This window comes from Dermacentor albipictus, chromosome 10 (genome assembly GCF_038994185.2).
Source record: "Dermacentor albipictus isolate Rhodes 1998 colony chromosome 10, USDA_Dalb.pri_finalv2, whole genome shotgun sequence".
Taxonomy (NCBI): domain Eukaryota; kingdom Metazoa; phylum Arthropoda; class Arachnida; order Ixodida; family Ixodidae; genus Dermacentor; species Dermacentor albipictus.
Window position 1 is genome coordinate 103,625 of NC_091830.1, and position 72,089 is coordinate 175,713.

General features: G+C 47.6%; 2 long non-coding RNA genes across 2 annotated transcripts; one reads left to right on the forward strand and one right to left on the reverse strand.

Moving 5' to 3' along the window:
- Window positions 1-4,003: 4,003 nt before the first annotated feature.
- LOC139050911 (uncharacterized) lies at window positions 4,004-26,873 on the reverse strand. Its single transcript, XR_011509123.1, has 3 exons — window positions 26,143-26,873; window positions 11,414-11,448; window positions 4,004-10,085 (listed from the first exon to the last, which is right to left on the reverse strand). It is a non-coding gene; the product is annotated as an uncharacterized lncRNA (long non-coding RNA).
- Window positions 26,874-62,055: 35,182 nt separating this feature from the next.
- On the forward strand, window positions 62,056-70,700 carry LOC139050644 (uncharacterized). Its single transcript, XR_011508991.1, has 4 exons — window positions 62,056-62,474; window positions 63,465-63,569; window positions 66,240-66,383; window positions 69,145-70,700. It is a non-coding gene; the product is annotated as an uncharacterized lncRNA (long non-coding RNA).
- The last annotated feature ends 1,389 nt before the right edge of the window (window positions 70,701-72,089 follow it).

Below are 72,089 nucleotides of genomic sequence, written 5' to 3' on the forward strand. Positions count from 1 at the left end.
GATTCACTCAACTTCCAATTGACAGACAGCTGGCTTATGCAACCTGGCACAATCAGGGCCCAATTTTCAGTGAAGCTGTTTCTTTTGAGTAGTTGCATGTAAGATTCCAGTTGCCAGTAATTAAGCCACACACCATAAAATATTGGCCGCCTACGACTTCACTTTCAAACATTGCCTGTAAACAGTGCATTCGAGCGCTTTCTTCCTTTTTTAGCAAAATGCTTCACTCACAAACATTTCAGTTAGCATGGATATGAGCCGCTATTAGTCTCCCCATTTTCAACAAATTTAACTTGTATGGCTGTTATAGTTCTCTCAGGAGAGCAGGCTAAATTATACATTCGTGAAACACACTTACGGTACTTAGGTGCACCGGAAGAATTTAGTGCAAAGGCCGCAATTAACCCACACACTTTAAACTTTGCCTAAAAGAACAGATTCACGTTAACCCAGCTCTGCCAGACCGTCAGAAAGGCCATCTGTTGAGTCTCGTGAACGAATTTGCGGACTGTTTTTCAACGTCATCCAAAGTGCGGCGCATGTCCATCACAAAGCGCCGCATTATTACAGACGATTCTGCACATCCTGTTCGTCAGCATCCTTACAGAGTGTCTCCAGTGGAAAGAGAAGCGACCAGGCATCAGGTGAAAGAGATGCTCCAAGACGACGTGATCCAGCCATCTACAAGTCCATGGGCTTCCCCTGTACTGTTAGTCAGAAAGAAAGACAACACACTACGCTTCTGTGTAGATTACAGAAAGTTGAACCATGTCACCAAGCGCGATGTTTATCCATTGCCACGCATCGACGACGCATTGGATCATCTACAACATGCCAAGTTTTTTTCTTCGTTGATCTTAAATCCGAATATTGGCAAATTGAAGTTGATGAACAGGATCGTGAAAAACAGCGTTTGTGACACCTGACGGGCTTTACGAGTTCAAAGCTCTCCCCTTCGGTCTCTGTTCCGCACCTGCCACCTTTCAGCCGATGATGGATACCGTGCTTGCTGAACTCAAGTGGCAAACTAGCCTCGTATACTTGGACGACGTCGTGTTCTCGAGCATGTTTGACAAACATCTCGCCTGACTTGAGTGTCCTCACTGCGATCCGTACTACCGGCCTCACCATCAAGCCTGGAAAATGCTACTTTGGGTTCCAAGAGCTCAAATTTCTTGGCCATGTCGTTGGTCCTCAAGGCGTCCGACCAGACCCCGACAGGCTAGCTGCCGTCGCCGAGTTTTCGCCACCCACAGACAAGAAGGCTATCCAACGCTTTCTTGGTTTGTGCGCATATTATAGGTGCTTCGTCGAGGGATTCTCGAGAATTGCTGAGCCTCTGACACGGCTTACACGCGACAATGTGCCTTTCATTTGGGCGGACGAGCAGCAGCAGTCATTAAATGAATTGCGCAACCGTTTGCAAGAGGCCCCAATACTTGCTTATTTCGACGTGGACGCTGACACTGAAATTCATACTGACGCCAGCAATGCGGGTCTCTGCACAGTTCTTGTGCAGTGCCAAGCTGGTGCGGAATGCACTATTGCTTATGCAAGCCGCAGTCTCACCAAGGCCAAGAAAAACTACTCAACCACCGAAAAAAAAAAGCTTAGCGGTTGTGTGGGCCATTAGTAAATTCCGACCGTACTTGTACTGTAGACCCTTTAAGGCAGTCAGTGACCACCATGCGCTGTGCTGGCTTGCCAACCTCAAGGATCCTTCAGGCAGACTAGCCCGTTGGAGCCTGCGCTTACAAGAGTACAACATTACAGTTGTCTACCGATCTGGAAGCACAGTGACGCTGACTGTGTCACGCGCACCACTCCCTACAATGTCATCTGACCCTGACCATGACTCGCCAATTGTCGGCGTTAGACACACCATAAAAACGGTGTCGACGTTATAGATGCCATAAAAATGACTAAACACCAGTACGCTGACCCTGAGCTGCTGCCGCTGATCGAGCACCTTCAAGGAGTTGAAGGTGTTCTACCCCACACGCTCGTGCGCAGCTTATCATCGTACTACTTGCATAACAATGTCCGTTACAGGAAAAACTGCAGAAGCAGTCCCAATACGTACCTCCTTGTCGTGCTGTCGGCACTGCGCCAATACATTTTGCAAGCCTGCCATGATGAGCCATGCGCGGGACACCTGGGATTCGCCAAGACATTAGCAAAGATACGACAAAAGTATTACTGGCCCCGGCTTTATTCTTCTGTGCAACGGTACGTGAAGACCTGCCGCAATTATCAACGCCGCAAGAAACCACCAGTTAAACCGGCTGGCTTTCTCCACACTGTGGACCCTCCTCAAGCACCGTTCCAACAAATAGGAATGGATGTACTTGGGCCATTCCCAGTAACTTCTTCGCGCAACAGATGGATAGTCGTCGCTACCAAATATTTAACCCGGTACGCCGAAACCGAAGCTATTCTGCAAGCAAATTCGTATGAAGTGGTCAAGTTCTTTGTACGCCACATCATCCTACAACATGGTGCACCGTCTGTTCTCGTCACCGACCGCGGTACAGCATTTACAGCTGAACCTATGCAGGACATTCTCCAGCTGATGCATAGCTCTCACCGTAAGAGCACTGCGTATCACCCTCAAACCAATGGATTAACGGAATGTCTGAACAGAACGCTGGCTGATATGTTCTCCATGTATGTCGACGTAGAGCACAAAACGTGGGACGAGATTTTAGCCTATGTGACTTTTGTGTATGACACTGCTGTACAGGAGACTACACAGTTTACGCGTTCGAACTTTTATACGGGCGTCACGTCAACACTTGACGCCATGCTACCTCTGGCTGATAATAACAAGACCGGCGAACATGTGGAAGAGTTCGTGCAAGGAGCCGAAGAGGCATGCCAGCTTGCTCGACATCGTATCCGGAGTCAACAGCATACCAACACCCTTCGATACAACCAGGGTCAACGCGACGTCCATTACAATACCGGCACCTGCGTGTGGGTCTGGACGGCCATTCGTAGCCGTGGACTCTCGGACAAGTTGATCCGCTAGTATTTTGGTCCCTACAAGGTTACACGCTGCCTCAGTGACATGACCTACAAAGTTGTCCCCTGCAGTTCTGACCCCGGTGCGCTCTGTCGTAGCAAAACTGTAAACAGCGAAACTAACTCTTTACTGGGTGAACCTGTGCCTATAAAAACAGGCTACACTCAAAGCACAATGATAGCGGTGAACACAGTTGGAGATCGTAAAAAATCTGCTCTGCCGGTCAAGCGCGTCAGCTTTTATACACAAGTCATCAAAGGTTCTGAATAATTTCTGGTGCTCGCGTGTCTTCCTGAATGGTCTACACAATTTTCGTCGTATATTCAATCAGGTTACACAAACTACAGTGACACAGACAGCAGACACAACCATCAGTAACATTCGAGAAACTTCTGATACATGCAGGCACCTCCAGCACTTAGACAGTGAAAAGCGGTCACCCCCAAAAAATAAACGAGCACATGTGTCAATATTAACTCAGTGAATGTTCTAGTTCCCCAGGGACATGAAACTGCACACATTTTCAAGCCCTCATAGTTCATCTAACATCTTTACTGCAAAACTACAATACACCACCCCCAGTATATTCACCTTTCTGACATTCACTCAATCACATTCATGTAAATTCGGAAGGTCTGCAATATAGAGGGTACTTCCCACACTCATCCTCACACATATCTTGTCCACTTCGCTAGTATGTAAAAGCACAGTCTCCTCAACTCCCGTTCTAATGCAGAAGTGTAATACTTATTTATTTATTTATTTACTTATTTACTTATTTACTTATTTATTTATTTATTCATTCATTCATTCATTCATTCATTCATTCATTCATTCATTCATTCATTCATTCATTCATTCATTCATTCATTCATTCATTCATTCATTCATTCATTCAAAATACTCACAGGCTCTAGAAAGGAGTATTGTGTGAGGGGGGCATGTACAGAAAATGAAGGATACAAAAAAGCAGCTCATGCATCACAATGGGTAACAGTTTCACCGGACACAAAGAACTAATGAGAAGTATAAAGTTACAAATATAAGGCCAGAAAAATATTGCACAGTATATGCAATCTATGAAGGAACATTGAAATGACGACTAAAAGGGTGACTAACGAAGTACAAGGCAGCGAATAAAACAGTTAGGAAAACCAGAGCAGTACTTGGTCTTTGAAGGCTGCAGTGTCATGTAATGCAACAATGCGATCAGGAAGATCATTCCAGTAGCTTATGGCACGTGGAAGCACTGATGAATTAAAAGCCGTGGTTCGGCCAAATGTGTGCCTAAAGCTGTGGCTATTACAAAGACGACGGGATGTACTATGTGGTTCGGTAAGGGGAAGGGTAGTAGGATGCTGACTATGAATTATTTTGTGGAAGAGACAGCAAAGCTACCTTCCTTCACAGCTCTAGTGTTGGGAGTGATAGCGAGAACTTCAGGTTAGTAACACTAGTCTGTCGGTCATATATCCTGGTTATAAAACGTACCACGCGGTTCTGAATTCATTCAAGTGATTGCATTAGATAGGCCTGATGCGGTGACCATATGGGCGAGGCGAATTCAAGTTGAGGACGAACAAAAGTCTGCTAGGCTAGTTTTCGAGTGGTTAAAGGGGCATCTCGAAGATTACGCTTCAGATAGCCAAGAGTACGCAATGCTTTGGCGGTCATTTTATTATTGCGAGTCTTCCAGCAATGATTGACAGTGAGGTATACGCCAAGGTACTTGTATGAAGTCGCATGCGCACAAGGGTTAGAATTTAGTGAGTATGGGAAGGCTGAAGGCGTCTTTTTGCAGGTAAAAGTCACAGTTCTGCATTTGTCAAGATTCAGCGTCATTTGCCACGATGTGCACCAGTTAGTGATTTGATCTAAGTCGTTCTGAAGTTCAAGGTGTTCAGAGGGTGAGCTATTTTCCGATATATTATGCAGTCGTCTGCGAAAAGTCTAATGGTTGAAGTAATGTTAGACGGCAGGTCATTGATGCAGATTAAAAACAGTAATGGACCCAAGACGCTGCCCTGGGGAACACCGGAGGAGACATCAGTTAAATCGGATTCATATCTGTCGACGACAGTGAACTGCTAACGAAATGACAGGAAATTATGCAACCATGAGATCACTGAAGAATGTAAGTGCAACGACGATAGTTTAGCTATTAAGCGGGAGTGTGGAACACGATCAAATGCCTTGGAGTAGTCCAAAAAAATGCAGTCAGTCTGGAAACCTTCATCCACGTTAGAAAAAAAAGTTCACTGGTGAATTCTATTAACTGCATGTCACACAAATATCCCTTCCTAAATCCATGCTGGTTTGGGAAAAAGAAGTTATTGCATTCAAGGTAATGTGCGATGCCTGATGCGACGATGTGCTCAAGAAGTTTGCATGCAATACAGGTTAGAGATATCGGGCGATAGTTACTGACATGATTTCTGTCACCAGCTTTAAAAATAGGAATAACTTTAGCGATTTTCCAATCATCAGGTATTTCCCCGGTAGACAATGATTGCTCGAATATGTTACAGAGGATAACGCTGGAATGATTTACGGTGTTCTTAAGTATTTTAGAATTTATGCCGTGAAGGCCACAACAAGTTGATAAGTTTAGGTTATTGATTAAAGATGCAATACCAGTAGCAGTTAGGTTTATAGGTTCCATGTACTGATAGAGGACATTGGTTAGCTGTGGAATACTGGAATGGTCTTCATGAGTAAAGACAGATCTAAAGAAAGTGTTAAAAACAAATAGACACTCTTGTTTACTTATGGGTGCCCCGATGTCGTCTTGAAGTAATATATTAGCATCCCTGTTTTTCGGTGATATGGTCTTCCAGAATTTTGACGGGTTATTCTAGATAACAGATTGAAGATCACGTAAATAGAATGTGTGTTTAGCTTTGCGTACAGCTTGACAGTATTTTTGATCAGCTGCTTTATGGTTAAGCCATGAATGTGGGGTTCTTAATTGTTTAGCTTTCCTAAATAAACATTTCTTCTTGTTTTTTAGCGTGCGCAAAGACCTGTGAAATCAAGGCTTTGATATGAGAACAAGGTCAGTTAATTTTTCTTTAAATAAAGTCCAGTTTTCATTGACCGGTCTGCCAGGAAAAGTAGGAATATATGTGCGGCAAAAGTTTTCTAAACCGAGGTTGATAGCATCGTAGTCTCCTTTTTTATAATCTAAGATTTGTTTGGGCCATGTGATACGCTGATAAAAAGAGGTAATTGTAAATTCGAGAAGCAGATGGTCACTAAATCTTTCACAAAAAGACACTGGGCTGATAAACTCGAGAGCAGTCGTAAGGATCAAATCCAAGATGTTATCACCGCGGGTAGGTTGATTTATTATCTGGACAAATGAAAAATCTAGACTAAATTCTATGAATTCATTAGAGTCGGTAGAAGAAGATGTTAGGTTTTTCCAGTCAATGTCAGGATAGTTGAAGTCACCCAAAAGGAAGATATGAGCTGTTTGGAATTTCTGTTTAATTGCACTAAGGTTATCGGTCAAGTCTGAAATGAACGAGCTCGTATGATCTGGTGGTTTGTAACATACCCCAAGTAGGCACTTGTGTGCCTGTGAAGGAATATAAACCCACAAGATTTCCAGTGTGGAGGAAACATTAACATGAAAATGTTCTATCTGTTTCTTTATGGCGACTGGGACGCCACCTCCCCTTCTGGGTCCGATCATTCCGGTGAATGATGTAATCCTCAGTGTCAAATAAAACTTCATGATCAGCAACATCTAAGCCACGTTTCTGTTAATAATAAGATGCTTTCTAAGTGAGAGCATAGTTCAGTGCACTTGGGGAGAATGCTACGAATATTAGTGAAAGATACTTTAAGCTCCAATAGTCGACTACAAGCATTTGAAGCTCGATTACTAATATCCTGTGGACGTGTTGCCGGGGCGCGGTTGAGCTATCTGGAAGACTGTATCACAGTGTTTGAAGCAGAATCGTACGTGTATACCTGTTTATCAATCCTCAACTTATCAACGTTAAGCTTGAAAGGCATCTTTTTATATTTAGCATAGTCAAGCAGATTTTTTCTGGCAATGCGTGTTTGAAGGGAAAAATCCTCATGCACGGCAAAGCCAGTGTCCTTGAATTTATAGCCCTGTTCGAAAACACGTTGCCCGTCTTTAAAGGAGGTAAATTTAGCTATGATAGGCCTACGTTTATCTTCATGATACTGGCCGAGGCGGTGGGCGCGTTCAATTTGTGAAGACTGCAGATTGATACCAAGATGATTCGTGCAGAGTGCTATAACTTTTTCCTCGGCTGTACACCATGACTCTGAAGCATCGTCAGAAATACCAAAGAAAAGCAAATTTGATCGTCGCATTCGGTTTTCCGCGTCTTCACAGCGGGAGTGTGGTATCCTTAGTTTGTCCGGTAAATTACAAGCCAAAATAGATGAGCTGAATTCCAAAGTGCTATGGGCGTTTTTAATCTCCGCAGAGTCAACTTCAATTGCACAGATTCTTGCAGAGAGCTGCCTCAACTCGACATCTACAGATGCCTGCCAGTTCTTTATTGCGAGCAGGTCATCCTTAATTTCATCTTGTCCGGATATAATCTGCTGAACTGTTGCTAAGACCTTCGCCAAAACGTCATCATGCTCAGGGCCTGGATTTGTCTCAATATCACCAGACATAATTCTGCCAAAACATGTACACCCAAAAATGAAACAGGAAGCGTGGCTCAGGTATTAATGCCAGTGTCTTGGTGTACTACTCGATTTAGTCGCTGGACTCTGTGAAAGTATCCACACTTGTTGCATTTCTTTCTCTATGTTCAAATGCAGGCCGCAATTGGTCGTAATGCTGCGGCATCCACAGCACGAAATCCAGCCATTGACAAACATAGGTCTACATAAGGTCTACACAAGTGAGTGTAGCGAATGCCTTGGATGGTGGCGAGAGCGGGCCAACAATGTAGATGTCAAAGTGATAGAAACAGGCATCACAGAGACGAAAGGAGTGCATTGGCGACTTCGTGTGTTGCGTCCTCTTGGAGCGCTGACAGTGAAGGCATTCGCGTGCCAAGCGGCGCATATCAGAGTACACTCAGGTGGCATGCTGGGTGGCACGAACTAGGGGATGACTTGTATGGTGTAGGTTATCAAACACTTGATGAAGGAATCGGAATGGAATGAATGGCAGTGTTCGACTCCTTGACATGTTGCAAGTGGTAGTGACTGAAGGAAATGGAAAGGAGACGTCTGAAAGCACTAATGACATTGCAGAGGACCGGAGGTCCCGAAGCACGACGTCTAAGTGCTGCACCGTAGCAATTTCTTCGATGTCAAGTGTTGCCGTGGATATTGCGTCGATACAGAAGGCATCTGCAGCTGCGTTGACTGGGCTTTCAATGTATTGTATGTGCACGGTGAACTCGAACATGAAATTGAGGTGCCACAAAAGGTTGCGGGTACAGCTCAAGTTAACAATGGCAAACGGAATCCAGCTTGCAGTTATGGCTGGTTTGCCCATATCTTCAAGTGGGTACGACTGCCACCAAATGTTGTGGGTTCGAGTGTCTTAACTTCTCATGGGCAGTGCCGTTCTACCGCCGAGGAAGAATGGCAGAAAAAGCTAGTTACAGCATGGGATTCCTTTCAAGGATCCCCTGAGCGAGCTGCCGGTACGTGTCCATGCACACGCTGACATATGCTGTTAAGTACGTTGTTAGTGCACACATCAACAATGACGTCAAATCTAGCTAACACCGAGACATTTAAACTGATCAATTATCTTTATTTGTTTGGAGTTAAATATGATACTATTGTGTGGACAAACTGGTTTATATTTCAGCTGGAAGATTACTGCTCGTGTTTTTTTCATTAACATGCATATGATTAGATTGTGACCATTTTCCCAGCGAAGTCATCGTCATATTGCACCCTTGTACGAGTTCATGAATGTTATGTCCAGATAAGAAAATGCTTGTACCATCTGCATATATTATGAATCTGGCATTTGAGTTAATGTTTACAATGTCATTAACATAAATGTTGAAAAGTAGTGGTCCTAATATACTGCCTTGTGGGGCACCAGAATTAATTGGTTTTATTTCCGAGTATGATTATGTATGTTGACAAGTTAACATTTTATTACATTTGCAGCCTGGCTTCATATTCTGAAGTACCATAGCTTCTCTAGAAGTAACTCGTCATTAACAAGACCAAAATCTTTTGAAAAGTCAAGGAATATTCCCATCACAAAAGTTGTTTTCAAATTGTGACAGAATATATCCTCCTTTTTTTTTTAAACAGCACGAGTTCAGTAGATTCCTTTTTCTGGAATCCGAATTTACATCTGGTGAGCAAATTGTATTTATTTATAAATTTAGTAAATCTAGAATGCCACATTTTCTCTACCGTAGAATCCAGAGAAATTCCCCACGCCCAAAAGATAACCCACCCCTAACTAAGGTCCCAGCTTAGGCATGATAAGGCACCAGTCAGGCATGATAAGGCACCAGTTGTTATCTTGGTAAGTGTTTGCAGTGCACTCATAAAATCATTAGAGTGCGACACCATCCTAAATTCTTTTAAATTCTTAAAACCTTAAATTCTTAAAACCTTGTTAAACCGTACCTCCTTAAACAGTAGTTTCGTTTTAAAAGTAGTAAAGTGAAATCCCTGACTCAGTGGCCATTGAACATAATGCATTTTGTACCTGCATAAACCGTACCAGCTTATTATGTATGTATCAGTTAACACACAGTGTTTCCACTTTTCATTGCACAACCACAGCAGTTTGTCCCCATCGGGCAGCTTGTAAAAACAAACCTCACAGATCAAAACAACGGCCTTCAATCGCATTGTCTGTTTGTGAGTGAAGCCACATCAACATCATTTCGGTGTCGTACAGGCAAAGACTCGGGCCATGCCAAAGCTCGGAAAAAAAGCACCAGGTGCTCAGCACAGAAGAAAAATTACGACATTCGACCCACTAAAGCATATTCTAGTACACTGTAAATACAGCTGCCTTGGCCATTCCAACAGCGGTGACAACAGCCAAGAGTGGACCCAGGGGCACCGGTCACTTAGCAGGAGCATGGAAAAGTCCATTGTAAAGAGCACGAAAATTATAAACTGTGCGCGAAGCGCCCTCGCACGGCGTGCAAAATGTGAACAGCTGAACTCTCTTTATGAGAAGAATCCGCTCGCTGTTCGCAGCCAGCACTGGAGCACACATGCCAAAGGCGCTCTGGCACATTGTACAGAATTTGGTCAATTTTCCGTGTTTGGCACAGGAATTTGCGTTTGTATCAAAACGGCACCATTTGCGCAGGAGTCCCACCTCTGCTTTTTCAATGCCTTGCACTGCGAAGGCTACGGTACGGTGGGGCGTGCCTACAAGTGTCACCTTTGCATAAAGCTCAAGTTTAATTTTTGATGTTAACGTAGACACCACGACTTTCAATTTTGGTGCCTATGACGCAGTAAACATAAGCAAAATGTGGTTGTCCTCAGGAAGCCACAGTGCTTTTAGCCAGTGGACTCGTAACTGAAGCCTGCGGTGGTCGCTGTATCTATGCTACGTAGCCGACCACAACAACCAATAGCAGTCGCATATGGGAATCTGCTTTATTATGAAATAAAGTGTAAGCCTGCCTCCTTAAGAGAGTAAGGAGGCAGGTTTCTGTTGAAAAGAGTGTTCGAGAGAAAGGCGACTTCGTGGTCTGCTTGCAAGCTCCACGCACCACATACGACAGTCAAACTTGGCTGATACGTTCACAGCAGCATATGCTACCAACGTTATTTCACCAAGCTCGACGGGTGGTTCAGAGCCCCTTTAATCTATGTGCTACTGCTGCTATGAAGCTTGATTCTGAGACACTATTAAACACTCACTCACGTCACAATGTAATAATGTACCGACAAGGGTAACAGAAAAGACAGGTACCATATTGAAACATTTCATAATCAAGTATGATAAGTGTTGCACAAAGGCAGCTGTCATTAATTTTGCGATAAGTGATCACTCGCCCATTTTCAGTGTCCCAGGTTAACATTTTAAAGAAGCAGGACTAATCTTACTTGTAGCGAGACAAATCCTGCCACACTGTCACAATTCTGGGACTGGTGCAATGTTGTAAATGAAAATGACCCTGACGCAGCTTATGAGCAGTTTCTGTTCAAAGTTAAGTGGGTTATGAGAATTGTCTTCCTTAAGAAACCTCTAGTAAGTGCAGGAAACATACAAAGCTGTCAATGAATTATGAACTGCTCAACAACATAAGAAAAAGTGACTAGATTTAGAGAGCATTTCTTCAAGTAAGATGTACCGATGGACTGAAAACTTGTACAGCATTTAGAAACCCCGTGAATAAGGATAGTGACATAGCAGAGAAAAATTACTATACTCACCTATCCAGCTCTTCTGCACGAAGACCTGAAGAACTCTGGAAAAAATTTAAATCAGCAATTGGTCATATACCTCCACGTACTAAATTATTAAAGGATGGGGCTTAGTTCAAAGGTCTTGAACTCTGATACATTTAATGATAATTTTGTCTCTTTCACCCTCTTGTCTATGAATAGCAACATACCGGCAATAATATTTCCTAATGAGCAGACCATTTTCTTAGACTGTGTTAATGAAAGTGAAGTAGTTTCGTCTTTTATGAAACCAAATAACAGCAAGTCTATTGACGCATCAGGCATACAAATAACATGAGTTACGTATATTATTGACATTAATTATAGTGCGCTAGTTAATATTTTTAATACATGTCTTGCAACAGGAAGCTTTCCACGTAAAATGCATTATGCAAGAGTCGCCGTATTATACAAGAAAGGTGACAGAAACGAACCTTCCAATTACCGTCCTATTTCTTTTTGGCAGTTGTTTCAAAAAGATTAGAGAAAATTATACTTAAATGTTTCACATCCTTCATTGAACATAAAATTTAATTAATTAATTTATTTAAAATACCTCACAGGTCCATTTAAGGGCATTGGGTAAGGGGGGACACAAAGTGTTTCAACAGGAGTAAACAATATAAATATCAATACAGGCATCACAAGATAAGTAAAGCAACATTCAATAAATGTTTGTCTAGGCTAAGCTTTAGACAGCGTAAAAACAGTAATATCCTCATACACACAAAAAATACAAAAATTCAAGTGTGAAAAACAGGGAAGGAAAGCAGGACAATAACATCCTTATACAATGTTGCTACAGGAAGCTTTGCAATTCTTCGCGAAAAGCGCCACAATTTAAGCATGCTATGTTATCAGGAAAACTGTTCCATACAGTTATGACACATGGCAGTGCTGATGCGTTAAATGACAGTGTATTGCCAAATATGCACATGAAACTATGGCTATTGTTAAGGCAGCATGACGTGCGTGCTGGTACTTCAAGCGGCAACAGATGAGTTTGTTAACATTCGTTAACCATTTCCTCTCGCTGCCCCAGGATGTGTGAAGATAAAATTGTCAGTAAGTTCGTTGTTTTTATGCATTTCACTTTGAGATATCTTGTGTAGAATGAAAGTAAGTTTAGAGTCAAGTATGATGCCTAAAAACTTCTGATCTTTGTTCACAGGTATTTGTTGCCCATGCATTTCCATATTGGGATCCGCAGCAAGAACTTTCTTCGTGGTGAAAAGAGCACAAGAACTTTTGGGGGGGTTCACTCTAAACTTATTTTCGTCTGGCCACTTAGAAACTCTGTTCAAGCACTGTTGTACTTGTCTCTAACACACTGTAAAGTTGCAGGATTTGAAACTTATCTGTATGTCTTCTACATAGATGGAATAAAAAATAGCTGGTGGTAATGACGCACAAAGCGAATTCATATTAACGACAAAGAGCGTGCAACTGAACACAGCTCCCTGAGGTACCCCAATTTTCTGTATGAATGCACACAAGAGTGCATACCTATTTTCAGCCGGAACGTACGGTTGTATAGGTAGCTTTCTATAATGTTTAACATAATGCCGCAGATGCCCACCACCAACAGGTCGCGCAGCATTCCATAACGCTAAGTTGTATCGCACGCCTTCTGCATATCAAGAAACACAAAGAAGGATTATTTATGTACGAAGGTGTCACGAATGTTTGCTTCAATGTGCATGAGATCGTCGGTTGTAGACTGTCCTTCTCTAAAACTGCACTGATATGAATAAAGAATTGTTTGACTGAAAAAAGTGTAGAAGGTGACGGTTTAACATTTTTTCAAAAAGTTTGCAAATACAAATTGTGAGGGCAATTAGGCAGTAACTTGTTGCTAATGTGGGGTCTTTGCCTTGTTTTAAAATCAGGTCAAGGAATGTAAAAGTTGTGGACACACTCCGTGTCTATTTGATCATATGTTCTGGCTGTGCCCCAACCAAAGGGCTTCGGATCTCAACAGTGAGGAGGACTGGAGTCGGCGCATATCCAGCGATGTCCTCCAAGATCAACTCCTGGCCGTCCGGAGAGCTCACGACATCGGGAAAGCCTTTGGCCTACCGGTGCCTACGTGGGCGGAGCCACCGACATAGCCCGGGGGCTTGTGCCCTCGGACCCTAGTTTCTCTGGACTAAAATAAAGTTCTTGCAATGCCATGCCAAGGGATTCTTTACCATCTCTACCGTGTGCATGAGCAGTGTTTGTAATTAACATGTTAAAAACCAGTATATTGTTGCGAAAATAGTATAGCACAGGCCCCTTTCTTTCCACAAATGCGGGTTCCTCGATGCGGGGGAAGCCTTTGTGCGGAAATAACCACAACAGTGCCTCGGGCATGTTCTCCCGCCCAGCCAACGCTGCCGTACCTGACGGTCACTTCATGAACGCGTCGCACCCTCTTCTCACGCTCGGCTGTATGGGACGTGAAAAATTGATTACTTTTGGGCAAATTTATTTTTTATGCGGAGTATTTTCACAACCATTTTTGGACTCTTAAACTCTGGCCCTTATTGGATCCTGTCGGCCAGCCGGATGGGTCGAAATAGGCCATTGGTGGAGAAGCCTGCACCTCCCGCCAACCCGTGGGTCCCTTGAATGCTGCAGAAACTCATTTAAGGAATGGTCCGAGAAGTTTTGGAGAGAGCAAGGAGACAGCAGCACACAGGCGGGACTTCACCACCTGCCGGTCAGGCATGCCGTCGACGATCGGTGTGTCATTGTTTTGTATTTTATATGTGTAGAGCATAAATCTAAATGCTAAGTTAATAAACCTAGTTATTCAAATGGCACTTCTCATCTTCATAACTGCGGATCTGGCCTTGCCCCTGCCTGAACTCATCCCCTCTCATTGTTGTCTCCCTGGTGAGCTGATGCGTCAGAAAAGTAACAAATGCATCACTTCGCTACAACATTCCCTAGATGTCTAAAAAAGCTAAGGTAGTTCCTCTTCACAAAAAGGGTGACAACGCTGGTCTCTAACTATCATCCTATATGTATTTTATCTTCAATTAGTGAAGTTGTAGAAAAGTTATTGCTTTACCGTATTAACAACTACCTTAAATTTAGCTTGCTGAAACCTAGTCATTTCAGTATAAGTTCAGGAAGTTCACCTAACTTTGCTTTGCTAACATCAACTGATTATATTATTATTCACTTGATCTCGGGTACATGTGGGCTCAGCCTTTTAAGACTACTAAAACCTTTGATACAATGAACCATAATGTTCATCATCAGCAGCAGCAGCCTATTTTATGTCGACTCCAGGATGAAGGCCTCTCCCTGCGATCTCCAATTACGCCTGTCCTGCACCAACCCATTAACTAGCGCCCGTGAATTTTCCAATTTCATCGCCCACCCCTCTTCTGCCGTCCTCGACTGTGCTTCCCTTCTCTTGGCACCCATCCTGTAACCCTAATGGTTCGCCGGTTATTTACCCTGCACATTAGGTTACCTCCTTCTGTTTCGTAACGTTATGCCTAGAATTCTTCGTTACATTGCTCTTTGCGCAGTCTTTAACTTGTTCTCAAGCTTCTTTGTCAGTCTGCAAGTTTCCACCCCATATGTCAGCAGTAAATCAAATGCACTGATTGTACACCTTCCTTATCAATGATAATGGTAAGTTTCCAGTCAGGAGATGACAATGTCTGCCGCATGTGCTCCAACCCATTTTTATTCTGTGAATTACGTTCTCATGATCAGGGTTCCCTGTGATTAATTGTCCAAGGTAAATGTACTCCTTCACAGACTCCAGAGGCTGACTGACGATCCTGAACTCTGGTTCCCTTGTCCGGCTATTCATGAGTATCTTTGTTTTGCACATATTAATCTTCAACCCAATTCTTACTCTCTCTGTTCAGGTTGTTAGGAATGGCCGTACGGGGTGGCAACGTGCCAGCTTTCAGCCCGCTGCACGTGTTCCAAGCCCACTAGACAGGGAGCCCTTCCGAGAACTGCGGATGACCGGCAGCCAATTGGCGCGCGGTCAGCTCAGGAATGTGGTACGGAGCAGAGTTCTACGAAGCCCTCGGTCGTCGACACCGAGAGCTATGCGGCACCGCGAGCTATGCAGCATTGAGAGTTCTACAAAGCCCTCTGACGTCGGCTCCGGTGCCTTTGTGTGTGGGCGCTCGAACTTGTGTGCCTTGGTGTGTGTGGGCCGTACTGCGGGGCGGCGGCAAGTTTACAATGATTGGACAAACATTCCCGACCACTCGGACTCCGTCCACGCCGAACGATGACGTCGAACTATGACGTCAAGTGGAGAGCTTATAAGCAGCGTTTGCCGGCTGCTAGGGCGTGCTCGTGTCATGCTCGTCGTCGGGAGCTGAGTGCTCGTTGTCATGCTCGAAATGTAGTAGCGAGCTGTGTGCTCGTAAACTGTTTGCTGTATGCTAGTTTTGCGGGCTCCATATGGGAGTCGCGCTAGACTGCCAATGTATCTTGTCTTAAAATGTAAAATCCTGTAAATAAATCCTGTTCCCCAAGTTCATCCCTACGTCTACGACCTTCAACTCTTACATCTGGTGGCAGCGGCGAGATAGTCCGACGACTCCTACATCTGGTTGACAGCGGTAGGATCGTCCGCCAAATCTTACAAGGTCCACAATCATTTGTTCTAACTCAACTCCAGTGTTGCTGAACAAAATGTCATCTGCAAACCAAAGGTTGCTGAGATACTCACAGCCGATCCTTACTCCTGAACCTTCCCAAATTAATAGCTTGGATACTTCTTCTAAGGACGCAGTGAACAGCATTGGAGAGATTGCGTCTCCTTGTCTGGCCTCTTTCTTTATAGGTATCTCCCTGCTTTTCTTGTGGAGAATAAAGGCGCAGCGCCTATAGAGTTTCCAATATATTTACGTAAGCGTTCAGTACTCCTTGATTACGTAATGCCTCTATGACTGCTGTTATCTCTACTGAATCAAATGCCTTTTCGTAATCTATGAAAGCCATATAGAGAAGTTGATCATACTCTGTGGATTTCTCAATTACCTGATCGATGACATGGATGTTATCCATTGTAAAGTATCCCTTCCTGAAGCCAGCCTGTTCCCTTGGTTGGGAAAAGTTTAGTGTTGCCCTTATTTTATTGCGAGTTATCTTGGTGAATATTTTATATAATACTGGGAGTAAGCTAAAGGGCCTATAGTTTTTCGATTCTTTAACGTCTCCCTTTTTGTGGATTAGTATAATGTTTGCAATCTTCCAGTTTTCTGGGACCCTTGAAGTTTGATCTCTATAGATATGAGTATCGCTTCTGCTGTATAAACAGGAAGCTCCCCCATCGGTAAAAATCTTCACAGCACAGCCGTACCTGAGTAAAGTGAATGTAGGGACACACACTAGATAAGAAAGGATTGGGAGACCTGGGTGATGCACTATAGTACTGTGCATGCACATTTCTCGAGCGTCACCACATTTTTGGATCTGATTTGATTGCAAAAGTGCCCTCTTAAAGCTAAAACTAGCTGTCTACAGCATTACTGGCCCCTTCAGGTCGCCACTCAAATGAAAAGGACGTTGATTGTGCAATGGCTTGATCATTATCGACAAAGCAAGCTTGTACGTGTGTTTTGCTAAATCTCCCGTTTTTTTTATCATTGTGCACTTTTATTTTCATGCAGAATAAGTGGAGGCCATTCCATCGTAAACCGCTGCTGCTATCATCTGGAGACTGTACAGGCTTCGGAAGCTGCTTGGTTGTGCGTGTGTGTCTGGTGAAACTTTAGGAATCTGCTGTGCAACGCCAAGGCATATGTTTCGTGAACTAGAGGCAACTACTCCATTTTTTTTAACTTGGTACAGTGCAAGTGCTGGATTTTTTTTATGGCATTGGAACGATTCTGCCTGTCATCTGCATCGTCAAATTACTTGCATAGTTGTGCTCTTCCTAGGGTCCATCAATGTGGTTTGTGCAGAATTTGTGTGCAGGAAATTTTTACTGTTTTTTTTTTACGTCATGGCCGTATTCTATGTTGGTGAAATTGCTACCGCAGCAAAGCCATGACTTCATGAAACACTGTTATTCTTTTCTACAATACTTCTGTGCAAAAGCCTTACATTAGACACAAGATCTTTTTTACCTCAATATTTCAGAGTATTTCTGTTAGTCCTGTATGTGCATTTACCTGTCGCCTCATTGTTAGCATAAACGCACCAGTGCATGGTTCGTACACAATGCAGTGCACAAGCGGCAAAAACCAAATGTGAAACGCTAAGGCAGTTCATTCCGTGGGAGCATTGCCCAAATTTCTCTGGACAGAGGCAGTTGGCTTGCCAGGAATAAATTCAACTGTTTCGCAATCTTGCTCATCTGCCCAACACTGGATGACATCTAAGAGACTGTTTCCTCTTTGTCCTGGTGACAGCTTGCGAAGGAAGGTGTCAGGATTCATGACTGCATATGGTGAGTGCATGGCTTTTCACCGAGATATCACTTGGCTTTACATATTTTTGGGGGAAGTACAAAGCAGTGATTTTTCTTTAGCCATTGACGGAAGTTTTGAGTACATTGAGGTTGTTATAGGGTGAAGATTTAGCAGCACTAAAGCCAGCCATGAACTTGAACACACTAAACAAGCTGGAGTTGTTTAACTTGGCCAGAGAGTTGAGCCTCCAAACTGCCGAATTGAAGAGAAAGCCTGAGATCATTGAGGCGATCGAAGCAATCGGGGCAGACGACGAACTGAAGGAATGCCTATAGAGCACTACACGTAAGGAAGAAGAGCGCAAGCGCCTACGAGAAAAAGAGCTCGAGCGGGCAGCATTTGAGGCTAAAGAAGAGCGCAACCGTGCTGCACGCGACACAATCGAAATGAGGCACCTAGATATTGAGTTTCTGAAGGCTGAAAATACTGAAAGACCTAGCATAGAGGCACGAGAAAGTGAACGCAGAATGAGACTTGATGGCATCCGACACAGTAGTAGGGGAGATAGGTCTTTTTCTAGCGCAGTTTGAGCGCCCAGGTGAGAAGGCAAAATTTGCAAGAAGCACGGGGGTCGCAACGCTTGCTTAAGTTGCTGCCACGTGAGGTAGCTGATATCATTGCCCGCATGGGGAAAGAAGCAGAGGACTTTGATAAATTCAAAGCGAGTCTGCTTAAAAAGCACAGATTATCAGCAGAAGCACTCAGGTGAAAATTCAGGGAACTCGAGAAAACCAAAAGTGAGTCATACTCAGACTTTGCGTACACTTTGGAGGTAAACCTGAAAGAATGGCTCAGAGAAGAGAGTGCACTCGGCGACACAGAAAAGACAATGCAGTAGGTTGCATTAGAACAGTTCTTGCGCCAGCCGCCCGAAAACTTATTGGGTTCAGGATAAGCCAGGTGCGGACACTCACGAGAGCGGCCAATCTCGCCAAGGCGTATGTAACTCGCTGTGCATTCGAAGGCGAAGAAGCTCCTGAGGAGATGAATAAATACAGTCCCGACAAGCCAGAGCGATGGTCAAAGTTGAGTCAGTACAAATCAAAGGAAAGGTCAGATTCGGTGAAAAATAGTGACAAGAACAGCAAGGGAAAGGAGGAGTCACCCGACCACAGGGCAGAAAGGCAAAAGAAAAAAGCTTTCGAGGCAAAGAAACAAGTAGTTTGCTACAACTGCTAAGAAACGGGGCATATCTCCATGGGGTGCAAAAATCCCAAACTAGTGTTGATGTCACTAAGTAGCAATGAGAAAAATCTGAAATTGCTAGAACCGTACATTCGAGACCTCATGGTAAACGGCAAACCGTGTCGGGTACTTCGCGACTCAAAAGCCACAATGGATGTGGTGCACCCGTCGTACATGGAGGAAGGCAAGTTCACGGGAGAATGTGCTTGGATAACGCCTGCTTAACCTCCGCTGCGGGTCGGCCCGGCATTGCACTATCTCCGGGATCGGCCCATGTATGGGGAGTTTTTCGCTTACCACGCCAACACGAACACTTCATTGGACGGTAGAGGTATACCGCTTCGCCGTAATAATACCAATTTTCAAATGAGGCGATTGTGTTTCTCCACTTCATTATTGTCCAATCTCCTTAACCAGCACTACTCGTAAATTACTTGAACATATCATACACAGTCAAGTCATCAACTTCCTTGAAGAGCATAACATTATTTTCAAGCATCAGCACAGTTTTTGCGAGGGCTACTCATGCGACACCCTACTTCCCGGATTTATTAACGACATACACTCTGGGTTTCAAGTTGATGCAATACTTTTATATTTTTCTAAGGCATTTGATCGCATTCCAGACACTAGGTTGTTACTTGAATTTTTACAACTTAACATTCACTCTAATATTGCATGGATCATCAATTTGCTCTCATCTAGAATTAAGTTTACATCAGTTAACACTTCTACCTGATCTTATGCTGATGTTACGTCTGGAGTACCACAAGGCAGCGTACTTGGACCTTTACTCTCTCTAATCTATGTTAACGATTTACCCAGGTACGTGAGGAACAAAATCAGACTATTTGCAGATGATTGTATATTGTATCAATGTGCAACAAGTAACACTCATAGCCACTTAGTAAAAACTGGCCTAGAAGTGATATGTGCATGGTGTTCTAATTTGTTAATGCCATTAAATATTTCCAAAAAACTCATGTCTTTCACTAATAGACCACCTACTCCCTCGATAACAATGCTGTGTATAACTCACCACAACTTACAAGTACTTTGGTATCAAGCCCAAACGTCATCAGAGCGACGGCTTTGAGTGACAAAACGAGCCATCGCGCGAACAGGTCAGACATTCTTTTCGCTCGATTGCTCAGTTATGGAAATCTATAATACATCGCTCGTCGCCCAGAAGTGCTATGAGCGACTATGAGTTCAGAGGGTGTATATGGATGACAGCGCAAGTAAGAGAGAAAGGGCGATGGGAGAAACTAGTTTTCCCCCCAACAGGTTGAATGTGCACAATGCCCTCTGGAGCTCCATGGCCGTCACCACTTTAGCTGCTTGACAGCTGTAATTATCCGTGACTCCCCGCAGAAGCACTGCAGAACCTACAGCGCTTCCCTTTCTACTAACGTGCATGGCCAGATGGGACACAGATAGAACTGTAGAGATGAGGAGAGGGAGAAGAGGCAGTTCCAATATGAAAGAGGGGGGAGGTGATGTGTGAAGGCAAGGAAACAGGGTATCTACCAAGTTGGCATTCCCAAGTTCCCTGAGTATTCCAGATTTTCCCTGAGTGCCTTTGCAAAACTCCCTGATCGAGTGATTCAGAACTGTTTTATGTCAAGACAGGCTGAAACCATATCGCCCGATACTGTCACTCTCTAGTAAGCATATGAAGAAAATAAAAAAAAAAACTTATGCCAATTTGAATACTAAGGAGTAGTGTCTATGTTATTCAAGAAGAGAATCGAAGGCAGGAGTTAGTAAAATGCACAGCAAATAAAGTGTCTTCTAAAAAAAATTTCAAATCGAGTCGGACACTCTCAAATACGAATAGAAAGGAGATGCATACAAAAGCAAATATTTTCGAATATGAGCTATTTCTGTCAACTGATAGCAAGCTCTTGGGTTATGAGGCCCGAACTTTGTCACAATTGAGACTCTCCCTCAACGGCTCGTAATTAAGTGAACCTCAACTGCCCTGACATACTCTCAGCCTGCGCACGACGCCTTAGTGTTATGTTTCACTGCTTTAAAGAGTTTATTTTGGTTTCGATGAAGGACACCTGCATCTCAGCATCAGCCAACAGTTTGTTTTTTGAGCTCGAGCTCCTTCAAAATGGCGGCAGCACGCTTGTCCCATCTCTGATGGAAGAGGAGAAACAGCGACAGCTGAAGCAAAGTTTTCTCTACCAAGTAAGATCCTTTCCCGTTCATTTCTCAATGGGTAAGTCCTTTCAGTTCTTGTCCTCCTTCCGCCACTCCTTCGTCCCACGGACCATTTGAAGCATCTTCTTGGTCAGTTGCGCACACCACGTGCGATTTTTCTAACTCCCTAGGCGGCTCGAAAACGTCCGAAAAATCGGCCAGTTGGAAAAAATAAATGCATGTCATTTGCTGGCCTTGAGGGCTCAAACCGCCACAGGCACATTCGAAAACACCTTGAAGGCATGTCGATACACGTATTAGGCATATGGGTGCTCGTACTGTGACAGGAAATACCGGGTGCACGCGTGTATAATTAAGGAATATATATACTGTGTACCGTGGCAATAGCCCCTTTCCACGCTTGTTATGCTTCACTGCAATACTTTTGCGTATGCTACACCAAGTAACATTTCAGTACAGAGGCGAAGCTGACTTTCGGGAACCGGCATTATACAACGCAGCGTGCTTTCCAAGCTCCTAAGCCAATCGCGAGGGCCGCAAAGGCGGAGCCCGTGCCATTGCTGACAGCAGCGAATTCTTTCAATAAAAAACACGGCACCCAACGGCAAGAAGCTGCATAGCGAACGTCGCCGCAGTGGTGGTTACGGCTGCCAGCGGATCTGCGTGCGTGAGCGCCGGTTCGAGGCGGCGAGGTAATCAAAATGGCAGAGGTGGTGGCTTTGATTAATGCCGTTTCGGACCTGCGGTCACGGCAAAACGTCCGGAAAATCGGACGGCGAAGAGCTCTTGCATCAAAAATATCAAACGTTCTGATACATTGACTCTGTGGGGTACGTGGTGGTGCCGTGAAGCCGTCCAAATTGTCGGGAATACGGAAAGTCGGTCATTGACTGTACACTGGCAGCTCTCCAGCCGACTACAGGACGTCAAAGACGATTCATTACGATTCCTGACTGTTACTCGAGCCAGCATTAATTTCGACCCTTTCAATAAAATTGCAGCTAATTTTCCCTGATAGCGGCACTAATTCCACGAGTTGTCCATGAGTTTTTCCAGGCTACTCAAAATCCCTGAGAATTCCCGGTTTTCCCGGTTGATAGACAGACTGGGAAGCACCACTACTACACGACAGCAGTTGCGGGGAAACAGGATACGCTTAAGTTCAAGATACGGTGCAGTACGTTGCTGCTATTTCTGCAAAAACAAACGCCATGCAGATATGTCAAGCGGACGAATTACGCAGGTCGTGCTGAAGCACAGCCGCATTAATTAAAGCCCACTGCAGGGTCTGGGCAACACTACGGAGCGGTCGACCGTCAAATCAACAGTTCTGAGCCCACCGCGGTAGCTGCGCGGCTATTGCAATGCTAGAGGTCGTGGCCGGATGTGGTCCCAATCGCGGCAGCCGTATTTCGACGGGGGCGAAATAGAAAACTCACGTGCACTTATAGATTTTGGCCGGGACATATCTTAAAGAACATCACGGTGTCAAAATTAATCCGGAGTCTGCCACTACGGCTTGCCTCAAAATCCGAGTGTGGTTTTGGATTAAAGTACAGCCCCATAATGCAATTCGATTTTAATACTTCTGCCACAATGCGTGCCATAGGAGAAAAATGGCAACGCTCTACCCTCTCAGAAGTTATAAAATATGGCGCACAACTACGCGTCAAGCAAACACCCCTCCCTGTGTGTTCTGCGTACTACGCAGAAAAATAGCAGTGGTGCAGGCAAGGTAACGTAACATCAACTTACCACTCTCGTGTTAGCCTAAACATTGAAGAAATTAAGCTTTAGCCGTCAACATCACAAATCAAAGAATCCGGCACGGAAAGCTTTGCTTTCATCGATTCCCACAGTGCGTGGGATCTGTATAGTTTTTTTTTTACCTTTGGGACTGTGCTAAAAATCCGCACGAAGCTGCAACGATAACAACGATCCCACCGCGGCTCGAGGCCGCAACGAGGTGCTATGACCAGGATGTCCAAGCCCAGTCCGTCGATCCAGCAGATCTCGGCAGCCCTCGAAAGGCAACGACCGAGCGAAACCGGAGGGAGGCTGCCACCCCAAAAGAGGGGCAGGCGCGGTCGACCAAAGGAAGTAGTGCGGCCGCGGCCGAAGTAGAGGCGCCACACACCGCGAAGACGTCATGGCCGCGTCACGGTGACGCCTCCCTAAAGGCTAACCGTTCTGCAGGCATTCATAACAAAGTTTCTTCACTCACTCACCCTTGCCTCCACTAACCATACTCTCGGACTTCTTAAACATAAGTTAAAAGAAGCCCCAATGCATGTTAAGAAACTAGCATACACCACAAAATCCGTCGCAAGCTCTCCCGAGCCTATAATGAAGAAATATGCGCAAGCAGTGCAGTTGAAAATGAAGTACGTATGGCTTCTACGTGGAGCCACGTGGCTCCTACGTGGCTTCTACGTGGCTTCTACGTAACTTCTACGTGGAGTGCGGAAAGTAAAACTTGTAAAATGGCCATGTACTACAAAACACGTCAGCAAATTTCACTAACATACAACAAGAGATTCAGACCCAGAATCAAAGCTACATGTAAACAATATCGCAGCTATTGCTAAAATATTCGTCGAGTGCAATGTACAAGAGACGCCAGAAAATTTCTGAAAAATCTAACGAGTGACAGGCTGGGTATGGAAATTATCGCTGACCACAGTATAAACGCAAAACGCAGCACGTGGTTGCAAAACGCAAACGAGCTCACCCTTCCGGTATTGCCTGCACTTAGGGCTTACATCAAGTAACCAAAATAAATAACAGACCATTTCACAGACATCCGTGGCCGTCATTTATTAACAAGGAGAAAAAAAATTGGCTGTGGCTTAGCTCTGGGTAAACCTGGTTGAATTGCGAAAGCAAAGTTTCCTGGGCACGTTGTAACCTTTCTCTCATTCTTCCTAGCTTGCTTAGCTTTCGCCTTATAATTTAACCGTTTCGAAGCAGTAGAGCAACTAGATTCAGATATAGACTCTTCGTCGGTAATTTCCATGGCGAGATTAATCAACCAACGCGTAGCGCACCGCTATATATCCCAGTGAAGCCGCCACCGAGCGAGCGCAAGGCGAGGTTGTCGTCATATCAACGGAGAGACCACCTAGGCGCGACGCATGCTCGGAGGCCACTGTACACGCCACGAGCGGAAAGCAAGCCGACGTCACGCGTCATCATAGCAACGGAGAGAGCTGACGTCACACCAGCTGCTAAGCGCCGCGCCGGCTCTGGGGGAGCCACGGCGTGGCCACAGCATACGCGACGAGCGGTTAGACCTGGCGTAGTATTAGACAGCTTTAGTTACACGTACGTGGAGAATTCACGTACGCAAACGTGAAGAGCCTACGAACCTTACGTGCACGCTATCTGAAACGCTTTTAGCTACACGTACGCGACGCGCGCCAAGAGGGACCACGTAGCTCCATCTATCGGGAAATGTGAACCCGGCGGTAGCCAATTCAATCCTGTCGCCGTGTTTCGATGCAAGCGGTCTTCGCGTGCACGGCCCGCTATCGCTTGTTCGTGATCTCGCGAAACTCCCGCGCGAAGCTGTCTACGTGGGCAACAAACGCACGCAAAGAATTGAATCGCACGTACGTCCGTGAGACTAGCGCGCGGCCGCTACGTTCTACGCATGCGCACTGCTTACACGTAGAAGCTCTACGTACGCAAAGCCTCTACGTACAGTCGAGCGCGATTTGAAGGTAATCGTTGAATTAGGAAGGAACAGCGCCAACTAAGACGAACACAAGAGGGGAGAACGACACAGGACAAGCGCGCTTGTCCTGTGTCGTTCTCCCCTCTTGTGTTCGTCTTAGTTGGCGCTGTTCCTTCCTAATTCAAGTATGCACCATCTAGCCCAAATGAATGTTCTCCTGAATTTGAAGGTAATCGCGCGAGCGTCGACCGAGAACGCGAACAGCGCCATGGCCCAGAATTCTCTGCCGAGGCGAGGGAGGTATTAGGCCTGCTTCCCTCACTCTTTCTGCTGTTCCTACAGCAGCCGTCACTCCCTGCTGGGCTATCAGTTTCTTTTTCTTTTTTTTTTTGGTTCTGCGAACAGGCAGTGATCGCAGTGCGCACGACGTATTCTTCGGTATTATCTGAAATTGGACGTTACGAAGCTGTGTCTAGCCATAGGGCTATGGTCTAGCCTATATAACGTCATTGCTGCTGAGCCAGGAAGAATGGGTGACCAAGAACATTAGCTTAAGCCCGCGAAGATACGAGGTAACCAAGTCCACACTTTATCGCAACAAATAGAAAGCCTAGAATACAGAGAAAGGGCGGTGAGTTTGTCGCGGGGTGATGGTTGTTGTATGTAACAGCGAACGAGGGAGAGAAGAGTGCGAAATCATGATTTTTCCTGTCCCGAAACCGGCCGCCAGGTGCCTGGAGTGTTGGGCTGGTTAACCCTCGCGCGATAACCTTCAAGTCGCGCTCGACTGTACGTGCAACTAAAACTATCTATTGCTTTCGCAATAATAAATATTTTAGAAAGTCGGGAAGCCTGCAGCAGAGGAACAGCGCGAAACAGCTGCTCCGAAACAATACGGCACCCTCCATCCCCACGAAACAGGCAAAATGGCGGCGAGGCGGACGATTCCGGTACGTCTCCAGTTTCACGCTCGAGCTCGCGAGGGTAATTGGCCCGGCGTCAAGCATCAGCTGATCAACTCAACAAGGTCTTACTCTTTATGTTCGCTGAGGTCGTGCACAATTACGAAAACCGCTACAATATCCGCCTCTTGTTTAGATGAAGCACGAACAATTGGGCGCGAGTTCGGAGAGATGACAAAAGGACAATAGCTTCTTTATTTATGTGCTTAAAATTATGCTCTTTATAACTCGAAGAGACAATGAATAGAGCAGTGAACATATTTCATATGTACTCACATTTAGAAGCCCTGCTGTGCGTTCTCAAGGTTTGCACCGACGAACCACATTCCTTGTGGTTCCTTGGGCAGCCGTGTCACCGACGAACCACATTCCTTGGGCAGCCGTGTCAACTCCGCACAACATACCCTCAAAGTTTCGTCGACGAACACCACAAGGAAGACAAGAGTTTTGGAACACATCGATACGTAAGCTGCCGAAGAACAGGAAGCAGCTTGTCTTGTCGAATCGTCCAACCGGTCCACGACCAAATGACGCAACCGTTGCGCGGCAAATTTATCCCTCCGCAAGATCATCACACAACGAGAGAGAGGGTTAGATGCGACCGCCAGGCCCGGCGTCTCCGCCGCTTCTGGAAGCACCGAGTGCGCGCCAAATCACCGGCCTGGCTCTTAAGTGCCGTGTGCAGGCGTTGTCTTATTGGTTAACTTGAGCCACGAGATCTGCCGCTTCGCTAGTCGCACGTAGAGTTTGAAGGAAGGCGCTGCTCGCGCCAGTGTTACGCCTGTCCTTGGAACTCGTTGACCGTGCCAGCTGCCTCGGCTTTGGAGGGAAAAGGCCGACTCCGCACGTTTTCGTTTCGGTGGGAAAGGGTGATTATGGCGTGAATATGCAGAAGTAGATGTTTGATGGTGACATTGAGCGCTGTTTGATTGCTGAATATTTCCAATAAATCGGCGTTTCTTTCTTTCTTTTTTTCTTTCTTTAATGAAAATAAAGGAAAGAGATGTCACCATGATGACGCCTACTCGTTTTCGTTTCGACTGGCCCGTTCAGTTACTTAATGCGTCACTAGTCACTGTGTTCGTTCTTAGAAAGTGCGATAACAAGGAAAATTTCTGTTTGTACTGGCAAAGACGTAATCGGGAGTACGTTCTTAAACAAATTTACACTCTTTGGGTCGTATCTTGCCACACAAGAATAATCGTCATCTGTCTTGCTTGCGTTTCCTTTCTTGAAAACGCTGTGCTCGCTACTTTCCTGTCGATAATGCTCTCGTGGTGATAACGCGCATGCCGTTCGTGACTTGGAAGGGCTGGGCTCACGGCGTTTAATGCGGACCAGAAAGATGACGATTATTGTTGTGTCGCAAGATACGACCAAAAGGGTGTAATTTTGTTTAAGAATCTATGCACTAGAAAACAACTATTAATTGGTCTGTTGTGTGTTGTAATATCTTCGAACTGGCAACGCTCAAAGTGTGCGCGACAGTGTGGCCGCTTCCTTTGGTTTTATCCCGTCGTATTACCTTTGTTTGTTTTGTGTAGACAGGGTTTTTTTAGCTGCACCAAATTTTTAAGATTAGAAAAACATAAATCACGGTAACGTTATGTTTACCTTTCGAGTGTATGGATTGGCCGCCGCTAAATACAGAGCAATTTCCGCACTTACGTGGACAATTAGCGAAGTTACGCTAATTAACTTAATTTCTAATTATCAACGATAGGTGGCTACAGCAAACCAGTACTTTGAGGACCATCCCCGACACTACCTATACTAACAATCAGATTTTGAATAGCGGAGTTCATTTGGGAGCTACGCGAACGATTAATTCCGCTAGGCAGGTTCTTTGAAACCGAAACTGGCTGGAAAAAGTGCGTCTGTGTCGTCGATGTGCCCCCCCCCCCTCTCCCTTTCGTCACGTCTCTGAGGTCACAGCTGGTCCGGCGCCGCAAGTAGCTTTCGTTATGCTTTCGTTATCTCCTTGCTGTCTGCGGGTTTGGCCTAGCGCTTCAATGCCGGCGGGCCGCTAAATTTACTTCGTCATTCCGTTTGGCGCCACGTGTGTGTCCATGCACATCCACCGACGAAATGCCGTTTCAGGCTGTGGATGAAAACGACGTTTAATCAAAATTCACTTTCTCCGGGAAAGCTATCTCGAACGCGTGAGCGCGAGTTGTGTAAATGAAAACGCGCAAACTAAAACAGATATGACCATAACTCACCAAGTGAAGGGGAAAAAAAGAAAGGAATACTACTACTGCAGCAAAGACAACCTGCTCAATGAACCCGGAGTTTAGTGCACTCAACAAAGCTTTAGTCCTGGAAGCCACTGCTCAGCAAGCTGCTTGTTAGCAGGCTTATACGTATTTCACACACACATACACACAAGGTGTTGTTCCAATCACGTGCCTTTAAAGGAACTGTTCAAAACGATGGCCATTCGTGGCAACACACATCATCGACCTATCTTTCATGCAATCAAAGACTCGCTTGAGAATTGCAGCACATGCAGCAGTGATCCTTGCTTTGAAGTCTTCCACAGTGGCGGGTTCAGTGGCGTAAACAACATTCTTCACGTATCCCCAGAAGAAAAAATCTAGAGGGGAAAGGTCTGGAGAGCAGTAATAGTAAGTGAATTTGAAGTGGGAAAAGAAGAGATAAGTGCAGTACCGTCAATGTCTCTCGCTTAGGAGGTCACCTCAACAGTACTGCACGGGGGAAGGGGAATAAAAGAGTGAAGAGAAATAAAGATGGAAGAGGGGGACGAGCGTTAGGCCGTGAAGAAAAACAAAAAGAAGCGTTAAACGGGGCATATATGGCCGCGAGTTAAGGTTCGAGGACTCAAAGAACTCAATGAGAGCTGGAAAGGCTCTTTTGAGTAAAGCCGAAAAATCCCTAGGAACTAGAAAGTCCTCAGGACGGGCTGTGGGGAGTCCTATGCGTCGATAGGAGGTGATTAGAGTTTCTCGAGCTGAGCTGTAAGCCGCGCATTCGAGAAGGATGTTTGCGAGAGTTTCATCAACGCCAGCAGTGCAGTTCTGGCAAACGGAACTGACTGCGCCTGAATGGCGAGAGATCCGCTCCGCTGTGTTGAAGCAGCCAATGCGGAGTGAAAGGGCGCTATCGGCCTGTGAGAGTCCCAGTTTTGGTAGCGGCCGGGGTGGAACGCCAGCGGCGACGCGATTGTCAGGGTGTTTGCTTCTGACTGCATTTGAGACCAGCTGGCGTGCAGTGTCAAACAGGGAAACGAAGTTGGTATAGACGAGGCAACCTAAAGTTTGCCCGCGCGGCACCAGCGCCGAATGCTCCCCTAGCGGACCGATGGAAGTTTCGAGGGTGGTCGCTGCGCTAGCACGCGCACGTGTTCTGTACGGCGGGAGCGCTCGTGCGCGTGGTTTTTGCGATGCCGAGTGCGACCTCATCAGCCAGGAAAGGTGGCACGCAATACTGATGTGTTGTTGATTGCCGCAGCAGCCTCGAAAACACGAAAGGTCGTACGCCGCCCGTGAAGTTCTACAGATTTCCGGGGAAGTGGTACGAGAAGGACAGACGACAAGCATGGATAACTGCAGTGCGCCGAGTCAAGTAAGTCTCATACTTTCGCATTCGCGTGTAATATCTTGAAAGCGGAATAGTCATATGCCTGTTTTTAGTGCACGGCCGTTTGTTTAGTCGTGTCGCGTTGTTGAATTGTGGTGGCATCCGCCGTTTGTTAGCGGTAAATGCATGCGTGTTGCGCCGCTAAGCTCTACGACGCGTGCTCGATTCCCAGCCACGGCGGCCGCATTTCGATAGGGGCAAAATGCAAGAACACCCTTGTTACCGTGTGCTTTGATTTTTGTGCATGTTAAAGAACCACCAGAGGTTAAAATTATTCCTGAGACTCCCCATTACAGCGGGCCTCGTAATGATTTCGTGGTTTTGGCATGATTTTGACACTTAGAACTCCCGAATTTATTTGATTACACTGTGCCTTCCCTCGCGATCGGCATGGACGAGCTCAAGAGAATTATTTCCCTTTTCCAAACGCTGCAACTTAAATTACTAGTTGTGCAGGTAACGAAAGGGGCCGCGCGCTACTTTTGTGTGGTAGCAGACCGTATTTAATGCAAGCCGCGGTCGTCGCGTGCGTCGGGAAGCGGCAGATCGGAAATCAGCCGCTCGAGACGTGCGCGTTATGTTTGTTGTTTGCACATGCTTTCTAAGTATCTAAGTGTGCAAGTATGATAACTTGTAGTGGTACCACTCTTGTAGAATAATATATGCACACAATCACAGGAACGTTACCTTTGCAAACATATATTATTGGGAGTAATTTAATCCCCACAACAAATAGGCACACATACTGTTTCATTTATATGCGATGCAGATGGAAGCGGCGCCAAACAGACCAATGGCAATCACAACAGTCTTCTCAGCAGTGAGCACCACCGGGACATGTGCTTTCGTACTGCAGTGACACAGCTCTTGAGCAGCAGCAAGACACGTGTGAAACAGACTCCAGAACATGCCTTTGTGAAGTGACGGAACTGTCAAGAAGCAGCCCAATGGATCTGCAGTCATCGAGTAGTATGACAACAGAAGTTCCTGCTGCCAGGGTGACTTATGTTGCAATTGAAATAAAAGTGGCTAAATTTCTGAACATGGTGCGTACCTCTAACTCGACGTCGTATACGATCTTGTCGGACACCTGTGACACGCGCTTGGCTTTCACTCTCACATCACAGTCCACAATTTGTTCAATGCCGTACACGTTCGGAAGCAGACGCTCCCCTATCGTGAGGTTGCCGCCACGAAAAAAAGCTGTCGGCGTCGGCAACCTTCTTGAAACCGCACGGCAATCTTTACATCGTTGTTGCGCAAGCAGGCGATCTGCCGCCGTCGAAAGCGGAGCGCCGTGAGAACGAGCAGCGAAGAGCGCACGGCACAATTTAAACAAAGCGGAGAGTGCGCCACGGCGCGACCGCGCTGCTTGACGTTTGGTAGGTTTGGTAATGGTAGGCTTTCAAGTCGGCAATGTGAACGCGGCCCCTGGTTCTCCCCGTCTGAGGATCCGTCAGCTCATACACAAGTGGCGAAAGTCGTTTCTCCACTCGGTAAGGCCTTAGCCATTTAGGAGCCAACGCTGCGGAAAACCCTTTGCTGGCGTCACTAAGAGCGTGGCTGCGTTTAAGCACCAAGTCACCGACCTGAAAGCAGACGTCGCGATGACTCTTGTCATACTGAGCCTTCTGCTGGGCTCGGGCGGCTCCCAAGCTGTACCTTGCTCTAGAGAAAGCGCGGGCAAGCCGGGAGCGAAGCTGCGCTGCGTACGAGGAAAGGTCCCCTGGCGCATTCTCAACCCCTGCTCGGCGCTGCGTAAAAATGCTTAGCGGATTCGCCAGTTCACGGCCAAAAATGAGGAAAGCGGGGGAGAAACTTGTTGAGCGGTTTTGCGCCGTCCGGATGGCGAACGCGAGTTCGTTCACGTGGTCTGCCCAATCCTTCTCGCTCCTGGCAAAGGCCGTGAGCATCGACTTCACAGTACGATTAAAGCGTTCCGTGAGGTTGGCCTGGGGGTGGTAGGGCGATGTGAGGCGATGCTCGATCTGAAGGGATGTACACGTCTCACGAAACACCCGAGAAGTGCAGTAAGACGCATTGTCAGTAATCAAACGCTCCGGAAATCCAAAGCGTGTGAAAACTTCCATTAGGTTATCCAACACTGCCCGAGCCGTCACCTTGCGGAGCGGAAATAGCTCCACCCACTTTGTAAAGTGATCGACCACTACCAAAAGGTGCTGAAAGCCCTGCTTACTCCTTGGAAAAGGCCCAATTAAGTCGCAGGCAGCAAACTGCCAAGGCCGCTGACTGTCAATCGGCTTCATTAAACCCGGCGGACGGCCACCGCGAGATTTCACCGTCTGACAGACGTGACAAGTCCGGCAATAACGGAAAACGTCGCGCTTCATACCGGGCCAGGTGACAGCGTGGCTGAGTCTTGCAAAGACCTTAGAGCCACTGAGGTGTCCAGCCAGCGGTTCATCATGAGCGTAGTGCAAAAGTGCGCGCCTCAGACTTTTCGGTATCACCACCTTAAAGGGGTAATAGATTCGTCCTCGGTAGCGATATATCTAAGCACGAGCCCATCGTGGTCCAGCAGGTAGGAATCTTCGGAAGTACCAGCAATAAAAGCTGGCCCGGGTACTTCTGCGCTCGTTGCAACTCCAGCAACGTTACGGCGCTCCGTTTCCGCTGCTCTACCAGCAATTTCCTTGCAAAATGAATCTTCCTGCTGGGCCTTGTTACGAACTTGTACCGCTGCACCACGATTACGACTTTGTGGTCCCGTAGCGCTCGTCACCCGTTTTGTGACAGAGCGTTGGTAGCGAAGACTCCGAGCCAGGCGTCGATGAGAATAACGAAAGGGATTTTATACATTATATGCAGGTCATTGTACAGGACAAGATCGGATCGGCACTGGGGCCGAGAGCTCACACAAACGCGACTGTTCCCGCACGGCGACGTACGGCGAAAATGCGTGACACATCTCACCCCAGTCGGGAGCGACACTGTCTCCCGGTGGGTCGGCGGATCCTGTTTTTCAGGCAGCGCGTCGCTGCTTTTATAATCCCCGAGGAACCATTGTCACTCAAACGGCCCAATACAAAGTCAGCACACGACGGTCGTCCGAGGGGTCCAACCAGCGACCGCGCTGGCCACCCGGTTCAAAGTTCGCGCGCGCGGAGACCTCCATGCAAAAGGAGGTGCGGCGCCGGGCTGTCTGGCACACGCTGACACGTCTAAACACGTCGCCTGCCGATGCTTCTCCCGCAGGACACCGCTGCCTGACGGCTCAGCATCTTGACTTGTGAAGGGAGAATTAGGGCGCTCGCAGGATAGATTCTGCATCTTGCAGATTCGGAATCCGGGCTTGTGGTAATGGCACAACAGCATCCCCGCCCTCAGATAAGGCGCCGGGAAGACGAGCTGCCTCCACGTGGCTCGGATGCCGGGCGCGCACGTTCGTCAGGCTCGTCCAAGTTCACGTCCAGTGTCGGGACGCCAGGTAACTTCACGTGCCCAGGTCCGACTCGCCAGGACAGGAGCTCTGCTCACCGCGTCGTCGCCAAGGCACCTTGACCAGCTCCGCTCGGGTCGTTCCTAAGACCTTGCTTCTCGCCACTGGTCCCGCTTGGTCGTTCTGCAGCTTGCAAAACCGACCGGCAAAAGGCAACACCCAACACGAACAAGTGCCCTCTGTCTCCCGTCAAACACCAGACAAGGCCATAATCCAAATCAACCTAACTAAATTGCTATCCCCCTTTTGCTCCCGCTGCAACAAGGAAGCAGGTGTACGATCTAGTACACAAGGCTCAAACAACCAGTTTTCAAATTAACAACACACCAAAATATCAGGAACAATTAATAATCAACAATAATAATGACAAATAGAATGGTCCCCTTGAAATCGCTTGGACCGAAAACATACTACTGAGGAAGCAAATGAGGTCATTCATTTTTCCCGGCGATATTTTCGCGGAATCCGAAGCTGCTTATATTTTCGACCCTGCTTATCCGTGTAGCGGCGGTACACTAAGCCAGATTCCTTGCCAAATGAAACCCTCTTTTTTTTCACTCCCCGTTTGACGCATTTCCTCAGATCGGCTAGTGAACAATCTTCCTGTTGCTCGCGAATCCGAGTCTCCCTTTCAACTGCAGCCTGCTCCTGCCAGCTGGCGGAAACCGGAGCGAGTGTGGAGCCCGCGTCGCCTAATTGCGGCGTCGCGTCTGTATCGCGGCTAGCACTGCACGCGTCACTCCCACTCACTTCCAGGACCCGCTCGTCTAGGCCAGCCTCCGAGCTCTGCCTCTCCCGTGACTGCTCGCCACTCAAGTTACCTGGATCAGTCCGTGTGCCGCACCGCCTTTCGCTCACCGACGCTAAGTCAAGTTCCCTCGACAGCGGGCGCGCTTTGGATCGCGTGGGGGCCATGTACGCCACGTCGGCAAAGAATGATTTGCCCTGATCCCTCAGCAGCTGCTCCGAGCTATTTGAGAAGAGGCAGGAAAATTGCTCCGGGAGGGCGGCTGACACAGCGGCTTCGGTGTTAAGTTTCCCAAACTCTCCTTCAATGATAACCGTTGCGATCGGTAAACAGACACTCTCCTTCTCGGCCACTTGCCGTGTCCTAACGCGCTCTCCCGTAAAATCACTCGAGGAGACGAAAGACGGGTGAACAACGTCCATAGTTGCTGCAGAGTCCCGCAGTGCTCGGCACTTCTTGCCGTTTACCTTAATTTTCTGCACATAGGGCTCCAATAGACGTATGTTTTTGTGAGTTTCCTGTATCGTTGCAAAAGCAATTCTCTCTGGGCAGCTTGCAGCAATGTGCCCTTGCTTTTTGCAATTGTAGCAGGTTAACGGTTTCCGTTTTTCAAAAGAACGCGTCATTTCGTTTCGCTGTTTCGGGCCATCGTCATCATTCTGAGATGCATTCTGTCCTTCCCTTACAGTTTCTTTGGTAAGGGATTCGTCGTCCCGAAACTCGCGACGCGTGATTTGCTTCCGTTCGTCGGGCTTCCCGGAAAACCCATCTCTTCTATCAGCTTTTTCTACGCGCACTGCCTTCCTGTGCAAGCTGCGGCGGGTGTAATACTCTTCCGCTAACTCTGCTGCCTTGTTTAGCTTAACCCCCTTTAGCCTATCTTGCAGCCAGAGCCGGACATCCTCATCAATGCAACGGTAGAACTGCTCCAACGCGATGCATTCGACAATTTTGTCGCGGTCGTCGTAAACCTCTTCGCCCTTCAGCCATTCCACCAGGTCGGCTTTTAGACGAAACGCGAAGTCAACATTCGACTCCTTGCCCTTTTTTGCATACCGGAACCTCTGCCGGAAAGCTTCGGGCGACAATTTGTACTTCCGCAGTAGCGCTTCCTTCACATCACTGTAGCTCTCAAACGCCTCTTTCGATAAGCAAGTTATTACGTCTGATGCCTCCCCAGGAAGCAACGCTAACAGATTCTGTGGCCAGAGGGATCGCTCAATGCTATTCCGTTCGCACACGTGCTCAAATTTCACGAGGTATTTGGCCATATCCTCTCCGACGACAAAGGGTGGAAGTTGATCGCGTATTCTTGGAACGTTAGAAGTGAGACTAGGCGCCGGCGATCTATTTCGGGTTTCCAACTCTTTCATTTTAAGCTCGTGCTCACGTCGCTCCTTCTCTTTCCTTTCCTCCTCGCAACGTTCCTTCTCCTCCCTTTCCCGACGTTCATTGATATCCGCCCAGGCCTCTGCGGCTTCCTCAGCCGTTACGTCCCCAGTCCTCATGACCTCAAGGATCGCATTCTTTCTTTTAGTTGAGCCCAACTCAATGCCCAACTCCTCACAAATTTGGAGAAGTTCCTTGACCTTGTACTTCTCCATCGTTCACACTGTCCTCCTGCTGTTTACCCTTTTTGAATATACCTGCCGTACGCTACTATAACACTACTAGTAAGACATATGCAAGTATTTCACACACTGCCCCGTTTTACCCCCTCAGCATCCCCTGGTTTTCAAAACACTCTTACTAGGCTTGAAACACACAAGGTTATCACAATGCAACACCAAATCCTTCCCTAAGCTACTATAACCTGTGTCAGAGAAAGTCTGGTGTTTGAGGTAAACTTCAGGCACTCACCGCGCCGAGGTAGCTGATGCCGGTCAATCCCGTAGCTGCCATCCAGTGTTACAAACTTGTACCGCTGCACCACGATTACGACTTTGTGGTCCCGTAGCGCTCGTCACCCGTTTTGTGACAGAGCGTTGGTAGCGAAGACTCCGAGCCAGTCGTCGATGAGAATAACGAAAGGGATTTTATACATTATATACAGGTCATTGTACAGGACAAGATCGGATCGGCACTGGGGCCGAGAGCTCACACAAACGCGACTGTTCCCGCACGGCGACGTCCGGCGAAAATGCGTGACACATCTCACCCCAGTCGGGAGCGACACTGTCTCCCGGTGGGTCGGCGGATCCTGTTTTTCAGGCAGCGCGTCGCTGCTTTTATAATCCCCGAGGAACCATTGTCACTCAAACGGCCTAATACAAAGTCAGCACACGACGGTCGTCCGAGGGGTCCAACCAGCGACCGCGCTGGCCACCCGGTTCAAAGTTCGCGCGCGCGGAGACCTCCATGCAAAAGGAGGTGCGGCGCCGGGCTGTCTGGCACACGCTGACACGTCTAAACACGTCGCCTGCCGATGCTTCTCCCGCAGGACACCGCTGCCTGACGGCTCAGCATCTTGACTTGTGAAGGGAGAATTAGGGCGCTCGCAGGATAGATTCTGCATCTTGCATATTCGGAATCCGGGCTTGTGGTAATGGCACAACAGCCTTTAGGAGCTCTTCTCGGCTGAAAATAATCGCGGTCCCTCCTGAGTAAGAGCCGGTTACATTACTTCCTTTTGGAAATACTGCAAAGGCTTCGTTCTCCGGTGTCGTGGTACGCGGCTGTCTTTCTGCGGCTAACTTCTTCTGCACCCGTGCGAGAACATCATGCACGGTGACATCGTGTTCATTAAAGGCACAGTCATGAACGGTTAAGTTACCACCAGTGCCGGGCGATCTATTCACAACGCTCCCCTTTGGCCCGTTTACAACTATTTCCCCCACTGATGGAGAACTCTCGTCACCGCCCGGCTGTACAACGCCGAAAACCTCTTTTACCGCAGTCTCCTCTATGTGGGGATCCGAAGACGGTCTCCCTCTCTTCCTCGGCCACTTCACCGCTCGCACAGGCGGGCGTGTCAGCGGCTTCCGTCTTTCGCCGCTCGCCTCCGGCATCAGCCGGGTGGGGAAGCGGCGCACGCGAAAGCGCGTCTGCGACGACGTTCGTGCTCCCCTTTCGGTACTGCACCGAAATGTCGTAGTGCTGTATTAGAAGTGCCCAACGTGCCAGCCGACCCGCAGGTTCTCGAAGCCTCATGAGCCAGCTGAGCGCGCTGTGATCCGTCTGCACGACGAATTTCGTGCCGTCTAAATAGACGTCAAATCTCCTCAGTGCAAACACAATCGCTAAGCACTCTTTTTCCGTCACGGAGTAGTTCTTCTCCGCAGGGAGCAGCGCCCGACTAGCAAAAGCCAGAGGGTGCAGGACACCATCGAATTCCTGAAGGAGGACGGCCCCCAATCCCAAATCGCTCGCGTCCGTCTGAACGACGAATTTCTTGGTCAGGTCAGGCAATCTGAGGCGAGCTGTCTCGGCCATGGCTCGGGAGAAGCCGCGGAATGCCTGCTCCTGTTCCGGTTCCCAACGCCACTCCACAGACTTCCCCAACAACTTTGTCAGCGGTGCCTGAAGTTTCGCACAAGATGGAATAAATGACCGGTAGAAATTGGCCATTCCGAGGAAGCGGCGGAGGCCGCGTACATCTTTGGGGGCGGGAAAATCCAGGAGAGCCCGGAGCTTCTCCGAATTCGGCTCAATGGAGCCTCCTCCTAGGGTGAACCCCAGCAAGTGGACTCAAGTTTGCGCCACTTGTGCCTTTGCCGGATTTAGCGTCATGCCCGCTGACCTGATCTTCCCAAGTATGTCCCCAACGTGACGTATGTGCTCCTCAAATGTTTCGGAATAGATCACGATGTCGTCGAGGTAGCACATGGCATGGGACCATTTGGCATTGCCCAGAACCCGATCCATTAGCCTCTGAAATGTGGCTGGGGCGTTGCACAGACCAAACGGCATTCGCTCAAATTGAAAAAGCCCACGATGGCACGTGAAGGCGGTCTTTGCTTTGTCCTCGGGTTCAACCTCTACTTGCAAGTAGCCCTTAGCAGCGTCCAGAGTCGTGAAATACTTCGCTGAACCTAGGCTGCCCACAATTGACTCGATGGTTGGCAACGGATAGGCATCTTTACGGGTAAGTGCGTTCAGTCGACGGTAATCAACGCAAAGGCGGAAACTACCATCCTTTTTTGGAACCAGGACGACAGGAGATGCCCAGGGGCTATCGGAACGCTTGATGACACCGGTCGCCAGCATCTCGTTAAGCACACCATCGATAGCCTGTCTCTTGGACAGGCTAACCAGCCTGGGGTTGCACTTCAAAGGACGCGTATCCCTGTCTCGATCCTGTGGCGTACAAGGTCAGTGCAACCTGGGTCTTCTGTGAACAGGTCGTCATAGCTGAACAGAACTTCGGACATGTCAGATTTCTGTTTGAGCTCCAGCCCTACCGCACGGGCGATCAAAGGGTGGAACGCGCCACCTCGCGCAGGCGCGTCTATCTGAGCGGTAGTGCACGCAGAATACTGCGCCAGAAAGGGCTCAACCCCCTTATCTAGCGCGCCGTGCGGGCCCGCCACTCGCTCCGCGGCGACACATGCAGGAAACGGACGGTCAGCGAAAAGCCTCAAAGGGGACAACGGTCCCACCCTATAGCCTCCGTTCGCAATGTCTACCACTATACGGGTCTTACGAAGAAAGTCACGACCCAGAATCACGGGAACACTCAAGCCAGGCAAATGAATGAAGCGATGGCACCTCGTTCGACCATCCCACCGAACAGACAGCCTCGCTGCCCCGCCTGCAGGAACGGAGCCGCTAGCTAGGTTAAAAGTTGCTCGGCATTCGCGCAAGCGAACAAAGCGCTGCTGCAAGAGGGTCAAAACGTCGTCGCCAAACAAAGAGGCACTGGCCCCTGTGTCGAGGAGCGCGGCAAATTCGCGACCAGCAATATTGACAGTGACGAACGGCGCGAATGCATCCGCGGGAAAGCCCGCACGACACACGGAGGGAGCGACAATCACTTCGGTCGGACGTGCTTTCACGCCCGACCCCCATCCCCGTTTCCCTGCCGGAGGGTGCGTCTGGGGCAGTAACGCGCAATGTGGCCCAGCTCGCTGCACTCGAAACAGCGGACTCCGCCGCTCGCATTCCTGCGGTTAGCACTCTGCCCCGGTCGTCCTCCTCCGCCCGCTGCGCAGCCCTCAGGCCGTTCGGGACATGCGTCTTCCGCTGGGCGCGCGCTGCTGCGGATTGCTTGGCATATTTGAGGGGGCGGATTGGGCCTTTGCCCCGCACTGGCCGCGCGCCGCGCGTACGCATGAGGATCCAAGGCGCGTTCGCTGATTCGCCAAGCTTGCCGGTTTTCAAAGCCCACCGCAAAGGTGGACTGCGCGGGCGATTGCTGTTGGCGTGAACGGAAAAGAGTTCCTGTCCACGCACAGCGCGGCTCTAGTGCCTCGCTTGCGGGCGGTGGAGGGCGGTAGGCACGCATGGCCAGCAGGTCGCCTTGTATACGCTTGGCCTCGGCGGCCCTGTCCTCCAGATCACGGAACCGACTTCCGCGCAGGTAGGCCGCAAAAGTTGGGTGAGCCTGCCTTATCACCCTCTCGACTCTCTCGTCGCTGGAGGCCGTCGGCTCCGACATCCGAAGCAGCTCCTCCATCGCTCGCACATACTCGAGGAGCGATTCGTCCGGGACCTGTGTCCGCAACTCGAGCTCGCGCCGCATTCTACGATGGTAGTCGACAGGCAAAAATTCCTGGCGGAGAGCCGCCTTGAAATCTTCGAGCGTCGTTGCGCGGTTGCCGGAAAGCCTACTGTGCTGCTCGCTCTGTAAGAGCAACGGGCACAACACGAGCCAGCATTTCGCGGTCATCAAGCCCCACAGCTGCCTGATAGTGCGCCAAACTGTCAAGGAAGTCTGTTACACCAACCGCATCCGCGTAACCGCGATATGTGGGCACTGCCAGCTTAACCACCGGCCGCGAGTGCCTTGGCGACTCCAAGGAAGTGCGGAGGGCACTCGAAAGGGACTGAATTAGTCGCGTGGCTTCGCTAAGCAACGCCCCCGCGTCTGGTGCGATCGTCTCACCAGGAGCGTCTGCAGGCGGGATTTGCGCAGGCTGGGGCACCTCCAACCCTCCCCTCATTTCGGTTAGCGGTACCTCGCTCAACCCTACGCGACTCCAGGCTACCTCGCCGCCTCGCACAACGGTGATCGCGGCAGGCGGTAACCCCCTACTCCCTCCGCGCTCGCCGTCGGCGGTGGAGGCCACAGCCGCGTAGCTCCTCAATGCGGGTGGGGTTCGCGGCAGTCTCCCCTCTTCCATGGCGGTAAGCTCATCGTTGCTTATCGCTGCATTGAGAGATCCACGCCCGTCGTGGAGCGACGTGGACATATCACACGCATCTAGTAGGTTTGCGCCAACTAAGCTTGCACTCCGTGTTTCGTGCTCTGGGAGTTGAGCGGTGCCTCCTCGCTCGACACCAGCATCGGCTGAGTAATCGAACAGGGCGACATTCGCGAGAGTCGTCAACAATGACGACTCCTTGAAGCTGGAAAACATGGCACGGCCAGCCGATCAAGCGGGTCTCCGGCTCGTTACGCACCGCAGCAATGCAAAGGCAGTTACTGCCCCACGTTGGGCGCCAAAATGTGGGCTCACTGTACGTCTCCGCGCACGGCGTCGCCAAGTGGCCCCCGAGAAGTGGAGCCTCACGACGCGGCACGACGGCGCACGGCGATAGACCCACCGCAGGTTCGAGCACCGAGCCGAAAGACCTGGCCGGCTCTGGCCGTACGCATGGGCGCTCTCTCAGGAACACAAGGCGTCCAGGACAGTTAAGGCGGTTATTGATCACAAATGGCCAACATGTACCAGACTGCACCCAAACACACGGAGTACACTCGGCGCCCGCGGTTCCCGATGGCTAGGAAGACGGGTTACACGCCGCGTCGAACAATGGTTTGCGCGCGCGGGCCGAAATGCGTTCGCAAACGCTACCTAGCGCTTCCCGTCACCGACAATGGTCTGCGACGGACACGCAAAATGTGACGCACTGAGCACCTGCGACTACCGCAAGGGCGGAACGCAAAGCCACTCAGCAAGCCACACTTACGCAAGCTGACAAAGCACGTGAACGTCCCCAGGCCGGGGCGTTGGGGACACAAATAGCTGGTCGCTCACGTACCTTGCAGCTTGCCTCTCGTGACCGGCGCTCGTCCCTGTCGCAGCACGACTCTCCCGCGCACGGCGATCGTCCCCAGTCGGGGCTTCTTCCCTGCGTCACGCCCCACGACCCAATCGCAGGGCCGCGTAGCATGACGTCGCGGGACGCGGCCGCGGCGCCCGGGGAAAACGGCGCGCGGTCGAGGGGCAGGCATTTGGGAGAGGTTTTCCTCGCAACGGCGAATAAGTCCGGAGCCTTAGGCACAGCAGCGACTGCGCCCCGGTAGACCGAAGGAACTCCCACATCACTCATCACACATCCCACATCCCCGTCCAGCCGCAGCCAATCCTCAGTTGCAGCAGGAGGGAGGTCTCCCTGCGTGCGACGCCCCAACGTATTGTTGGCTGATTTGCCGGGTCTTCACGGTCTCTCTCGGCAGCAAGAAGAGCTTCCCCCCAAAAGGGTGCTTTGCGGTGCGTGGGCCCCAGGATTCGTCACAGACACTGCTCACTCGAAGACAACGACTTGTTAATGATGCGCTTAATGTCAGCAGAATTATCATGGTTAGAATCGGGGTTGGATTTTTTTTTTCGGTTGTCATTTCGACCGTTCCGACGCTGACAATGGCTTGTTCATCAAAACTTGCCAGTTTAAGTCCTAGCGGCAATGTTATGGGTTGGGTTGAAACGTTCACTGTCCACAAACGAGTACAACCATCAGTGGTGACAACGAGGGAGCGAGGGACTATCGCATTTTTCTTGAGCGCATTGTTATAATCGGGCTCGGCTAAACCACAACAAGAACCTGTACGAGGGCGAGAGGTATTCACAGGTACAAACATTGCAGTGTGAGGGTGCAAACACACATCTTGTGACACGGAGAGAACGTCGGCGGCATCACTGGTGCTATCTGTCATTGAAGTTCGCGCGTCGCGGCGAAGATAAATCGCGCCACTTCCACAATCCAAAGTTGCCCCCCACTCCCGCAAGAAATCAATTCCTAAAATAATGTCATGCGTTGTACGTTCAAGCACAGTAAATTCACTTCGAAATGTCAGGTCCCCTATCGTAACTGAAACAGAACAAACCCCAAGTGGGCGTAACATTTCCCCGCCAACTCCACGAAAGGTAGCGTTCCGATCCCAAGAAAACAACTTTTTGTCCAAGACGATTTTTGAAGGACAGGCTCATAACAGAAACTGCCGCCCCGGTGTCAACTAAAGCAAAAACACTCACATTGTCAACTAAAACGCACACTTTGTTTTTAAACAATTTTACACAAGGGGGTCTTGATTAAGATGAACATATTGCGGCCTCACCCCCGTCGGTCGCACCAGCTAGTTTCCCAGAGGCGGCGGTGATAACGAGCGACGACGAGGTGATGTAGAGCGTCGTTGTCGTGTCGGTGGTGGTGTGAGGCTGCGATCGGAAACGGGGGAGTCACTGCGGTTCGCGCGTCCCTGCTGCCGCCGCTGGAAGGGAACTGGGATACGGCCAGGGCTCGTCAGCGGGCACGCGGGGTGTGTAGGAGTTAAACCGTGGAGCCCGCTGCTGGCGGCGGTGGCAATACCTAGCAATGTGTCCAGGCACACCGCAGCTGTAGCAAATGCGGGAGTCGCGGCTTGTCGCGGGTGACACCGGTGACATGGGCGTCATGGATGGAAACGTACTCTCAGGCTGGTTGTAGGAGGGAAGAGCCCGCGGAACATGTCGTTGTGGTGCATCTTGTCGGCGTCCCAGACTTGTCGGTTGCGGTGGCAAGTTGCTGCTCTCCGTACGAACAGCATAGGTCCTGCGAGGTTCTCGGTAACTCTGAGGTGCCCAGGTGGCCGGTGGCACACGAGAGCGATGATCAAATGCACACTGATGGCACACATGAGCGTCGTCAACAACTTTAAGGCGTTCAAGCTCTTCTTTAACCACTTGTCGAATCACCGAGGAGATGTCGTCGTGGGTTGGGACGGACACGCTTGCAACAGTAGTAACATTGTCCAAGCGTCCAAACTTTGGCCCAATCCTTCTCATTTTCAGCGCTTCAAACGCCTGGCAGTGTTTCCTCAGATCAGACGGAGTACTGAGATCTTCCTTCGTTATAAGAAAATTATAAACATCTTCTGCGATTCCTTTAAGCAGATATCTTACTTTGTCTTCGTCTGTCATGGTAGCGCTGATGATTCCGCATAATTTAAGAACAGCCTCCATGTACGTTGTACACGTTTCGCCAGGTAATTGAGCTCGTCGGGAAAGCGTCTGCTCAGCCTTCTTTTTCTTAGAAATCGGGTTCCCGAAGCACTTCGTGAATTCTTCTACAAAATTATCCCAGCTTGTCAGAACGCTCTCGTGGTTTTCAAACCAGAGGAGCGCGGTTCCAGAGAGAAAAAAAAACCACGTTATCGAGCTGCTTCGTAGTGCTCCAGTGGTTGTGGCGACTCACTCTGTTGTAGTGTTTAAGCAAGTCGTCGACGTCTTCGTTCGCCTTTCCCGAAAAGGTGGGTGGCTCCCGCAGCGATGTCCAGTAGCCAGCCTGACCTCCGTGATTGCTGTCTGGTCCGCCGCAGGTGGGGTCGTCATTGCCTTCTCCGGAATCGGCCATGTCCGTTGCTTGTGGTCGTAAACCAGCCAAGCGCCTACTCCGTCGGACAGTTGGTAGAGCTTGGTCGTCAAGGATCGTTCAAGATTTACCCCGCACGTCCACCAAAGATGTTACGAATGATGTTTATTTACAAGGTGAAACGAGGTCCGAGATGGAAGCTACAGGCCAGGCCCAGCCGGCGCAGAGTACCACGAGATCACGCGCGCCCACTCTACTTCCTCTTTCTCTGCCTCAGTCGTGCAGTGCTGCTACAATATGACAAACGTTGTACTTTACTTAAAAGTAGTCTCCATAAGCATTTAGACATTTGTCCCATTGACTAAGCAGTCGGGTGATTCCCGTATCATAAGACTCCTTAGGTTGCTGCTTCAACAAATCTGCAACTGACTGCAACTGCAACTTTCACGCCATCGTCCGACACAAATCTATTTCCCTTGAGCTGTTTTTTCATTTGTCCCAAAATGTGGAAGTCGCAAGGCGACAGGTCTCAGATGTATGGCGGATGTTGCAGCGTTTCCCACTTGAACTTTGCCAGTTTTGTATTAACCATATCAGCGACGTGGGGACGGGCATTGTCGTGGAACAATTACAAATTAAATTATGGGGTTTTACCTGCCAAACCCACTTTCTGCTTATGAGGCACGCTGTAGTGGAAGACTCCGGAAATTTCAACCACCTGGGGTTCTTTAACGTGCACCTAACTTTAAGTACACGGGGGTTTTGGCATTTCGCCCCCATCGAAATGCGGCCGCCGTGGGCGGGATTCAATTCCGCGTCCTCGTGCTCAGCAGCCCAACACCAAAGCGAGGTCGTGGAACAAGATGACCCTATTCATAATTTTTTCACGTCGTTTCTTCTGGATTGCGACACGTAGCCGATCTGGCGTTTCACAACATCGAAAACGATTGATAGTCCCTCCGGCTTTAGCAAATTCTATCAGTAATGGCCCCTGACGATCGAAAAAAAAAAGTCAACAACACCTTTCCGGCGGAAATGATGGCCTTTGCTTTCTTTGGGGGTGGTGAATTCGAATGTTTCCACTGTAAGCTTTGCCGTCGTGTTTCAGGCTCGTAGTAGTGGCACCATGGTTTGTCCGCGATACCATTTGCAGACAAGGAGTCGTCACCCTGGTGTGATACCGGATCAGATGAGTCAAGGCAGCGCAGAACCTTCTTCTGGCAGTGGTTCAAAATCTTGGACTTCCATTGCGCACACAAGAGCCGATAGCCGAGATGTTCATGAATTATGGTGTGAAAGGAACAGCGACTGATGTTCACACGCTCTGCCAGCTCATCGATGCTTATCCTCCGTTGTTGTCTAATCAGCTCATCAACATTTGCAATTGTGTTGAGGGTGATTGCACGATGGCTATGGTCCGTGGTCTTGGATCGTCTTTGCAACTTTGCAACTTTCACGTCCTTTTTCAACCGTTTGCTTCAACGTTTTACAGTGGCCAATGAAATGCAATGTTCAACGTACACGGCAGCCATACGGCGACTAATTTCTTTTGGGGAAACACCTTCAGCTGTCAAAAACCTCACGGCACCCTGCTGCTCAACTTCTGAAGTGTTCATTACGTCACGCAACCGTGTAGAATCCAGTGTATGAGAGAATTAAAGAACACTTATCCTCACACCTGCGTGTCACTTTTGTAAATGAGAGATGCCTATGTGTTGCGCGCATGCCTCGCAGATAATTCACCGAACCATTATTGCGTGGGATAGGCAGATTCAATTTCACTTGACTCTACCTCGTTCACCAGAAATTCGAAGATACAATGGAATATACAAATGCTTGATAAAGGGCAAAAAAGTGTCACTGGCAAGAAAGTTCACTGCACGTATACACAAAACCTCGCAACAAAATATTTAAATATACGTATAAGTCCCCAATAAATCTACGTATCTAAGAAAAAGTCACTGTATACAATGCGTGAAACAAGGCAAATAAACATGTTGCGCAATCACAGATTCACAGAATCCTATATGCCACCCACATTCCATCCATTCCCCCCCAATGTATCGCGCGCGACGGAAGGCGGCGTGCTTGCTCTCCGCTTTTCTCCTTTGCGCACACAAGACTGAGCCACCATCGCCGGCTCATCCATTCCATCCGCCCTCCCCCCCCCCCCCTCCTACGCTTTCAATCGCACACACAGTATGCGGTGCGCGGTCACGACGTTATCGCCCTTAGACTTCATACGAAACATGAGGGAGACGGTGACAGCAGGAATGCGCCTGGAGTGTTCATATAGTTGCTATCACAATAATATAATAATAGTATCCAGCAACTGAAGCGTGCCGTAGCCGATTACTTTCCGCAAAAGAAGAAGTAACGAACTGTCACCATGGAACAATTCGCTGCGCCGCAACAATGTATTTTTTTTCTTTTGTGGGGCGGGGGCACCACAATGAAAAAATAAACGCGAAGGAGAGTATTTTGGCCACAATCCAATGCCTACCTTGGGCACCTAAGGTGGCTGCCGAAAGAATATTGAAGAAAACGTGAGAGGCTTGGTCACCGAGAACCATACGCATAGTGCTCGGTATCCTACACCAGCGAGACAAGACTTTCCGCAGAGGTCGCGCTTGAGCGAACGCGGTGCAATCCGTCGAGTCTTCACAGTGATAGCGGTCAGCGTCCATTGTTTCTTTTTGTCGTCTGCTAGCCAGAAGGCGTCCAAAACTCTGCCAGGCGAAAATACACTCAGCCAGAGAAAACCAAACGCGCACCGAAGTGCGCCGCGCGGTCGTCGGGTCAATGAGAAAAACGGATGTGCTATGGCAGGCTCTGGCAGCCCGCGGGTAGGGTAGCGGGAAAAAAAAAAATTAAGAGGCTCAATATGTCCTCACGAATAAAAGTCAAAGTAGAAAAAATAAATAAGAACTGGCTTCCTTTAGTGTCTTGACTTGGATGCTTTGGCGTAGGTGAAAAAAAATGTTGATAATATTTTATGTGACATGACGGCACAAATGAACCGCAACGCTTCGTCTCATCGTATCTCACTGCGTGTTTTGTCAACTTTATTTATTTTATTTTTATTTTCAGAATACTGCCGGCTTCCATTTGGAAGCCCAGGCAGGAGTGGTACAACATCACGTGATTTCAAACTTTTTCCTCAAGGGGATAAAAAAAATAAAAAGAGTAAGAAAAAACAGTCTAATAGGCAAAGTAAACATATGCAAATACACAAAAGAAATACACTGATGCCGTCACATTGCTGCCAATAGCAAAGGCGTAATAAATGAGTCATCAGAATTTGTAACAAGCAAAGGTACAGTGAATGCATGACATTACAAGCACGTCTGTACTGCAGATAAGAAGGAATCTGGAGTGGCTGAGTTGACCACGCTTTGCGGAAGAGCGTTCCATTCGCGAATTGTCTTGGGCAGGAAGGAATAAAGATATGCGTTTGTTCTAGCGCGCGGCAATAATATTGTTTGATTGTGCTTACCTCTGGTCAGTCGCGATTTGTTAAATTGCATGTAGTTGTCAAATCTCATTTTAGTGTGGTTGTTAACTATGTTATACATTGCTTGTAGACGGTGCATTTTGCGACGAGTTTCTAGTGTCTGGAGCCCAGATCGCAACCTTAAAGAGGTGACTGAAATGCGCCAATTGTAAGCATTGTAGATAAATCTAAGAGCTTTCTTTTGTACTCTTTCGATAATGTCTATACCAGCCTTTGTGTGAGGGTCCCAGACTATATCGGAATACTCGAGTGTTGGCCTAATAATTGCCTTATATGCAGTTAATTTGGTAGCACTAGTGCAGTTTTTTAAACGGTGCTTTAATAACCATAACTTTTTCATTGCTGCCGCAGAAACATACCTAACGTGAGCGGTATAGCTCATCTTGGAATCTATTGTAATTCCAAGATATGTGAATTCCTCTACCTGTTTAATGTCCATATTATTTATCGTGTAAGTGCAAATTAGCGGATTTTTTTACGTGTAATAACCATGTGCGCGCATTTCGAGATGTCTAGGGTCATATGCCACTGGATACACCAGTCGTGTATTGCTATTAGATAGTCAGTTAAGCTAGATTGGTCATCCACAGATTGAATGCTCGAGTAAACAATACAATCGTCCGCAAAAAAGCGACACCGCACGGAAAATTTGCAAGCCAGGTCATTTAGGTAGATAAGGAAAAGAAGTGGCCCTAAAACCGAGCCCTGTGGAACGCCCGAAAGTACAGAGGCGAGCGATGAATTCGAAGCACCTATGCTGACAAATTGTTTTCGATGCGTCAAGTACGAATCAAGCCAACGCAAAATTTGTTCGTTGCGTATGATGCTGTTTAGCTGTATCATCATTTTTTTGTGTGAAACCCGATCGAAGGCTTTCTCGAAATCTAAAAAGAGAATGTCTACCTGCCCACCTTGATCCAAGATTGCCAGTATTTCGTTAGTCATATGAAGTAACTGCGTAGTGGTAGAAAAGCCAAGCCTGAATCCGTGCTGAGTCTCACTAAAGAAGTCATTATTTTCTATAAAGGAACTTAAATGCTTACAAATAAAGTGTTCCATAACTTTAGAAGCGGTGCAGAGTAGGGAGATAGGTCTGTAATTTTCTACATTAAGCTTGTCTCCCTTTTTGTGGACTGGGACTACTTTGGCGACTTTCCAGTCGTTAGGCAGATCCCCTTCGTTTAAACTTACGTTAAATATTATGAACAGGTATTTCGCGGACCATTCGGCGTACCGATTAAGAAAAGCGTTAGGTATGTCGTCAGGGCCTGCAGATTTTTTGGATCTAAGTTTAGCAGTGACGAAAATATGCCTTCCTCAGATATGACAAGATCTGGAAGCTTGAGACCAACGCCATGAGTATCATCTTTCTGGGTGGGTTCACGTAAAAATACTGACGAAAAAAACGTGTTAAAAGCTTCCGCAATGCGCTGAGTGTCGGTAACTTCGACATCGTTCAGTTTTATCTTGTCTACAAGACTGTTCCGCTTCGATATATGCATCCAAAACTTCCTTGGGTTGTTTTTTAAAAAGTTGTGCATTCTGACATTAAAGAAATGGTATTTACTTAATTTTAATTCGGATCTAAGATCTGCTCGGAGGGACGCCAAAACAGAGTGGCTTGACCGACAGCATGTTAAACGTTTTAATCGACGCTTTAAGTGCAGGATATTACTAACTTGTCTGAAAGTGTGTTGATTTGGCTTGTCTCGTTCTATGTTCCGATCTAAGACTTTAGAAAAGTCAATGCACCTTTGGCGCCAAATGTTTATAACACCATTAAACCCACAATGTTCCGGACTTGAAAATCTAAAGCACGACTTTGGAAATGTCAGTGCACGTTTCGCATCAAAATTTTATTAGGACTTTATACCCATAAAGTGTCAGAATTGAAATCCAAGTGCTCCCTAGATACTGCGGCCTCAGAGATGCCGCGACGAGCCCAACAGCCACGCCTTTGCAACTTCGGGCTCGGATGGAGCTCCTTGCTTTACGATATGTGACTCCCGATGCATGGGCGTTGCCGCGAAATCCAGCCCCATTTCGCAATGTTCCCAATAAAAGTCTTTTCGAGCATGAAAAGGACATTATAGACAAAATCAAGCATGATTTCCCGCGCCGGGGGTTGTTTTCGCCGGCGGTGCATGGACAGCACGAAAAAATTTCGGGGGGAGGGGGGGCTGAAGCACCATAAGCCCCCCCTGGCTACGCCCCTGCATGGAGGCGCTGTTAGGAATGGCCTGCTGAGGTGCTATCATGCATCAGAGTTTCGCCAGCCAGCTGCGACAGCGGCGTCGACACTTTCTGGGAAGCCACCGTCATTCTCCAGTCGAACGGCGCCGCTAAGTCTACTGTATGCGGAGGACAATAAGGCGCGTCAGCGGCTCTCCGTCGCGGGCAGGCCGAGATGAGTTCGACGAACCAGGCATGTTACTGAACCTGCCACTGCCAACCTGGTCTGCTGTGAGCAAGGGAGTTCCCGAGGGAATGTATCTCGCGGCAACGTCGCACGCGCCTTTCAAGACGCAAGACAATGGAGAACCGGGGGCCACGCGGAGGGGGTCAGCTCGGGGAATAACACGCGCCTTTCAAGACTCAAGATAATGGAGAACCGGAGGCGACGCTGCAGGGGTCAGCTCAGGGAATAAGACGCGCCCTTCAAGACGTAAGCCCCGAGTTCTGCGAAGCCCGTCTCACCTCGGCGGGGACAGTGAAAGCTGTGCGTACGTGTGTGTGTGAGCCCTCCTCCTCCAAAAAGGCGGGTTGACTGCGTTGACGTTGGACGCTGCGAATCGGCGGTGAATTGCCGTTTTTTCCTCACCTAGGAATCTAGGGAACACGGAGTGTTTATAAGCAGCTGTCTGTCGGCTGCTAGGGTGCGCTCTCAGCGTGCTCTGTGATCGTGCTCGCCAGTGTGCTCGTGAGCTGAGTGCTCGTGTTCGTGCTCGTTTGCTGTATGCTTCGTCTTGCGTGCTCCATTTGGGAGCCACGCTAGGCTGTCGAATGTATTTTGTTCTAATGTAAATATCTGTGAATAAATCCTGCTCGCCTAGTCCTGTCCTCCCAAGTTCCTCCCTACGACCTACAACCCCTTCAACTGGTGGCAGCGGCAAGATCGTCCGACAACTCCTACAGGGCCGATGCTCGGATCCTAACGTAGGGGACATATGGTGAAGCCCTTCAGCGGTATTGTAAGAGACGCTCGGGCGGAGCAATTGCCGGCCTTGATCGCCAGGCTAAACCCGCCTGTTGCTACAATTCACCACCACCACCACCCCCCCACAGGGAAATGACACGCGTCTCTGGGCAATCCTGTCCGCTGGCGTGTTGTAAAGTGTGCCGCTGTTTGCACCAATGCCGTGTGCAGCACGAAGGTGGTTGTGCCATTGGTTGCAATGATGTGAACTTGCATGTGTGACTGGCTGGCTTGCGACTCCTTCGTGCAACTGAGGGTTTCAAAAGTCATGTTTTGGTTGTGTAGGAGAGAGCGGATCTTCGGTCTTGGTCTCGGACAGACGCCTCGGCGTTTGAATAAAGCATTTCTTTACCGGACAACGGATCTTCCTTCGGGCTGCCACCGTGCACTCGAATCATCGAGGGGCGCCGACTTGGGACCTTAAAGGTGTTGAAGCTGGTGTGACATCGTCTGGAGTTGTACGCGGCGCTTGCGGCCGAGAAGCCAGTGGTGTCTGTCGACAGTAAATTTTGAATGAACGGTGCGATCTATTCGAGTCCAAGATGAGAAATTCAGAAACGTGCCCAAGGCAGCACCACAAAAGCACTTGCATGGGTAAAAATTAACATGGATGCATACGCTGCAGTACGTCGCAATAAATGTATAGACTGATTGGCGCCTAATTGGAATATCTTTTTTTAATCAGTATAGTTATACCTATACAGCTTTGCTTAATATAGTTATAAATTTCTGTCTGAAAGCATGGAACGGCTTACAATAGTGCTGCAAAGTGAAAACGACAACGAAGACAGAAAACCGCGTTCGCCGTAGCGCGAGACTGACGTCATCGCACGTGCCGGAGCGGCTTGAGAACGTTTGAACAAAGGGCTGTCACTGAATAAACGGGCGCAGTGTTCCCGTTCTTGTGTGGACGTTTTTATGCTCCTGGCTGTCCGGACGGATGCCGTTCCCACCCGGTAGCAGTCATAACAGTTGAGTTATAACAGTGGCGACGAGTAACGAACCAGCACCTTGATGACGGCGAATACTCCTGCCATGGTGTACCAAGTTCCACAGTTCGACGACGCCAAGGACAAGTGGTCGTCGTACTACATCAGAGTCGAGTTGTACTTCGAGGGCAACGACATCGTCGACGACGCTAAAAAAAAGGGCGCTTCTCATCTCGGCACTGGGCTCGAAGCCTATCGACGTACTGAGTGGGCGTTGTGCTCCGCGGAAGGTGAGCGAGTTAACCCTACGCGGAAGCGGTTACCATTCTCGAATAATTTTACGCACCCCTGCCAAATGAGATAACCGCAAGCTTCAAGTTCTTTACCCGCATTCAAAGGGAAGAGGAATCAGCTCAACAGTTTATCGTGGAGCTTCGACGCCTGGCTGATAAATGCAAATTCGGGACCATGTTGAACCGCCTGCTGCGAGACATTACCGAGTGCGGAATTCGTAGCAGTGACGTGCAGAAGGCACTGCTTTCTCACCCGAAACTGACATTGCAGGAGGCAGAAAACATCGTGCTTGCAGTAGAGGCTGCACGACAGAGTGTTCAGCTTATGAAGCAGAGGGAACCGAAAGAAGAGCCCGAGCTTCACACACTAGCGGGCGATCGACGGCAGCGACAGACAGGAAAAACCTGCAGTCGGGCGAGTGGAAGTGGATCGTCTAAAGGTTGTCATCGGTGTGGAAGCCGCGAGTACGGTGAGGCGACTTGTGCCTTTAAACCCGCCAAATGTTTGAACTGTAGGAAAAAGGGGCACCTAGCTGCCGTGTGTCGATCTAAGGAAAAGCGACCGCACCAGAGCTTGGCGCTGAGCTGCGGCTCAATGGAAAATGCCGAAGCCGAGCTCTCCGCACAGTTGTATTCACTAAAGCCGTAACCAACCGCAGACAACGGAATCGTCAGTCCGGTACGACGCAATTTTTGCTGGGGCGGAGCCGACATCGTGATGGAAATTGACACCGGCACACCCGTGTGCGTGGTGTCCTGGGACGTCTACTGCCAACATCGCACAAGCTGGCCCTGCCTTGAAAAATCCAGCTTGAAGTTAACGGGAAGCTAACGCTCCCAGTTTCATACTGCGGCACGACTGTTACGGCGTCACTGACCGTTGTTCGCGTCTCCGGACCGAGCCTGTGTGGCCGTGATCTCATCCAAGCGCTGAACAATGAAGGGGCTGCGGTTTTGAGCGTGTCCAGCATTAAATGGGAAGGGGTAAACTTGCAAGCGATCCTGTGTGAGTACGAGGATGTGTTTGCACCTGAACTGGGTCTGTTCAAGGTTCTGCCCGCTCATCTATACATGAAGGAGGGTGCGGTTCCAAAGTTCTTCAAAGCCAGGCCACTTCCATATGCAATGCGAGGAAAAGTTTCTAACGAGCTGGACAGGCTTGTTAAATCCGGAGTCCTGTCCCCGGTGGCTCACTCGGAGTGGGCGAGGTCGATAGTTCCGGTAATGAAGAAAGACGGAACAGTTCGATTGTGTGGCGATTACAAGCTAACGGTAAATGCCAGCTGTGTGACGGAGCAGTACCCACTCCCGGTAATCAGTGACCTTTATGCTGCACTGCACGTGGGTGACGTTTACAGCACATTGGACCTTCGAGACGCCTACAACCAGGTTCCCCTGGATGAACAGTCAAAGAATCTGACGGTCATTAACACACATCGGGGATTATTCTGCTTTAATCGCCTGCCATTTGGTGTGTCTTCTGCCCCAGCTATCTTTCAGCGAATAATGGACAGCGTCCTGAACGGTTTGCCGGGAGTCGAGGCGTGCTTGGACGACGTCCTGGTTGCCGAGAAGGGGAATGACGGCGGAAAGAACCTCAAGGCAGTTCCCCAGCGCTTTCGAGAGTACGGCGCGAAGCTAAGGAAGGACAAGTGCACCTTCAGGATGCCTGAGGTTTCGTATCTTGGCCACAAGATCAGTACTGAAGGGCTGCAACCTCTAGAGAAGAACATGGATGCTATCATGAAGGCTCCAACACCCAAGAACGTGAGCGAACTGCATTCCTACTTGGGTCTTCTCACGTATTACAGCAAGTTCCTTCCCAATATGGCCAGTCTGCTATCACCGCTCTACGATTTGCTAACCAAAGAACGTCGCTGGAATTGGGGCTGTCAACAACGGGAAGCGTTTCAAAAGTAAAAAAAAAAACGCTTTATGCAATGCCAAAATGCTCATTCACTTCGATCCCTCACTGCCGCTGCGCTTGGAGTGCGATGCGTCACCCAACGGAATCGGAGCGGTATACTGTCCCGTCGCATTGGCAACGTTGACAAGCCTATAGGTTTTCGTTCTCGAAGACTTACCAAAGCGGAAAGGAATTATTCCCAACTGGAGCGTGGAGCGTTGGCCCTAGCGTTCGGGGTATCAAAGTTTTGGGACTACCTACTGGGAAGAACATTCACCTTGATCACAGATCACAAGCCGCTGGTGGATCTATTTCGCGAAGATCGTACCACGCCCGTCATGGCTGCCGCAAGAATTCAGCGTTGGTCCTTGCTGCTGGGAGCATACCAGTACAATATAGAGTGTAAACCTGGCTCGGACAACCTGAATGCAGACGCACTCAGTCGCCTTCCTCTAGAAACCACCGAGGACACATCAGAGGAGCTACACGAGTACGTGCACTCGCTGCAGCAGCTGGATGACACGCCCCTTTCGTCGCAAGCAATGAGACAGTTGACCGAGAAAGATCAAGTACTTGGAATTGTCAAGTCCTACGTGCTTCATGATTGGCCAAAGGAGCGCAAAGCACCCGATCCGCGGTTGGACCCATACTTCGCATTTAAGAAGTGACCTAACCGTTTACAAAGGTCTCATTTACTGGGGTCACAGAGTCGCGATTCCCGAGGCCACTCGTGGTGACATGCTGCAATTCCTGCACGAGACGCACCAGGCAATGTCTGCAATGAAGGCATTGGCCCGTACTGTCGTGTGGTGGCCCGGCATCGACGGAGCTATCGAACAAATCAGTAGGAATTGTACTACATGCATACAAGCAAGCACAATGCCACCGGCGAAAATACCAGTAAGCTGGCCACTAACACACGAGAATTGGTCACGTGTCCATTTGGATTATGCTGGTCCAGTGAATAACACCATGATCCTCGTGGCCATAGATTCACATTCAAAATCATCATCATCATCATCATCATCATCATCATCATCATCATCATCAGCCTGGTTACGCCCACTGCAGGGCAAAGGCCTCTCCCATACTTCTCCAACAACCCCGGTCATGTACTAATTGTGGCCATGTGGTCCCTGCAAACGGGCTCGCCATTTGTAAAAGCTAAGCCCGGCCCAAGCCAGATTGCTGTGGTCGGGCCGGTCTACTTTTTAACTGACCATGGGCGTCAGCCCGATCAACCACCGAGCACCCCCCCTTTTTTTTGCTTAGGTAATGATACTCCATCTTAGCTTAATATGATGATGCGGTGCAGCCAACGACTACTCAACTGAGTGACTGGCCACTCAGGAGTTAAAGATCCTGGGATTACTCGCCAAAGCAAAAGACACCAGAGGTGTTTCCATTAAACGCATTTCCGTCTACTTGCATGATGAACTGCATTTTGTTCGGTTGCTGGTTGTCATGGCACTTCGGGGATAAAAACGCTGTAACAGTGCAGGATAATTTCATTTCCCTGATGCATTTTGGAAACTAGCCATGTCGCGGGTACTGGAAAAAGAAAGACGACGCATTGTAGATCTATACCTACAAAACTATTCTCAACGCGTTATATCGAAGATGACACAAAGGCCACTGAAAACTGCAAATAGAATCGTCCAGGCTTACAAGAAGGATGGAAGAATTGCGGATGCTCCCCGTAAAGCCCGGCAAAGAGGGACCATTGTTGCGGCGGCTGCTGCAAAACCGACCTCCACCGTTCGAGAAATTAAGAAGAGCCTCAGGCTGGGTGACGTCCCTGACACGACTATCAAGCGTCGCCTCTACGCCCCAGCCTAATAAAGAGCGCGAAAAAATTACTGCATTTTTACCCTCATCAAATATGAAAAACATGCTAAGTGATTTATGTGGTGAGAAGCTTGTTTCTGTTTATGTATATTGATTAAGCAGGCTGTTCACAAGCTGTAGACGGAACCAGCTGGAAAATGCTCCAGTTAGTGAAGTGCGCCTTCCCGCAATGCCGCCTCGGGCATTCAGTCATCTGGGTCTAGTGAAGTATACTTTACAGCAAAGCAAGAAGCGGCGCTACAGTGTAGCGGCGCGCTCCAGCGCTGTGGCAGACGACGCGAAACACCTCCCCTGGGTCCGTGTGCGCATGCGCCGCTTCGCTTCGATGCGCCGCCGCGCCGGACGCACTGGCGCCCCGCGGAGCGCGGCCACGGTGAGCCGCGTTCACCCTAAGAGTGGACGAGACTGTACATAGTCATTCTTCTCTGGAAATAGTGTCGGCCGCCTGTGCAACGGCATCGGTCAAGGTATTGGTTGGCGTCTGCTACCGACCACCAGATTCTGATCTCTCCTTCATTACTAAACTTCATGCCAGTATTACTTCTGCCACCCAAACATGCCCAGCTGAATTCATTTACCTGGTTGGTGACTTTAACTTCCCGCACATTGACTGGCAGAATTTGCCATCCTCGAGTCACACCTCAGCGGATCTTATTAGCCTTACTTTAGACCAATTTTTTTGAAGCGATAAATCAACCAACTCGCGGTTCTAACGTTTTAGATCTTGTCTTCTGCAGTGCCCCTGGAACGATTGGCGAAGTTCTGTACTTCGATGGTTTTAGTGACCACAAGCTTATTCATTTAGAGCTTAATGTCCCATTAGCACTTCAATATACTACAACCAGGTAAATTCGCGACTATAGTAGAGCCCATTATAAATAAATGAATAATAGTCTTAATGACTTTTTCATTCAAACGTCCTTGCCCTCGTTTTCGAATAAATATGTTGAACACAACTGGGTGCTTTTTAAGAACATGACAAATGTTCTTAAAAATCTAGTATAAATATAGTATATATACATCTAGTATAATCTGTATAATCATAATCTAGTATAATCTAGTATAATCAGTGGGCTCGGTAGCATCGCCCGGAGCACTATGACTTACTTCGTACAGATCCAGCTGGGGTTACGTGGATGCAGCGATGGTTCCTTCCCTGCCTCGGCAAAGGCGATGGCGTCAACGGCGCCGATCACACGACAACCCATTTCCACTGCACTGGGCGTATCGCCAGCATTGATACCGACGTGCTCACGTCACATGGATTTAGGGCCGGCTGAGTCACACCTGGATCGCTCATTTGGCTCACCAGCGACCCCTGGAACATCGGTGGACCAGCTTAAAAGGAAGCCCAGCAGCCGCGCGCAACTCAGTGGGCTCGGTAGCATCGCCCGGAGCACTATGACTTACTTCGTACTGTTCTTCGTACAGGTTGGTAACAAATGGCGTTTTTGTGCTTGCGTTAAGAGCAATGATGTCTGTCTGGTAGTGCTGCCGAGCCCACAGTGCGCACTGCTTTGTTGTTTGGAATCATTTCGCGTCATTCTCATGGTATTGCAACGGAGTGGTGACGTGGAGCAAAATCCGGTCCCTGATAAACTAGATGAAATATTGCGGGCTGTAACTGAAATCCGAACTTCGCACTCGACCTTAGAAACTGGTTTAGCAAATGTACAGCAGAGGCTTTCACAAATTGAAGCAACCCTCTCGTCACTCAGGCAATATCACGAGAAAGTTGATAAGTGTGAGGCAACTGTGCACGCTATGCGCAGTGAAGTTGCCCAAATGACTAGAAAAATTGATGAGCTGGAAAATAGGAGCCGCCGCAATAATCTAGTCATATATGGCGTGAAAGAGCACGATAAGGAAAATCCTGCAGCCTTGGAATCGTTTGTAACAAAAGATATACTGCATAATATTCTAGACGTTCAGGTCAGAACTGTGGAACGCGTACACCGAATTGGCTTAAAAAAGCCTGGTCGAGATCGACCAATCATACTACGCTTTTATGACTTTACCGAAAAAATGACAGTACTTCGCAACTGTTTCAAATTGAAAGGAAAGAAAATTTCAATTTCTGAAGACTTTTCCGCTGACATTCGTGAAGTACGCAAAAAGCTATGGCAAGCCGCGGCAGGTTGTCGGGATAACGGCGATAAAGTCAGCCTACATTTTGACAAATTAGGGATTAATGAAGACCTGTACGTCTGTAATAATGATCAGAAAAAAATGGAGCCATTGCACCGCTCGAAGCCCCACGTGACAGCGAACGCTAGCACTTACAATGAATGACAAACAGAAAGTACTGCACGGCTGACGTTACTGTGCTTTATTGCGAGAAGCATTGTCAATAAACTTGAAAAGCTTGAGGAACTGCTGCTGTTGTATGGCCCAGATGTAATCGTAATTACAGAGACGCGGTTGAACTCGGATATACATGATTCTGAGGTGGTTCCTCCCTCCTATGCATTTCTGCGCACAGATCGGGACGGTCGTGGTGGAGGCGTTGCTATTGCTGTTAAGCGGCATTTGTTTGTCCACCGAGAAACTGGCATTACTGATCATGAGAGCATCTGGTGTACAATAAAGGTCAATGATGTCAATTTACTAATAGGTGGTGTTTACAGGCGACCAGGCGCGCCGGACAGTTACCTTGTAGAACTGTACGACTTCTTATATAACCACACCAACCAAAGAACGAAATTATTTCTAGCTGGAGACTTTAACTTAGGGGGCATTGATTGGGATACCTTGTTAATCGGCAACAAAGAAGTCAAAAGTTGTGATCTTCTTTTTGATATCATGCAGACTTTCTCGCTAGCTCAACTTGTGCATGAACCAACTCGTGTCCAAGGGCAAGTGTGCTCAGTGCTAGACCTTGTCTTTGTGTCCACATCTTTAACCCCTGAAGTTAGCATAGAACCGGGTATATCCGACCATAAAATGATTTTACTGACGGTTGACGATCTTGGCACGGGTGCAAGGCCCTCTAGTACTGACACCAGAATTTTGGTTAAGAATTACACAAGGGCTAATGATGAAAGCATCATTGATTTTTTTAGGAATTATGGAAGATGATTTCGACGATGGTACGTTGGACGCCAACGACCTATGGTTAAACTTAAAAAGTGGGATTTCGCACTGTGAAAGTAATTTCATTCCTACCAAGCTAAAAAAGATACAGCGGAGGTCGCCGTGGATTACAAGAACTATCATACACCTCAAAAGAAGGGTTCAAAGGATGCGCAAGAAAAAACATAATCCCACTATGGTTAGTCAGCTTTCACGAGAACTGAAAGAAAGGTTAAGAAGCGCGAGAGACAACTTTTTTTCCAATACTTTACTTGAGTTCATGAAAAATCAGCCTCGGAAATTCTGGCGGTATCTGTCAAAACCGGAAAGTCCTCCAATCAAATTGGAAATTGCCGGTATAGTGGTTGAGGATGCGCGTACCATCGCTAACTCATTCAATACATATTTTCAGTCGGTATTCTCCCGTTCCCACGCCCCTAATATGCCCTTATCAGAGTATGACTCTGCAATGCCTGAAATCCTGATAACAGAGTCCGGCATTTTGAATTTGCTGCTACAGATAGACGTAAAAAAATCGCCTGGCCCTGATAATTTATCAAGCACTTTCCTCAAGCGATACGCGGGTCAGTTGTACCCCTTCCTGCATAAAATTTTCAGTGCATCACTTGAAACGGCAGTGCTTCCCGCGGACTGGCTGTGCGCAAAGGTCGTGCCAATTCATAAAGGTGGGAACAAGCAGCTTCTTGACACATACAGGCCAATATCCCTAACCAGCACATGTTGCAAACTAATGGAACATATAATAAATAAAGCTATCGTAACTTACCTGGAAGAAAATAACCTATTATACTTCAGACAACACGGCTTCAGGCAAGGGCTTTCAACTGTAACTCAACTTTTAGAAATTATACACGACTTTGCTGTAACGATCGATTCAAGACTGCAAGCTGACGCAATATTTGTCGATTTTTCGAAGGCATTCGACCGCGTTCCACACAGTTTACTAATCTTCAAACTTAAATCAATTGGTATTAATCCCAAGACTGTTTCATGGATCGAAGCCTACCTCTCGAATCGGTCCCAGTTTGTTTGCGTAAAAATACTGAATCGGACTATCTTGATGTTCTTTCTGGTGTGCCACAGGGATCGGTTCTGGGGCCAACTCTTTTTCTTTTATATATTAACGACTTGTATACATGTATGGAACCAGGGGTCACAATAAGGCTTTTTGCGGACGACTGCGTCATATACACAACTGTTAGAACAGCCGATGAACAGACAAAACTTAATAAGTCTCTACAAAACATTGTTGCCTGGTGCGAAAAATGGGGCTTGCAAATTAACACACAGAAAACCAGGTGTATGACTGTAACACGTAAGAAAGAGCCCTTAAATTTCACATATAAACTAGGTAATACTTCCTTGGAACGAGTAGACTCATTCAAATATCTAGGTGTCACAATAACAAGATCGCTGAAATGGGACGTACATATCAATAATGTTTGCGCACGCGCGTTCAAACAACTCTGCGCAAACAACTCGGATTTTTACGAAGAAAGCTAGCAACATGCCCCCACCTCGGTGAAATTAACTGCTTATAAAACTCTGGTTAGGCCGATATTAGAATACGGCAGCATAGTATGGAACCCGCATCAGAAGTATTTAAACTTGGCATTAGAAAAGATCCAAAGCAGGGCGATCCGATTCATTTACACAAAGTATTCAAGGTACGACAGCGTAACCGCGCTTCGCACACAAGCAGGCATACCGACACTTGCTGGTCGGAGGAGGTTGGCCTGTTTGAAGTTCCTTTACCTTCTTTACCATGACCTGATAAATTTAACAAAATCCGACTACTTGGTGCTCCCCGGACGTCACTCCAGTCGAACTAACCATGAAAAATGTATCCCCTATTGGAAAATCCTATTTAAATTCAAACTGGGTTATACAGGTTTAAACTGGTTTTAACAGGGACCTGTTTAGCAACAAACAGGTACAAACAGGACCAGTTTACACACGAACAGGTTTGAACGGGGTCCCGTTTGGCATGCAAACAGGTATAAACTGGACCAGTTTACACACCAACAGGTCTGAACGGGGTCCCGTTTGGCATGCAAACAGGTATAAACTGGACCAGTTCACACACGAACAGGTCTGAACGGGGTCCCGTTTGGCATGCAAACAGGTATAAACTGGACCAGTTCACACATGAACAGGGCTGAGCGGGGTCCCGTTTGGCATGCAAGCAGGTATAGGCACGACCAGTTCAAGCAGAAACGGATCTTAACAGGGGCCCTGTTTGCAACTAAACTGGCTTATACTGGACACAGTGGCACCATATAGGGTCGCCTGTTTGGCACAAAAGCTGGTTTATTCTGGAGCTTTGTGGCAACCATACTGGATGGTATCATGCATACGAGTTTAATGCTTGAATAGAACTGGGGAGGAACTTTTTTATTGTTCGACATCCTGACAATTCAGCCCCTAGTGCTAAATTGGGGTCATTATCAAGCTCTACAGAAATTGCGTGACTACCTCGGAACATTCACAGACCATACTGCGATATGCTAGCTGCGAATTTCAAACCGATTCCCGGTCCTGCCCAGTTGAAAAAGAAACAGGGATTCCTGCTGCAACTACAGCAATTTCTGTTGTACGACAGAGGTTCCTAACGTTTCTGAAGTTGCGACAGACATTTCTGACGTTACGACAGCGATTCTGACGTCGCAACAGAAACATTCGGTCGCGACGGCCAAGAGTTGTGAAGTCGCAACTCCGACACCGGCACCGGCATTAAAGTCGACGTTGCCAATTGTTATAATTGTGCCGTAACGACGCGGCACCAGCAACGCCCTACCGGCCTCCTCAAAATCGGCCGCTGATCAAAATCATACCATCTGCGGGAATGGCTGCGTATCCGCGTTGTTTTATTTGGTAAGATGGGGCACACAGGCCTGTGGACTTACATGTGCGGTTACCCTGACACATTAGTTAATTTCCCAGAAATGTTGCACAAGCATATGCGAAGCGGAAAAGAAGCTTTGGATTGTTCCACAAAGTTGCGTGAAAAGCTGTCTCGCTCGGGTCTCATTAATCTGGTACAGCGCTGCCGTGAGAAGCCAGTATTCTGTCGAGATGAAGACTCACCCACGAGTGTTTATGTAGCTATATTGCATTGAACACACGAATTATATGCGAGCTCAAAAGTGTAAAGAGCAAGAGACAACTGTCGAAATTAGCAGTAACAACCCTCAGTGTCCCCGGTCACCCTTGTCTATTTCTGAATTTCGTAGGAAATATGGACATCGTTACAGCACAATCGATGGTCTAGCACTCGACGATGTACATGTCGATGGCAACAACGCTTTTGCTCATCTAGAGATGCGGCAGTTGACGCGGTGAAGTGAAAGTGCATCATGGCTTTTAATATGCAAATGTAAACAGCAACCCAGACAGCAATTTACACTCTTGATATAGCTTAAACCCACTGGCAGTCATGTTCGGCGTGGTGCAGTGGTAAGATGCTTGTCTCGGAACCGTCATGTCCAAGGTTCGAATCCTTGGCGAAAGGCATTTTTTTTTCTACCTTTGTTTTTTTATTTTATTTCGTATTAATAATTTTACATATCCTTAAAATGGCCTCTGTCAATTTTTATTAAATACTGATCAGGAACTACAGAATTTTCGACTACAGGCCGTCACACTACAGAGCACAGAACGATAGTCACAACGTCCCAAAATACGACAGACTGAAAATTTGCTGTTGTGTTTTTCAAGTGGGTGAGACGTCTGTACGGCGTATACGCAGATTGCTGTCCTCTCTATTAAAAGCAACGTTGCTGAAACACGTCGTACAAGACGCTGTACGACTCGCATAACATCGAAATACAACGCCGTCACCATCCATGAGATCACCGAAAACATGGTCGCTTTCGGTGGCGGCCTACAGATGGCAGCACAGGGAGCGCCGGTAAAGTTACAGGTGATAATATTTTGCCGTCCTCAGTTGTCGCCACATGTGGATGCTTGCTGCATTGACGCCGTCCGATGTAGTTGTTTAATCGTGTGTACGCTGTGCCGAGAGAAATTGTGGTGCATTTTGTATGCATTTAGAATCACAAAACCCCTGGGACCGCGTAATGTAGCCCGCAGTATCCTTCGTGTGGTGCGCCGATGTCGAAGATATGACCCTTCGCGCTTCCTTTGTTCCGGGCTCATGAACAGGATCTCCTCCTCTGGCACTGTCGCATCGTATCGCGCTGTACGGAAGAATTTGGTGAAAGTTGTGCTCTTACGTCCTGTAGTTGATCCGCAATTCAACAGTGTGTGCGCCGGAAGGACCGTTGGTGCAGTCGATGCCACGGCACCTGCGACACTAAAAGGAGCGTTTTCCGAGTACGCCTAGAAAGGTAAGTCCGGCGCTTGCGCGCATTCTTCCTGTCTATGGTTCGTGAAGTGTGCGTTGTTGTACGTATCGCAAGATCCGTACAACAACCGGATCCGGATTTGTAAAGCAGCAAGAATTATAATTGTGCTTTTCAAATGGTTGTTCTTCATGTCGCAATGCACATTTAGTAAAAAGTTCCATGGAAATTGCCCTAAAACGTGTTCATGTTACCAACAGCTCTATCTGTGGTTTATTTACTTTCACCTATGAAGCACGCTAGCGCGGGTGGTTCTTTGATCTAAATGGGCACAAAAATTCAAGCAAAGAAAGTTACTGTTTGTGTGCATAATTTTTCATTAAGAAATGGTACAGGCATTTCTAGAAGTAGTACGTCGATGTGTCGTCGTCACAGCTAACAGCTGCGCGAGATGGCACCCGATTTCTTCGTCGACGCATGGCCAGATTTTTAGCTTGTACGGAAATTCTTCTGTTTATAGAGTGTCGTCAGATGACGTGTATTAGTGTCCTGTGTGTTTTCGTGTACTTGTAAAGGATTCCGATCTAGCAGAGAAGCCGAAATTACATAAGCAATGTTTCCTTTTAATCGAAAAATCTTTTTCTTTTCTGTATTGTCCCTCCAGAAATGAGGTGGTCTGTTGTAATTTTAAGCGCATCGTCCTTTGGGAGTAGTGCTTTGTTGCGCCGCATAGACAAGTTAGGTTTTGGAACGCTTTTCATGTCCTAAGGAATTTTTTGATAGTACAATTCACATTTCACGTTATACAGCTGTACGTTTGTGTGAACCTTTTCATAGTAGATTCATGTTCTCTACAGTTCGATTTACGTGTTATTTAACCGCCTGTGATGTTACAATCAGATATTTGCACAACCAGATGCAGCTTCATGTAACTGGTTGTATGATACTTTTTTCAAAATATGACGTGATCTTTTTATATCACAAGTTTGTAGTTTCAGCAGGGATTACAATAAATAAGTATTTATTATTGTTTAGGGATGGCAAGATTTTGTGAACCAGAGGCACCTCCACATATGCACCTGCGGCACTTCTGCAGCCTCAACAGCACGGAAAAGTACCTGATGTGCATGCTGTGACAAGGTGTGTGCAAAGTAGTTGCTGCCACTTACACGAGCTGCAGATTTTGTTGGTATCATCCATGTTTGGAAACTCTCCTGAATTTTTCGTGGGTTTACAAATGTGGGCTCATTTTACAATTTTATGAATGTCATTTTAGAAAGACAATGAGGTTGTGTTGGTTAAGATGTTTTAAAGCTGTTGAGAGATTGACGGCATGACATTGTTAAAATGCATGTAAAAAATTAATTGTAATGGTACTTGTACTGCTTTATTATTAGCGATGCAATATCTCTAACGAGAACATCAGAGGGGCACTTGCTTTTAGGAAGTTTAGTCAGATAAATTCCTGAAGCAGCGTAAAGCTCTGTAATCTAAAAAAAAATGTTGTCAGTTACTGGTTTCAAGTTCGCTGCTGCTTTTCGTGCTGCACGACAAGTTAAATAATGGTTGATAATGTGTGTGTGACGTAATAGTTCTGCGCAAACACACGAGGTGGAGAGAAGTAATTAATAAAGGGAAAATCAGACATCCACCCGCTCGTACCATTTGCTACAAAGGAAACCTGTATGTGTTCCTCAAAAGGAAAGCCGCACAGTTGAAGAAAAATTCGTCCTGGTCCGGGACTCGAACCCGGGACTACCGCCTTTCCGAGGCAGCCACTCTACCAGCTGGCTAGCGCATGGCAGGGCGAAGTCGAATTACTTGACAACGCGAAGCAAAAGCAAGGGTTTGACGTAATATTTTTTCTCCTTTATTAATTACTTCTCTACACCTTGCGCGTTTCCGCAGAACTATTACGTCAGACCCTTGCCTTTGCTTCATGTTGTCGACAAATTCGACTTGGCCCGGCCATCTGCTAGCCGCCTGGTTATCTTAGATGGTAAAGCGGCTGTCCCGGAAAGGCGGTGGTCCCGGGTTTGAGTCCCAGACCTGGACGGTTTCTTTTTTTCAACTGTGAGGCTTTCCTTTCGAGGAATCCGTACGGGTTTCTTTTGTAGCAATTGCTACGAGCGGGTAGATGTGCGATTTTCCCTTTATTAATAATGTGTGTGTGTATGCAACAATGGGCGTGCTGAGAGCAAGCTTTGAAATAATGTGTGCTATGTCCCCAACAAAGAATTTAGTGTCTGCAGCATTTTTACAAAATATTATGTTCACAGGTTGGCAGGTATGACATAATGTACAACAATAATGTACAACACTTTTGCTGTAGATGCATTTTCATAACGTCCATTTTCTGTCTACTTGAATCGTATATTTAGAATTTGGCCCACCTTCAGTTTGATCAAGTTACATAGGTAGCCCCCTCTGAGTTAAATATAATTAGGAGCTATTGTAGATATGCATGATATACCTACTCACTGTATTGTGACAGATATTTTTAGGGACTGTGTTGTGAGGCATGCATATCCTTTTACCTGTATGTCTTGCTGCAGGTTGCCCGACAAAAGCATAAATGCTTTGCCCACCTTTATTATTATGCTTTCATGTAGACTTCTAACATGTGTGCCCACATAGACTCCATGTTCTTATTTACATTTTTCTAAGTATTCACTGTTGTGCATTACATTATTGTGCTACATTACTGTGCATTACATGATTTTCTTTGTTTTATTTTGGAGGGGGGTATTCATTTCTATAATAGTACAGAGAATAGGAGTTCAAAACAAAAAGCCACGAAAGGTGGCTTAAAAGTGTATGAAGCTTGGAATTCTACATTCCATCCCCTAAAGCGCTACCAGTAGTAAAACATTCCTAATTGTCTTTTTTAGAAGCTAGCTGCCAGATACATAGTCCCATTATGAGAGTATGTTATTTTTTCTTCTTTGGTCTGACTTGTTTTGTTGAATGTTCTCCTTGTTAGTTCAGAATTTGTTTTCTTGCCACCTCATGCAATACTCCAACTGGAGCCTATGAGCTATGTGTATAATAAATGAGTAAATTCCTAAAGCATGCAACAAACCATGCAGCATAGCATTTAAATGTTGCCAGTTTATAATGCTTCTTGAGTGCAGCGCATCATGGAGCTTGAGGCTGATCTCTTCAGATGTAAAACAAATAGCAGGTTATGAAAATGTGGTCCTACAAACTGCTGGTTACGCATGTCAGTCAGCCTGTTGCAGTGGTCACAAGTGAGAATGTAACCAGAAGCTGGGCGTGCTCGGCCATTTTGCATATGGCACAGGATAAAGCTTCACCTCTGCCATTGCTTCTCTTATAATAATGGCCTCCGAGTATACATGCCGAGTTATGCTTCTGGGGACACCTATTAGTTAACCTTATCAGGTAATACCATTAGCCTTATGGGTGCTATAATGTTGCAGTGCCTGCAGGATGGCCAGCATTACAACACATTAAAATTATTGTACAAGTCATGCAATGGTATCGGGATTGGCCCACCAAGTGACAACCTTTAATTACGCTATACCTGGGATCAGCTCACTCAGTCAGGGAGACATCCATGCATAAGGGGAGGGGTATGGCAAATAGAGGGCGTTCGATTAATCTTTCTCACATAGATAGCTGATACATATAATCTTTCTTAAATTGGATGCTTTGTTGCTCAAAGTGAAGTTACTTATGGGCGTAATGTCAGCATTTCGATCCTATTTATGCTTAACGAAAGTTGCTTTGTTCAGTGTCACTTTTTATATTGTTTCGCTTGTGATTCTAAGCTCACTTGTTTTATAGCTGCTGTAGGTATGGCTGGACCTGGAGAAGAAGTGTAAGCAGACCATGCTATGTTGCTGATCTGCGCTGATCTCCACATCCAAGTTGGTCCCGCGACAGTTGGGCACCTTGTGCCTTGCTTCATTGACAAGGTGATATAATATGGTGAGCTTGTACTTCAATATCGGTATTGAAAATTATGTTAAGGAAGAAAGACAAGGATTGGTCTTTATGATAGATACACTCATTTTCTTTCTTTAAGGTGTTCTTTTGACACTGTTCTGCATGGACAAATTTTTAGAGAATTATAACAGTCCTGTATTGCAAAGTGCCATGGCGCTAGTTTATGCGTTCAACTAGCACTCTTTCACCAAAAAAAGCCTTATTTAGCACACAATTCACAAGGAAAGAAAGGAGGCAACAGGACAGAGTGCTACTAACAGTTCAGTATTATTGCTCGCACAGTGATATTGTGCAAAAGGTGAAAGGGGGAGAATAGATCTGAATACATGCTGTTCGCACAGAAACGAAAAGGACGCATCACATGGTGAGCGTGACACTTGTTTTACAATGATAAGAAGCAGTCTCACTGTCTAGTAATTCTCTGCATGAGGAGCTAGCGCTAGGTTCCTCGTCATACATATAAGAAAAGCCTCAGATATCTCTCCAGCGCTTTTGTCTTTATATTTTGTCACGATCAAGCAGCTTTCAAACATAGGTGCATGTGCGCCGAGAGCAGTGCACTACCACTGCTAACTGACCCATGCATCAAGTTTGCTTGGTCACGCTGCCAGTCATTTATACATTGGCCGGTTTATCCGATGTAGCCTCTACTGCACGAAATGGTATGTGACAGACACTGCACCTGTGTACTGTACGTGCTTTGTTACATGATTTTTTTTCTCAAAGATAGTGATGCAGGCCTTTTCATTATTTACATGCCTACACAACAAACCAAGCCAGCATGAGGCAACTGTTCTCGGCACGAAACAAACTTGATTCGTTAGTTTTCGTTCATTGGTGCGATCACACTAAGGCAGACAAGCTTGTAGGCTCTGCTTCTGCAATTTGTACAGCACACTGACAGCACTGGTGTGGGCCTCATCTGTGGGCTGACTGATGGCACCTTCTACAGCGCAGACCACTTGTGTTGGGCGAGGCACCAATGTTGACGTTTGTTCCCTTGTGCAAAACAGCAGTCCTAGGTTTTGAGTAGTTGTAGGAAGACAAGGTAAACACAACTTCCATGGCTTGAGTGGGCTCATTTCTCTTGGGGCATCTAGCTTTTTTTCTTGCAACTGTGCAGAGGTGCTTCCCTAGAGTCGGTGTGAAAATGGCATAGAGCTGTGCATCCGGGAACTCCTGAACAATGATCTGCTGTAGTTAGGGCTTTGCGAAAATGCACTGTCTACCAATTGGTAGAAGGTGCATTATTCAGCCACTGATTTCCTGTTGGCATGCTTGCACTCGTGCTGTCAGTAATTTCTTGGCTTGCCGAATTATCTTGAGGCCCCACGCTGAAGTTGCTACCGATGTCTTCATGTGCAGACTTTTCAGGATGAGGTTTTTTTCTTTGCAAATGTTGTTGAAAGGTAGGTGGTGCTTACAGGTAGCTATTCTAGATATTAGTGGAATGAATTGGCCCATCTTGCTTCATCAAACATCGTCACGCCGACATCAGTTGCACAAACAAAAAACCTGGCCTACTCGCAGCGTCGTGCACGAAGAAACAAACAAATCAGCTGCTGGATTGTCTTGACATGGCATACTAAGCTGAGACCGGAACTGCTGTAGCTACAAACCAGGCAGAGACGATGATGATGAGCAGGGATTTGCAGTAGCGCCACTTCATGGGGCAGCAAGGAGGCTCCGTTCAAAACAAAAATGTCGTTCAGCAAGTAGAACGATGCAACGGTCAGAGTCGGTGCATGGTGCTCTCGATCAAGTTGGCTCAAGGAGTGTCCGAAAAATCAGACGAGAGGTTGCAAGGCGTCCGAACTTTCGGAAGTTGTTATACATTATGGTCCATGGGGAGAATGGCTGTGCCGTGAAGCAGACCGAGTAATCAAGTCCGAATTTTCGGAGTCCGGAAAATCAGTCGGCAACTGTACCTATACCTGTGTGTCTATGTATACCTAGGTGCAACAGTGTTTGCTATGATCTGTGCAAGAATTGCTGTTGCCCGTAGATGCCCAACATGTCGGGTGTCAAGTTGTAAAATACCTTGCAAAAGTGATCTACGGAAAAATACCGCTTCTGCTATATTTCGCTTTTGCAAGAAATTTTGCGGCTGCTGGCACCTACCTTAAAAGGCTTTATATGGTCTTCGCATGGCCAGGGCCTTCTACTTTTGTGAGTTTGCTTATCTCGAAATTTACCCCGGTTTTTATAACTTCAAGTTGGCGGGATCCCTAGTCTCCTTTAACGTGTACCCAATAGACCTTACATAGGGGTTTTGACATTTCCCTGCCATCTAAATGCAGCCATTGTGGCCGGGATTCAACCCCATGCCCTCTGCCTGAGCAGCGCAATGTCAAAGCCAGTACACTACGGTATTTTGCTGGCAGAAGGGTTTAGTTTCTGACTTATTATCTCAACCTGTCGGTGTTGTTTTTAAAGGTATTTCATGTTTGTATTCTGTTGCTTCAATACTAGTAATTATTGCTAATCAAACGATGTGTCCATCTTTTTCCTATAACACTTGCTTCAATCGCCTGCTAATTATGACAGCTTATTCTCCCACAGTAATTCATGTTCCCTTGAAACATAGGCATTGCATGAAACCACATATTTTTCAATAAGATTTATTCATTATCTCCTATGACCGGAATGCTGAGCCTTTCTTATCTGTGGAAACATAGGCGAATTTGCCTATGTGCCAACCTGTTGCGTGAGTCAAGATAAATTATTGGCTTTACTTTTTCAGGTGCCCTGCTCGCTCTCACCCAAGCAACCCACTCCAGCGGTCTTCTCTCGGCAGACTGGATGCATCGAAATACCGTTAGGTCCAATAAACAGTGCTTGGGACATTTATGACATGCTTTTTTTTAAGCCGGATGACTTCAGACTTAATGAAAGCTCAAGTTGGTGTACAGAAATACCTACGTAAAGTATACTTGTCTTTTTCACTTACAAGTACATGCCAATACTTTGCCTGACATTTTTCACCCCAAAATTACGCTTTACTGTGGATTTGTGAACAAACCATTACAACGAAAAGCACTGCATTAAAACGAGTAGAAGTAATCGAACAGATACTTAATCTGCAAGAATTACATCTGCATACTTGTAGTAAATATGAAAATGAGGTACAGTCTTCTTCAGGGTGCATTTTCTTGTAGGTCATACATAAAGAACGTACTCGTGGGTCGTACAAAACTTGTTCATGATGTATCACATCAGTGTTGGTAGTGCTAATCAATTTATGCCGAAAATTGTGTTCATCTTCGTATCAAGCAATGTGCCAGGCAAACCTACATGTGAAAGTGGCATTCTTGTTGCAAACATAATGCAGATCTACTTCTCTTCAATGCTGATCGCAAATACACAAATGTACAAAATAGGTTTAAGAGTAAATTATATTAAGCAACATCAATCCATTCTGAAAGGACCAGGTATGATTGCAGCAAAATATAGGTCTGAACAGGGGCAAACAGGTCTGGCTTAGATAGGACGGGTTTAAACGGGTCAGGATTAAACAGGATTTAAACGGGTCAGGATCAAACAGGATTTAAACGGGTCAGGTTTAAACAGGATTTAAACGGGTCAGGTTTAAACAGGAATAAACAGGATTTAAACAGGTCAGGACTGAACAGGATCAAACGGGGTCCCGTTCCATAACCCTATTTGATGAAACCCGTTTGAAAACAAATAGGATTTTCTAGTAGGGTCAGACCATTCTTTTCGCGTTGCGACACACTAAAATACTCATTTTTCCCTTCAACAATACATCTGTGGAATTCCCTGCCAAGTTGCATCGTTTGCTCACAATCTGTGCATTCATTCGTGTCAACACTCGAATGGCACTTCGAGTCATTATCGGAATGATGACCGCATTGTGGTCGTCTTGGTTGAGCGTCCTCAAGTTATCAATGACGTATTGCCATGCCCCAACTTCTTTCACACGCCGGTGACCATATGCTCTTTCGTACTTCACTGCGCTTAGTTCTTGCGCACGTCTGATAATATACATTACACTTGACACTGTTTGTACATTGCAAGGCACACCCAAATGAATTTTTTCCTGTATTAACTGCTTCTTACACTTTACATGGCGTACGCACTGTATAGGTTGTTTTTATTTCCTTGTATTTACTTATTGCTGACCTGGCGCGTCGATTGTAACCATTGCTTTTTTGTTTGAGTTTGCTGCAAACCCTCTGTATAACAAAGCGCCTGTACTGTTTGTATGTCCACTCCTGTATGAGCCTCTCAAGGCTTACAGTATTGATAAATAAAAAATAAATAAATCTAGTATACAAATATGTTCCCTTGGGGATTTCTATCTCACATGACAAATCTAAACCATGGTTTACAAAAGCTCTCCGTCGTCATCGAAATCAAAAGAAACGTCTCTACAAAAAGGCCTAACTCGTGTCCACACCATCGGCTTGGGAAAAATAGTGTATGCTTAAAGTCTTATTGTTCTGCTGTTCGCGTTTCTAAGGACAAATATTTTTCTCACGACCTCCCCTCTCTTCTAAAATCCAATCGCAAAAAGTTTTGGCGTGTGATATCTCCCGATCAGGAGGCCCGAGGTGGTGAATAGTCGTTAAGCAATTCGTCTTTGAAGAAATTTCCTAGAGTCTCGCCAAAAGCTCCGACAAGTCGAGGTACTCGATGACCCTTAGGAAGGCTGGTAGATGATTACGACTGGGGAAGAGGATGTGATCCTGTCGTGAACATGGGAGTCCCAGGCGGGAGAACTCCTGCAGAAGTCGGCCCTGGTGCTGCAGATAAGCAGGGCAGGCCAGCAGAAGGTGCGTCAGAGTCTCTGGGTCACCGCAGGAGGCACAGGCTGGCGAGGCGGCTTTCCCAAGGCGGTGCCGGCGGGCTGCCATTCAGTAGCAGCCAACCCGCAGTCGGAAAAGCAACGAGGTATCCCTTCGTGGGAGGCCGTGCTGTGGAAGAGGCCGTGGAGGCCGTCCCAGGGATACACGTTTATCCGGATGGCAGGCGATGATGTGCAGGCGCAGCCTGCAGCCCTGTGAAGTCCGTGACCGTTACATCAGTGCTGAGGGGGACGCTTGGGTGGTGGGCGCTCTTTGCGAGAGTGTCTGCCTCTTTATTGCCCGGGATCCCTACGTGCGCCGGTAGCCAGTGCAGGGATAGTGAGCATCCTGTATCCTGAAGGGCTGCCAGTCTTGAGGAAAGCAGTGCAACCCCAAGGCTAGCCTTGTCAGGGCTCTGCAGGCAAAGCAACGCCGCCTTGGAGACGCAGAAGATAGCTGCCGGAGTCGTTGGTAGCTCCTCTGCCAGTATGTTGACAGCAAAGTGGAGTCCTGCTAGCTCTGCTGCGATAGAGCTTGCATGTCCCGGGAGACGGCGCACCTTGCTCTCTTGTAGGGCCGGTGCAACGCAGGCTGCTATGGATGAGCCCGTTTCCGGTGCGAAAGTGCGAAAGTGCTCCCCAAGTCTCTCTTGGGGAAGAGAGGCTGCCGTCTGCTGTAGGGCACATGTTGGGGAACGGTTCTTTGAGACACCTGGCAGCTCCGTCGAGAGAGGGATTGGTAGTCGGTGTGGTGTGCGAGGCTGTACGGCGTTTGCAGGCGTGTGCCCTATGACTTCCTTATAGAGGCCACACAGCCGTCCCATGTGTGATCGGAACGCACACAATCCCCCCCGACACCTCTCCCAATCCTGGAGATGAAG